The sequence below is a fragment of the Amblyomma mixtum genome, chromosome 3 (assembly GCF_055824585.1).
Source record: "Amblyomma mixtum isolate Tamu chromosome 3, ASM5582458v1, whole genome shotgun sequence".
Taxonomy (NCBI): domain Eukaryota; kingdom Metazoa; phylum Arthropoda; class Arachnida; order Ixodida; family Ixodidae; genus Amblyomma; species Amblyomma mixtum.
The window spans coordinates 295,670,802-295,742,649 of NC_143014.1; the positions used below are offsets into that span (position 1 = coordinate 295,670,802).

General features: G+C 49.0%; 1 protein-coding gene and 1 pseudogene across 1 annotated transcript; both read right to left on the reverse strand.

Annotated features, from left to right (window-relative positions):
• Nucleotides 1-16,797: 16,797 nt before the first annotated feature.
• Nucleotides 16,798-26,751, reverse strand: LOC149355268 (uncharacterized; annotated as a pseudogene).
• Nucleotides 26,752-40,699: 13,948 nt separating this feature from the next.
• LOC149355269 (uncharacterized) lies at nucleotides 40,700-45,523 on the reverse strand. Its single transcript, XM_089577614.1, has 2 exons — nucleotides 44,622-45,523; nucleotides 40,700-40,831 (listed from the first exon to the last, which is right to left on the reverse strand). The coding sequence occupies exons 1-2, from the start codon at nucleotides 45,396-45,398 to the stop codon at nucleotides 40,700-40,702; spliced, it is 909 nt and encodes a 302-aa protein (XP_089433740.1). The 5' UTR covers nucleotides 45,399-45,523.
• Nucleotides 45,524-71,848: the final 26,325 nt, after the last annotated feature.

Genomic DNA, 71,848 nt, shown 5'->3' on the forward strand with positions numbered 1-71,848 from the left:
CGCTCTCTTAAAAGAGGGCGGAACGAGGCAGCAGACTTTTTTTCGAAAAAGAAACCTACATTCACAAAGTTTCATGTGATACATAGCAGCAGTGACGAAAAGCAAGCTCGAATAATATCCCCATTTCTTGTAACCAAATGTTTAACAGATACCTTAGGGCCTGGCTACAAGGTATCAAAAATGGCCAGTGGCGACCTACTCCTTGAACTGCGTGAGAGCATCCAATGCTCAAAACTCTCCAACATTGCTTCTATAGGGGACATCTCTGTCTCCGTGACTCCACACCGATCTCTAAACACAGTTAAAGGCGTTATCTCAGAGGCTGACTTCATCCATCTAACAGAAACCGAAATGCTTCAAGGACTTTCCGATCGAAATGTAATTGACGTGCACAGGATCAGAATTCGCAAGGACAACAAAGAAATAGACACCAAACACATGGTCGTCACATTTAACACCAGCAGTTTGCCCGAAACGATCGATGTTGGATACCTGAAAATTACCGTCAGACACTACATACCAAATCCCCGCCGCTGTTTCAACTGTCAGAAGTTTGGCCACGGCTCACAGAGTTGCCGCGGCCGCAAAACCTGCGCGAAATGCGCTTCGAAGGACCACCCTTCTGAGGAATGTGACGCAGCCCTACGCTGCGCGAACTGTGAAGGAGACCACGCTGCATACTCCAGGGCGTGTCCGTCCTGGAAAAAGGAGAAAGAAATCATCACCATAAAGACCAAAGAAAATATTTCATTTAAAGAAGCCAGAAGGCGTTTTGCACTGACAAATACATTCTCTTTCACAGCGAAACCAAACTTCGCTGATGTGGTGCGCAGGGGCGTAACACCACACAGCACTCCGGCACCTGCCGCGGCCGCTTCCACCGCGCCTGTGGCAGTGCCATCCACGCCCCAGGCAGAGACAGCGAAAGCTGCTCTGCCAACTACAAGCCAGGGAGTGCCGGCCCACGGGTCAGCATCCCGTAGGACTTCCCCCCGTCGGGGGAGGCCTGACACCCACACACCCGCGGCTTCGTCGCGGTCGTCCAGCACCTCTTCCGAGGTGATGGACCAAACTTCCAGCCCGCCTGCTTTACAGCGGCGGAACAGCTCTCTTGAGCGGAAAAAAGGCAGGGCCACCATAAAGACCCCAGAACATAAGTAAACCTCTCGTTGCTCCTACCCCAAAACATAAAAATGGCTTTTCTAGTTCAGTGGAACTGTAGAGGACTATTGAGAAATTACGATGACATAAAAAACATTTTAGGGTCAATGTCACCCGTAGCCTTATGTCTCCAGGAAACCAATCTAGGCCCACAACATATGAACATTCTGAAGCATTATAAAACTTTTAGACGCGATCGTGAGCAGGCAAATAGACTCTCGGGAGGCGTCGCGATTGTCGTACAAAGCGTCGTCCCTGCTCAAGAGATCAGACTCAAAACAAAACTTGAGGCAGTTGCAGTCAGCATTGTCAGCGACAAAACAATTACAATCTGCTCTTTATATATTCCTCCACATCTCACACTAACAGTCCACGATCTACAAGGCCTCATTGATGAACTTCCAGAACCATATCTAGTAGTCGGGGATTTTAAGGCTCACTCCCCTTTTTGGGGAAGTGAGCGCTGTGACTCTAGGGGTCAAATAATCGAAGATTTTATCCTCACAAATAGTGTACGCCTTTTAAATACAGAAAAAGCCACATACTGCTCCCCTGCCTCAGGGAAAATGACCTGTTTAGATTTGTCTTTTAGTTCACCTTCTGTTTTTAACGATTTTAACTGGGACGTCATTGACAACCCATATGGCAGCTATCACCTCCCTATACTAATCACTTTAACATCCCCACCGGAAATAATCCCCACAAGGCCACGGCGCTGGAAGCTTCACCTCGCCGACTGGTCACTTTTTAGAGCAAAGGCAACCTTAGAAAATATAGTTTTAGAAAATCTCACCATCGACCAAATAAATGAAAAGTTCACTAATTGTATCATAACTGCCGCACTCACAGCTATTCCTCAGTCGTCGGGAGCGATGCGACAAAACCATAAAATATGGTAGACAAAAGACTGCAAGGAAGCAAAAAACAACAAAATAGAGCTTGGGGTAAATTTCGCCGGTATCCGGCACATGAAAATCTCGTTAATTTTAAGAAGGCAAGAGCCAAAGCTCGGTACGTCCGTCGGTGTGCCGAGAAAGCATCATGGCAGAGTTATGTTTCATCCATTAACAGTCAGGTGACATCTAAAAAAATGTGGGAGCAGGTTCGCACATTAAATGGAAACTTTTCACCCTTCACAATTCCTTTTTTAACAACACCTGGCACACAAACAAGCATAGGGGAACAGGCAGACATACTGGGGGAACATTTCGCTGCAGTTTCAAGTTCATCACACTATACACAGTCTTTTTTAAAACACAAAAACACAGCCGAAAAACAAAGACTTACAACTAGTGGAGGTGCAAACCAAAAATATAACAGTGTGATTACCCTCCAAGAAATAAATACAGTACTGTCTGCTGGTAAAAAAACTGCTCCAGGACCCGACCAAATCCACTACGAAATGCTGGCACATCTATCTCAACCTGCCGTAGAGGCACTTTTAAGGTTCTTCAACATAGTTTGGATATCAGGCAAAATACCTGAGGCCTGGAAAAAAGCTATTATTGTACCGTTTCTTAAACCTAGTAAACCCCCAACCTCTCCTAGCAGTTATAGACCCATAGCCCTGGCCAGTTGCCTCGCCAAATCCTTCGAAAGTGTCCTAAATAAAAGATTAACCTTTGTTCTTCAATCCTGTGAACTTCTTGATATCCACCAGTGTGGTTTTAAAAAGGGATGCTCAACTACAGATCACCTAGTCCGTCTCGAAAATACAGTCAGACAAGCTTTTATACACAAACAACACTGTCTTGCAGTCTTTTTTGATTTAGAAAAAGCATATGATACTACCTGGAGGTTCGGAATTCTTCAGGACTTAGCTGAACTTGGCATCCATGACAGAATGCTGAACTCCATTAAAGACTTTATCTAACCGCTCATTTAATGTCCGTATAGGCTCAGCCCTTTCGAGGGATTTTATTCAGGAAAAATGGAGTGCCTCAAGGGTGTATTTTAAGCACAACACTTTTTATTGTAAAAATGAATTCTCTTAACAAAATAATACCTAGGTCTGTTATGTATTCACTTTATGTAGACGACCTCCAGATAGCTTACACATCCTCCAACATATCAACATGTGAAAGACAAATACAGCTAACAATAAATAAACTGACAACATGGGCAGACAGAAATGGTTTCCGATTTTCCCCACAGAAAACAGTGGCCATTCTTTTCTCACTCAAACGAGGCTTACAGGCAGACCCCACCATACACCTCAACGAAATATATTTACCTGTAGAAAATGAACATAAATTTCTAGGCATAACATTTGACAAAAAACTCACTTTCCTGCCTCATATTAAGCGTTAAAAAAGAAAACTTCCCGATCACTGAACATACTCAAAGTCCTTTCACATAAACACTGGGGTTCTGACAGGGCAGGTCTTCTAAAAATTTATCGCTCTGTGGTACGATCCTCTTAGACTATGGTAGTATAGTATATGGTTCAGCAAGGTCATCGTACTTGGAACGACTGGAACCAGTGCACAATTTAGGTTTACGTCTTGCAACTGGCGCTTACAGGACGTCACCCATTAATAGTCTCTATGTTGAAACAAACGAACCATCTCTTACAGATAGAAGAAGCATACTTACATGCTCATACGTTATAAAAATCCGTTCCCTACTAAAACATATATGTTACGAAATAGTTACAAAGTGTCCATCCAGAACACTTTTTAATAATAAACCACAAACTACCAGACCACTCCTCTTGCGTTTTGAAGAGATGTGCGAGAGTCTCGGCGTACTGAACACATTACCTAACATTTCGATCAGACGAGAGCCACTACCTCCATGGTACAACTTCCCTGCAATATGCGATTTCACTCTCACACATTTTCACAAAAAGCAAACTCCGCAACAACATATAGTACAAGAAATTCTTGCACTGGAGGAAAAATACAATGGTTTTGCGGATTTTTATACGGACGGTTCGAAAACAGCCACCTACGTAGGAAGCGCGGTAGTACGAGGGCAAGAGAATGAAATAATCAGACTTCCACAGTGTGCATCAATATTCACAGCCGAATGTTACGCTGTATGCTTGGCCGTAAAAAAAAATAGTAAATGAAAACCTCAGAAACAGTATTATTTACACGGACTCCCTTAGTTTACTTACAGCTCTCCACTCTAGAAATGCAATTACCCCGATGCTCGGTGACATAATACACAACATAACAAAAGCCATAGCTCAAGGAAAAAACATAAAACTTTGCTGGGTGCCGAGTCACGTCGGAATTAAAGGCAACGAGAGAGCAGACCTCTGCGCAGCGCAGGCTCGTAGCAAGCAAATAAAGAAAGTAGATACTCCCTTTAAAGATTGCATGAACTCGGTACATTGTGAAATAAGGAAAAAATGGCAGTCCGCTTGGGACAATGAATCAAACAACAAACTACACTTTGTAAAAGTAGTTTTAGGCGAATGGAAATCTTGCACCCACCAAGAACGCTTCAAAGAAGTCATTATTTGTCGTCTTCGTATAGGACACACGCATCTGACACACAATTTCCTACTGTCAAAAAAAGAGCAACCTTTTTGCGAAGAATGCGGAGTTGAAGTTACAATTAACCATATTTTATTCACTTGTATGAAATTGGAAAAAATAAAGAAAAAGTACTTTACTCAATTTTATAACGAATACATCCCTTTTCATCCCGCACTGCTTTTAGGAGATGATGCAATTGTTGATATATCATGTGTTTTCAGCTTCCTTAAAGAAACTGGATTTTTTAAGTGTCTCTAAATTTTTTACCCACAGGTCTGTTTTAATTCTAATACACCTCAGCCACTTTCTCACGCCTGAGAAGAAGGCTGAGGTTTTAATTTTTGTTGGTTGGGAGTCTCAGTGTCCTCGTCCAGCCAAGGATAGCTACTGAGGTTTCCCGGCCCCGTTTAAAGCTTTTACTAGTAGCCATTTTTAAAATTTGTGTACATGTTCAAAAGGTAATATTAATGTCTGAAGGCCTTTACACCAGGGATGACTTTTATGCGAAGCATATTACTAGAGGTACACTACAGCGTTTCGCCGTGGTTACGCGCCGTGCACACCACGTGGTACAGTGACGTCACACCACTTGACATACCACGTGACACATTACGTCACGACAGAGGAAGACGGAAGTACACTACAGCCCTTCGCCGTGGTTACACGCCGTGCACACCACGTGGTACAGTGACGTCACACCACGTGACATACCACGTGACACATGACGTCACGACAGAGGAAGATGGGGGTCCACCTCGCGCCGTCGCTGTGGTTGCACGCCGTGCAGACCACGTGGTACAGTGACGCGCATTCCCGCGCATTTCGAACGCGCGCTCACACTCGGTGTAGGTGAAACGCTCGCTCCACCGGGCAGGCGGACGCGGCTTCCGTGGAAATCCAGGCGCCCACCCAACGCGCGTCTCGGGGTTAGTCGGCGTTCCGCTGTAGCCATGCCGTTGTCTTCCCCCACGACGAAGGCTTCTAGTGGTTGTATTAAAATGACCAAGTATTCAACCAAGGAAAGCCATGTATTACCAAGCCTAGCCATCAATATGCTTCGCATCTGACCAGGGTTAACCAAGTTAAGCCTCAGCCATTTTTTACATGTCTCTAATATTCAACGAAAAACTTTTACAATACCTTGTGTTTGGCGCATGATGGCCTCAGTTGCCTATGTGCCATAAAACCCAACACAACACTACACATTGTACACAGTTTAGCCTTTCAAGAGATCATTTTATTGAGCAGCATCCATTGGTAGCTGAAATATTTCAGTAATTTAGAATGCTGTCTGAAAGTTTCTGAAACATTATGACAGCATTGCAGCAATATTGCAGTAACATTGTCGTGGGAATGTTGCATGTGTGCAAATAAAAAGTTGTATCAACATTAAGAACATGTTGTAGCAATGTTGCATTAATATTGTCTCCAGAAGTTGCTTTAACATTGACTGAAAGTTGATGTAACATTGGAGCAATATTGTCTCAACGTTGTCTTATGTATGTTGCGTTAACGTTGCAAAAAGAGGACGCTAGCCACGTTAAGGTAATGTTAGAAGCTAACGTTGTGGCCACACTGAGGCAACAAAGCGTGCTACTAGGGTGCTTGGAAACCAAAGCCGCTGCCGCAGCTTCATCCCGAAGACATCGTTATCATCCTGAAGCCCCGGGTGACCGTCGCTCTGAAGGATGTCTTTCAACATGGTGAGCTGGGAGCAGCGTTCGCGGCCTACCTGGGCGCAACCCCGTCAACACAGCCGCGTCTGGCTTCCCGAAGTCGTCAGCTACCTGTGCATACCTCTCGCACACAGGTGGGGCAAAATTTAGGCCTTTTAGGGCCGATCTTCACTTGGGTATCGTGGCGGCCGCGCTAGGCCTAACGCCTACGGCGGCGCCCGGCCGTGAGTGAGTCGCCCACCCGCGGCAAGATGGCTTCGCCAAACCTGCAACGTGGCTACTACCCGCACGCCATCTGGTCCGAGGTTCCAGCAAATCCAGCGCCTGATAGCCCGGCCTCTGCGCCCATCGAGAACTTGAAGTTATTCAAGCTAGTGGAACGCCGCTCCCGCAAGCGGAACGCTTCCAAGAAAACGGACGCCACGTCGCCAGGCCGCTCAACACGGCACAACGCTGCTGCGCGCGCTGCAGCGCTTCACGGTGGGCCCCAGGGACCTGCTTGGAAACCAAAGCCGCTGCCGCGGCTTCATCCCGAAGACATCGTTATCATCCTGAAGCCCCGGGTGACCGTCGCTCTGAAGGATGTCTTTCAACATCCCTGGTAGCACAGTATGTTGCTGCAACGTTGTTAGAATGTGGCCCTGCAATGTTGCTAAAACATGGCTAATGTCCTCCCTAAACCACATTCCGGTAACGTTGGTAGAAACATGGCCGCCACATTGCTGCAATATTAGAGTAACATTTTTTCAACATGCAGACAACATTGCATGACAGTTACAGCGATGTTGCAAGGGCATGCAAACCAGTCATGTATACTACATTGCACAAAAAGTGCATAGGCACTGACTGGTGCAGTGTAATTTGCATGTGCAAGAAGATGTGCTGCTGCTGCATGAGGAGGCATCTTTATTGCAGTAAACAAGTGCCACTACACTTGCTAAATTATTTACATCATGGGTCTGCTCCAGTCTTGAACTCCTTGGCAGCACTGAAATACAAATGAGAGCCACATTACTTGAACGTAGTCAATATCATGGCACTGTCTCCTAACAATTATATATACATATATACAAAGGTTGACCACAGATAAAGGGGATGAAGATTTAAAAAAAAAACTTTCTGAAAAGAAACCGAGTAAGTGATGTTGGGAGTTATATTAAAAGTGCAGTGAAGAGAAATCTGAACTCGTCTTTTTGCCGCGGGAACTCAATCTACACGTTCCGAGCATTCTTAGAAACTTCGATTTATTGCCCTGTGATGCCGATTTCTCTAATTAAATTGAATTAACGTCTGGCTCTCGCCTTTTTTTAAAATTCACCCCGTACGGTGGGCGGAGTTGACCAACGCGTGGAGTGCCTTTCACCCAGTGCCGTGGCAGCTTGCCGCTCTGCCATCGGCGGAGTGTTACGTAGTAATCCGTAGAAGCAAATAGTCCGCGCGTGTTTTTATTTCTGTGGGCTTATTTTGCTGCTATATTATCTGCGAATGAAACTATTTATTCACGGAAACATAAAAAAAAAAACAAAATAAAGCAAAAGGAAAGCCTCCACGGAGCTGGCTGAAAGGCACTCCACCCGTTGGTCGACTCAGCCCATCGTACGGGGAGAATTCAAAAAATAAAGGCGGGAGCCGGACGTTAATTCCATTTAATTAGGGAAATCGGCCACACAGGGAAATAAGTCGAAGTTTCCAAGAATGCTGGGAATGTGTATATCGAGTTCCCGCGGCAAAAAGATGAGTTCAGATTCCTCTTCAGTGCACGTTTAAGTACTGGCTAGTATTTTTTTTCATTCCACCCACAATAATTAGTTGACATTAAAGCCTTGTTTATGAAGTTCAATTAAATCTGCAGGTGTGAACAGGAAAGTTGAGTGCATGAAAATGGTACGACCAATGTGCTTCCCACAATGGCCTCCTTTGGCAAAAATGAAAGCTTGCAAAATTTTAAAAACACAAGTGCCAGTGTGGGCCCATGCATCCAAATGCACTAAGATTACAGCGTTTTCATCCAAAACTTGGCAAACCAATGCCAGATTTTCACCTTATGTGTTGCCGACGACAGGGCTCTACACTGCTGCTGGATACAAGATGAGCATTAGTGGCCGCTGACTGCTCACTTGTCTGCCGAGCCAGCTGCCAGCGTTCATCTTGCAAAAGAATTGAACTCAACCACTGTAGGCTATAAGGGCTGCCGCTGTTCCATTTTTCTGCTGTATATCGTAATTACGGCAGTGCTACTTTTCAAAACAAGCTTTCTTTGCTTTAGGAAATGCACTGGAGAAAGCGTAAACACCAACAAAATGTTATGCACATTTTTCAAAACAGAAACCAGTATGTGGCCATAGTTAATGAAAGCACTGACAATTAGTGCCTTAATATGAAATGCTGCCTCAATTTATTTCATTTCCTGTGTTGACTTAAATTTAATTTGATTTGCCTCATATTGTTGCAATCAAATATGGTAAACTTTTCAGTTCCCCAGTAATCTTACAACCTTGGTTAACTGTCATGGGCCTGTGACTTCCTAGCAAAGTTGGAAAATGGCCGTCAGATGGCAAAACGTATATCACAACTGCTACCCATGTTGATGCCTGATGCCGGTGCAAACTAAAAGAAAGCATCTAATACAGGTAGTACCCTCTTGACAGGCGAGCAATAAGTGTTCAGTGCCTACACTTCAGTAAATGTTCCTGCCTAGGGACTGTAATGCACTTTTTCTATTCAGCTATCCAATGGTCCGCAAGAGAATATGCAAAATAAAACCATTCATACCTCTTCTTAACCCTGGACGGAGCGTACCGTAGCCAGTCAGCAACAAGTGCTTGCATGGCCACATCTGTAGCATCCTGGAATGTCTTCCGCACCGCGCCTGCAAGGCAATATAATCAAGAAAAGAGAATGCAAGATTCACATTCTGTACTTACAAATGTAGTCAGTACCCAAGCAACCACAGATATCCGTCGGACGTACGAGCTAGATCCGAACGTCCTTTGCCGAGATCGGACGTCCATCGGACGTACGAACGCAATCCGATTTCGGATATCCGTATTCGTACATCATCCGGACGTACGGACAGTGTCCACTTTTGTATATCCGCATGAGAGACGAGGTGTACGTCCGAAGGATGTAAGGCTGAGGATTTTCCCAGGCCATGAGTATGGACGTTTTTTTATTTCACAGAAAATTCGCGTCTTTCGTGTATGTATACTGTTTTATTTACATCAGTTGGAGGGTTTGACGCGAAGATGTTTGTAAATTGGTACGATTCTACTCCCACCTGCAGTGCAAGAGCCGCCAACGAGCTAAATTTATCTAAGAGGAGAAGCAGGTGCTGCAGAATTTTGCAAGAACTAATGACTAGTTTTATATTTATAAAACTTCTCCAAATTATTAGGATAAAAAACAGCGCAAACGGGGACGAAGCAGAGAGAGGGACGCTACGCTTCGTCCCCGTTTGCGCTGTTTTTTATCCTAAGATCAAGCACCAACCAGCCCAAATTTCCACCCTTTTCTCCAAATTAGTGGAGTTGTGCGACATGTCCACCGTTTTGCTAGCTAAACTTGCCATTGAAACCATTCGTAAGTATCAAAACTCCCGTGCATTCTGCTATCACCATCATCATAGATGTCAGTTCGCGGTCAGTCCATTCCAATCCATCAGTACGGCTCCGTAGCGCTGCGCTATGCTGCGCCTGGCTGCGCTGTTGTTGATTTGCTGCGTAGTGCTGTCGCGCAGAGCTTTATAGCTCTGTTATTATAATGTGTGGCTTTGTTCGGTCTGTGGACGAAAGTAGCATGTAACTTAAGCAATTCGAAAGATACGGGAAGCGCCTGAAGCTCTTTCGGAACACCGGAATCCCGTACTGCGTCGACCTTGGTTTAAAGAAGGCTTAGTGCACATGGGATTGCCTACCAAGGTATGTATCCAGTACACTTCTTGGAACTTGCTTCTAGGACAATGCATGCTCATATAACATTCGTTCACAGGACAGTGGGAGCAGTAAGCGCGAGGAGATGGCTTCCACAAGTGTGTGCTGTTCTCACACTTTCGGGAGCCTACATCACACAGCTGCGGGAGCCCTCAACTCGCGCGGCTAATTCCCACTCCTCTTCAAAGTTGCGGGACGGAGTATTTTAGCATCTTGTTAATTTTTAGGGCATCGCTAGGTTCACTGTGCCTATATAAAGAGTGACAACGCGCGAAAGGCAGACCATAGGAAGCACGTGTAGTTTGCAGTGGTTCGCAACGGAAGCTTTGCGGCTTTCTGTGCACAGTCGCGTACAGTGCTGCGCAGGTTAGTGGTTCGCAACGGAAGCTTTGCGGCTTTCTGTGCACAGTCGCGTACAGTGCTGCGCAGGTTAGTGCCCTAAGGCCCATGAGAATAAATAAAGAACAGATACATTGTCAAATATGGTGTGGAAAAGTGCGAGCTGTTACTGCCTTATGCTTATTGAGGTGTTTGTTAAAGTGCATTGTCTTTTATACTTGCAGCATTAAACACTTCTATTGGTTCCAATATGTTTTTACTTCGGCTGCTGCATTGTGCCATTTATTTCACATGACTGATGTTTGCCGCGTTCTTTTTATTTCAGAAATCCTGTGGGTGGGAAGATTACGGATGTGTGTCCCAAGCTTGCCACATTTGAAGAGTCACATTTAAGAAATTTTCTGAATGTAACCCATTGCTCTGCTGATGTATCATCAACCACAATAAAATATGCGTGCTATGCATCAAATTGTTTTTGGTTTTATTGCATTGCGCGGAGTGAAAAAAGCACGCATGCACCATATACGCGAATATTCGAGAAAGATCCGCCAATGGACGTACTCAACTGGACGTCCGTCGGCGGGCGAACCGTATACCTTTGGCCACCTTTCGGACGGCCGACGGACGTTTACCGGCTGTTTGCGGATATTCAGCGGACGTACAGAACACCCGAAACAGACCTCTGTCGGCCGTCCGAAGGATATCGGTGGTTGCTTGGGTAAGAGGCTGCGTTATAGCATAATCCCCTGTATAAGCTTGTTGAGCTCAACATCAACATGATGCCCAAGTTAGCTGTCTGACATGCTGCATGCCGCGGTTATTTCTATACATGAAATTGATGACAGGTATTTTGGTAACTATACCTGCCTACAAACCTTCAGAACACTAAGTGATGTATTTATTGACATGGTATTTACATTTGGCTTAACTAAGTGCTGTCAACTTGGCCAGGAGGCCAATTTTCTAGAACATCCCTGTTGCCTAGCAAGACACTGCTGCATCTGAGTGCTACACAAATAATTATGCCTTTTTGGCCTCAGCAATACATCTAGTAATATAGTCTGTTCCAATAGATGCTCTAGGCATCGCTGTATTGTTTGCTAACCTGTTTGTGCACCTGATGGTGGAAGTGGTGGCGGAAACAGCAACAGCTTCGAAAGGTGGGGGGCATTTTGACGCCTCCCTTGCCCGACAGAAATGTCTATACATACTTAAAAATTACTGCGACACACAACACAATGTGTCATGAATTAATTGTCAATAAACAGCTCAGCTGGCAAAACCTATTAGATGTCTAGTAGAGTGCCACCCTTTCTAAGCTTGCATGAAAGGCAACAGTACTGAGCATACACCTAATGCAACTATTAACCTAAACAGAAACCCGAGTCTACACTTCTGGCTACATCAAGTTTACAAAGAGTTACAAGACTTACCGTAGACAACCTCCAGCAGCTTTAGACCACGGAATGGTTGCTTGCCTTTTCTGCCTGTCATGCAAAACTCTTGTGCATACATGTCAACCATGCAGCGCCTCATTATATGCCGCACACAGTCACTAACTGATCCTCCGCCATTTGCGGACAGGTAGGACACCTGAAAAAAAAGGCAAGTTTTCAGAGAGATCACTCATGGTATTTTGTCCCAGACATTAACTCTCAATTCTTCTCTCAGGGAACCAGAGAAACTAAATTTTGCACATTCTAATGCTGCAACTATTACTATCAATTGCCTAAATGCAAAGGACTTTGAAATTGAGCTGCCAGTACTAGTAGTAGTAGTAAAAGACTTTTAATCGACCATAATTTACAGGCCGAGCATTTCGACAGCCTGGGCGACCAGAAGCCGCTGTTCTTCTTCCCCTTCAGCGCCAAGCCAGTCGAGCCAGGTGGTGATGGATAGAGAGGGTGGGGGAAGGAACCCGACTGCTGAGCAGCCGGGCAATAGAAGAGGCAATGGGCCAGGTCCGCATAGATACAGGGGCAGTTGGGACAGGAAGGATCCGATCGATAGCGATAGAGGAAGAGGCGGGACGGGGTGATAACTGCATTCATCTGAATGTGCCGAAGAAGGCGAGACTCCGGCACCGTGAGTGATGGATGAGGGGGAGGGTAAAGGCGTTTGTCGAGGCGGAGCTGAAGGTAGACCTCTTTTATGGTGCGGCGAAGGGTGAGTCTCCCACCGTCCTCCGAGGGCTTGGGCCAGGGGATCAACGGTGCCCGGAAAAGTGTGTCGCGGGCGAGCTGATGGGCCAGCTCATTGCCGTCAATCCCTGAATGCCCAGGGACCCAGCGGAGGAAAACGATGGAAGGCTGCAGTGCGGAGACCGCTCGTTCGACCTCCTGTTGGAGAGAAGGGGTCAGGGTGCGTTTCTGTATGTGGTGTATAGCGGCTTGTGAGTCCGAATAGACTGTGTACTCTTGGAGAGAGGGAAGGAGGGAAAATGACTGGAGGGCATGCGCAATGGCGAGGACCTCGAGGGACCATGCGTCTGGAGGGTGTAGATACGGCCCGCTGGTGTGGGTTTCAGGAGCAGGGAGGTGTGGATGGTACAGGGCGTAGCCGCAGGAACCTCGAGGAGCCACGAAGGAGGCATCGGTGTAAGCTACACCCTGGCTATCAAAGAGAGGGGAATGGTTCTGTGCGGCCGCATGACGACGTCCGGCGTGCAGGACAGGGGACATGTTGGTCGGGAGGGGAACGATACGAAGATTGGGGCGGGGGTGGGAATAGGAGAGGTAAACTGGGAGATTGGAATGGGCGAGATACCCGCTTGAGTCAATAACCACTGACCCTGACGGGTAAGGGAAAGCCGGGCAAGCTGCGAGTCACGATGGAGACTGAGAAGAGAACGAAGAGGATGGAAGAGGCCTGTGGCAAAGAGCTTAGTGGTAGAGGTAGTGATAGGGAGGTTGAGAGCTGCCTTGTAGAGGCCCACAAGGGCAGTCTCGAGAGCGTTAAGTTGAGTCTGAGTGAAGGAAGCGTAGGGTGCAAAGTACAAGACCTTGTTGAGGGCCAGCGCGTGGGCAACTCGGCACGCGTGAGCATCGTGGAGACCTGAGCGTCGAGTGACCACGCGCCGCAGGAGGTGAGTTACAGAGTGGCAGGTGGTGACAGCGCGGTGAAGAGATTGCACATTCTTAGCCGCATGCAAAGGGAAGCCAAGAACTTTGCACTGTGGGACGACAGGAATGGGAGAGCCAGAAAGGTGGAGAGAGACGAAGGGGTTGTGTGAGCGCTGGTAGGAGGAACGGTTGAGAAGGAGAAGCTCGTATTTCTCAGGAGCAGGAGAGAGGCCAGCGGTGGTGAGAATGGAGTCGATGAGATCTAGGCCACGTTGCAGGGTGTCCTGTACGTGACCGGGAGAGCCAGATGAACACCAGAGAGTGATGTCATCGGCGTAAAATATATGATGCTGGTCGGGAATTTCAGCTAGCTGGGAGGCGAGAGGGGCCATAGCGAGATTGAAAAGGGTAGGAGAGAGAACAGCACCTTGAGGAGTGCCACGGGTGAGGTGGTGTGGGTTAGACAAGTGGGTATCTACTCGAAAGCGAGCCACACGTTTAGAGAGGAATGAGCGGATATAGGAGTACATGCGGGAGCCACAATCCAAAGAGGCGAGTTGAGAAAGGATGTGATCGTGGCAAACACCGTCAAAGGCCTTGCGAACATCGACGGTCACAAGTGCGTAAATTTGAGTAGGTGTAGGGGACAGGAACGTTTGCTGGAGAATCAGAAACATGTCCTGTGCACAGACACGGCGTCGGAAGCCAATGAGAGAATGGGGGAAGAACTCCCGTGCCTCAAGAAAATCAGAGAGGCGAGTCAGAGCCATTCGCTCAAGGGTCTTACCAACGCGCGACGTCAGGGAGATTGGGCGGAGGTTAGAGAGAGAGGGAGGTTTGCCCGGTTTTGGAATCATAGAAATAAGGGAGCATGTCCAGGAGCTCGGCAAGCAGCCGCTCTCCCAGGCCTCATTGTAGGTTTGAAGGAGGAATTCTTTGGCGCAGTCAGGAAGGTTGCGAAGTGTGGTGTATGTAATGGCATCCTCACCGGGAGCCGAGCGTGTAGAATTAGCAGCCAGAGCAGATTCGAGCTCCCGGAGAGTGAAGCATTGGTCCAGATCGGGGTTAGGTCCACCCGAGTACACCGGGTAGGAGGGTGCCAGAGGGGGCGGGAGGTAGAGAGAGGCGAGTTGATCAAAAACTTCGGAGGGAGTCCCCTGAGTGAGGGCTTTAGCTAGAGTGGGAGCACTCGCGATCAGCATGGTCTCTCTTTAAATCCCTCCTTGGCACTAAGCCTGCCAGTACATTTCTGCCCTTCAACCCACCCATTTTCCAAAATGGAATACTAAAGATAAAACAGATAACCTGTGAACACAGTGTGAATGTATGAAGATGAACTTGTGCTCAAAAGTGTTAGGATTAAAAAGACGCTTACCAGGCCAGCTTTGCTTTTGGGAGTTTGCAGATGATCTTCAAGTTGTTGCAATGTTCCATGTGAAGACAGTGGCAGCAGATCGAGGATACTGTCATCGACAGGTTCTGCAGTCCTCGGAACACCTGACGATACGGCTTTTTGAATTTTCTTTAGGAGCACCCTCTGCTGCATCAGTTCTGTCAAGATTTCTTTTAGAACTGGCATGGTGTCGTCGTGCACTTCTGAAAAGTAAAAACAGTTGCCCACATGGCATTATATAAAATGTTGCAAAGCCTTGCTTCAGTAGCAACCTACTGGTTTTTTTAAAGACCTTGCCATATACATGGTAATGATCACAGCCATTAACTTTAAATGTAGCAAATAGCTGAGTCTAGTAAATGCATGACGCGAAAGCGTACAACATGCTATTGACCAGTGGGCAAAGAGATAAATTGCAATAGTAATGAAAGGCAGCACTGAGCCGCCACTGAAATGGCAGGAGGCGCGTGGGCAGCTAATAACCCTGCTCTTAACCAAGCACAGGAGACTAAACAGTGAGAACGAAATTTCTACTTGGTGTTTGAAGCCTCTGGCCACCATTTGGTTCACTGCTGCCAACAGCAGCTGGCGTAGCCACACTAGGTAATGCTGGCACTGCAGGTGACAGAGGCTGGTAGCGGGCACGAGGTGTACTTGGATGTTGAGGGCGGGGCACAAAACTTGGCTGAAGCTCCTTTGAAGCAGGTGGCTGTGGCACACCTATGAAAGGGCTGTCATCCAGACTGCATGCACTGCTGCCCTCATCCGATAAAAGGCGCTGTGTCCGCCGGCGTTTTCTCTTACGCTGCTCAGATTCTTAATCGCTTGCCAGATCAGAGGTCACTGCAGCCTGCTGCTCTTTTTTCCTGGCTATTTCATAGGAGTCTACAAAAAAAAATGGTAGCATGTTAAAGATGAAAACAAGCAATGCAACATCCAAATCTACCAGAAAAATCTGAGCTTACCACACTCATGCAGAACTCTGCATTTGTGTTCCTCCCAGTTTTTTCCAGGCTTCTCTTCATTCTTTATAGCTGATGCTATCTTTTTGGAGCTTTTGTATGGTAGCCAGAGCGCTTTATATCTGTCTGTCACCCATGATGACGGCACAACAGATACATCATCGCTTTCTTCAAAATGAATAATAAAGAATTTCTTCCTCACTGGAAAAGACATAAGGCATTAAAGGCTGTTAGTTGTAAGCAAAATCCAAAAGTAATTGTAAGCTGAAAGAAATGCTGATTAACCCCGGATAAATCAACTGTGCTGCATCAGAGCAGCCTCTCCAGCGCTCGGCAGGTTTGACTACACCTCAGTCATTTCAACAGTGCGTGCTACTCAACATACTGCATGGAGTTCACAACTCTAGATTCAAGGCCTAAAAGTACACCCTTCTCTCTAAATCACAGTCCTCACTTCAAAAGCATTGTGCTTCTTGGATGCATAAGCTCATGGTGCGAACAAACCATTTCTGTAGATACCAATTTCCAAAACATTGCAGGTCCTCTGGCTACGAGCCAAGCTGTGGAATATATATCTGTTACGATCACAAAGCTGCAATACTATGAATCAGCACTTTGGTCTAAACTGATTAGCCTATTGCTATCCACAGAATAGCCCAGCGCAAAGCAATGACGACACAGAAGTGTCCACTTTCTTTCGCACTGGTTTAATATGTGGATAGTAACTGTGCACCTAAATACAACTGAGGGTATTAAAAAAGGTACACATCGCAAAAAAAAAAAAAAATTAGTGCTGCGCATGTTCTTGCTTGTAGGTGGGCAGGAGAGGAAACACAGCATAACTGTTTGACCCGTTTGGCAAGCAGACACATTTGTGCTCGATTTCCTCCATTCCCCGCACAGCACATTCCAACGACAGCTCTTTCGCAGCGAAGATGTTCAGTTCCGATGACAGCAAAGGTTGGGTATACAGGCAGTCAACTTTTCGAAAAAAATGCGCACATATGCTGACCCCTTCCAGTGTACTGAGGATATTGGCAATCCAAACAATGTTCCCGTCTTTCAACATTGCACAGCTGTCTCTTTGACAAATGCCAAAAGTTGTATCCTTCATTTTAAGCAAGGAGTACTGACTCCCCTCAAAGCCAGGTGGCACTGGACCATTGTTGTGTTGTCCTGAAAGCTGATAAGTTTGTCCTGCAGAGATATTCCCTTTGTGAGCCATTTGCTTCTCCTTCAGTCGTCGAACAACTTGCTGTAGGGCCCGTGCATGGCACTTCAACAGTGTTTTGATCTCGTGAAGGAAATTATCGAAGGGAAAAGCTGAATAAGCATCAAGAGGTCCAAAAATTCGCACATCACTGGAGACGTGCAACAAGGAATGGACATTATAAACACAAATGCCTTTCCCATAGAGCTCACCAGCTCCAGCAACAAATTCATGATTGAGGCGCTGTGCGACGTTAATGTGAGTGGCAGAGAACTTTGAGCTGATCATAATAGTTACAGCAACACTTAACTTCATGAAGTGCTTGTAAAAGCAACGGTCAAGTGCTTCTTTCATAGCAACAGGGCCATAATACAAGAGAAAGTTCCTGTGCTCAACAGCCTTCCATTGTTCAAGAAAAAGAATGCCTCTTGGCCTTCGCTTCATATCACTGGGAACATGTGCATTGTAACGTTCGAGACAGTGCGAGAGCGTAGTTTTCGCTGCATGACACATCTTGGATGGACACGGCTTGCTCGACACCCAGTAATTAGAAGTTTCTTCATCACCCCTAAACATACCAGATGCATATAGTCAAGCGGGAATTGGCTTACAAGCCCTATGTCCAAGCACAGCGAGGGTGATTCACTATGGTGGTGATTGGGCTGCAACATTAGCTTGAAACTTTCATCAGTTCGTAGGGGACTTTCACAATCTGGGAAGATGACCTTGTTGTCACAGACAGAATAGGTGCCCTTCTGGGTGCACTTTTCACATCCATAGTAAGCAGTATGCCCCTTGATGGACTTGAGATATGCACTTGCTGGTGCATCACATATGAACGCATGCAACTTGACATTAAAGAAACGTTGACGATAAATGATGCCTTCCTTTAGGAGTTCATTCATCTCTTCTACAAAGTCGTTCATGTATGCACTCAAATCTTGCGGCTTGCTGTTACCTTCATAGAGTGCGGCAATGAATGGTGCACAGTTGACACTTTCTTTTACCATCACAAGAATGGGCCAGAACTGCCTTCTTGAGCTTCATGAGATGGGTAATCCATCCACATTTATGATCAAGGAAAGCGTGCAGCAATCCTTGGAAATGTTTTCTTCAACAATGTCAAGCAATGAGGGGAGTAATCCAAAGTAATAATAAGCGCCATCATTCATTGATACCACCTCAGTGGACCTTGGTGTCTTAAGTAGTGTCCTAGCATCTTCGGGTAGGTCGGGATGATAGGGCTTGAGCACTTTAAGAAGAGAGCTCAAGTGAGAGCAGGGTAGCTTGCTTTGAAGTGCCCACTGAAGCAACTTTTCTCGAAGGTTGCCTTTCTCGCAAACTGGCTCTTCAGACGGGCTCTCGCTAGACACTGCCGAGCCATCAATATCGCCTTCTGAGAGGCGATAGAGGCATTCCTCTGTTTCTTCAGGTTGTTGGCAAGCTTCTTCCGTTGCGATATTAGTCAGGTGCGTACTGGAACAACCTGCAGACGGACTTGCTGCGTTGCTTACGTTAGGTCCTGCATCGTGTGGGGGTACTGTAACCGCCGTGAGCGCCGGCTGGGGGTTCGTTTCTTGCACATCGGCCACAACATTGCAGAGCTCATTCTGAACATATTGTCACGACCAGAGGAGCCGCGAAGGTAGGCGTCGGCAAGAACCCAAGACTGGGAGCGGGAGCCTTCTTTTAATTCTAGAGCCAGCTTCCACGACACCAAACAGAACAAGCGCGCCGCGAGAGTCCACCGCCGCTTCGTCGTCGTCTTCGATTCAGCGCGGAGGCCGCGCGGCGCGTTAGGCGCGTGGCATTATTCCCCCCCCGCGAAAGGAAACATCGTCTCGATGTGGAATGGGGTATGTACAGTGAGAGGAGGAGGAGCAAAAACAAGAAGAATAGGGGTGAGGTGAACTATACAACTTGCGCTAAATGAAATGCGGCGAGAGTCAAGGTCACACGTGGGGTAAGGGGAAAAAGGTAAGAAACACAGCGTGAACGCAGCGCTCAGTCACGCGAAAAGTACGGCTTTAAGCGCACTACATGCACAATTTCAGGCCGTTGACGCTGAGGGCCGACGATCACAGTTCCATGGGGTACAACTTCGTAGTTGACGCTGTTCAAACGGCGCAGGACTCTGTACGGGCCAAAGTACCTATTTATAAACTTTTCGCACAATCCCTTGCGGCGCACGGGTGTCCACACCCACACGTGGTCGCCGGGCTCGTAGTGCGCGTCCCTGTGCCGAAGGTTATAGTGTCGGGCATCGGCGGATTGCTGGTCCTTGATGTGCAAGCGGGCCAGCTGACGGGCCTGCTCTGCTTGCTCCACGAAGTGGCCAGCTTCAGGGGGAAGCTCTGTGTCGCCGTACGGCAGCATGGCGTCTAGCATCATGCGGACCTCTCTGCCATACACGAGACGAAACGGGGTGAACTGGGTGGTTTCCTGCGTCGCGGTATTATATGCGAAGGTGACGTACGGCAAGACCTCATCCCAGGTTTTGTGTTCAACGTCGACGTACATCGAGATCATGTCCGCCAATGTTTTGTTGAGCCGTTCCGTTAGACCATTGGTTTGGGGATGATACGCTGTTGTTGGTCGATGAGCAGTATGGCTAAGCGCTAAGATGTCACGTAGTAGTCGGGCTGTAAACGCCTTGCCTCGGTCAGTAATGATGGCCGATGGGGCGCCGTGTCTAAGCACGATGTCGTGCATAAAGAAGTGGGCAACTTCGGCGGCAGTACCTCGCGCAAGGGCCTTCGTTTCAGCGTAGCGGGTCAAGTAGTCTGTGGCGACTACGATCCACTTGTGGCCGGTAGACGAGAGAGGAAATGGCCCCAGAAGGTCCATGCCGACTTTGTCGAAAGGTATTTGTGGCGGCTCGATGCACTGAAGCAGTCCAGGAGGCTTGAGCGCGGGTTTTTTCGCCGCTGGCATTGCCGGCATGTCCGGACATAATGCTTGACACTTGAAGTTAGGTTGGGCCAGTAATAGTTCTGCCGGATTCGGGATAAGGTGCGGGTAACTCCAAGGTGGCCGGAAGTCGGTTCATCATGGCAGGCAAGGAGGACTTCATCCCGCAGATCAGACGGTATGACGAGCAGGTAAGTTGTCGGACTTGAAGTAGAGTTCTTTTTATAAAGCACCCCTCTCCGCAGGCAAAACGACGATAGTCCACGAGCTAGGTATCGTGGTATTTCAGGGCAACCACCTTCGAGATGTTCGATGAGCAGACGGAGCTCAGTGTCGGCACGCTGTCTGGAAACGAGCTCAGATGTGCTGACCGCTCCAAGGAAGCTATCATCGTCGGTGGTGTCTTGCGGAGGAGGTTCGACGGGAGCGCGTGACAAGGTATCAGCGTCGGTGTGTTTCCGGCTTGACTTGTAGGTGACGGTGAAATCGAATTCCTGCAGGCGTAATGCCCAACGTGCTAGGCGGCCGCAAGGGTCCTTTAAATTTTTCAGCCAGCACAGCGAGTGGTGGTCGGTGACGATACAAAACGGTCTGCCATAGAGGTATGGGCGGAACTTGGCGGCGGCCCAGACTACCGCTAAACATTCTTTTTCCGTGGTAGAGTAGTTCAACTCAGCACGCGACAGTGCGCGGCTGGCGTAGGCAATTACTTTGTCGACACCGTTTTGCCGCTGAACTAGAACGGCGCCAAGACCGACGTTGCTCGCATCCGTGTGCACCTCCGTGTCGGCATCTTCGTCGAAATGTGCCAGGATGGGCGGTGATTGGAGTAGGCGTCGTAACTCGTCGAAGGCAGTCTGTTGTTCGTTGCCCCAGGAAAATGACGTGTCATCACGGGTTAGGAGCGTCAGAGGGCTGGCGAGCTGGGCGAAGTTTCTAATGAAGCGGCGATAATAGGAGCACAGGCCCAGAAAACGTCGGACTGCTTTTTTGTGGCAGGGGACCGGAAAGGCAGCAACGGCAGCAAGCTTCTCTGGGTCAGCGCGGATTCCGTCAGCACTAATGACGTGCCCGAGGAACTTCAATTCGGTGAACCCAAAGTGGCATTTTTCTGGTTTGAGGGAGAGGTTGGCGGATCGAACGGCTTTGAGGACAGTCCTGAGGCGGTGCAGATGTTCCGTGAACGTTGCGGAAAAAATGATGACATCGTCAAGATAAACAAGACAGGTCTGCCACTTCAAACCGGTGAGAACGGTGTCCATCATTCTTTGGAACGTGGCAGGAGCACAGCAGAGCCCGAAAGGGAGGACGCGAAATTCATACAGCCCGTCCGGTGTAATGAAGGCGGTTTTCTCACGGTCCCTCTCATCAACTTCTATCTGCCAATAACCACTTCTGAGGTCGACCGAAGAGAAGCCATCGCGCCGATCCAGCCATGCCTGAAGAAAAAAAGCTGCGGCACCTGATGCGCGGCGTAAAAGACCAGCTCTTTTCCGGCCTCGTGCGGAACCCGCCCAACACCGTCGCGGAGTTTCTGGCGGACGCCGTGCACATGGAGAAATTGCTGCAGCAGAGATCCCATCAGTACGACCGGCAACTGCGTCAAACTTCGACTCTATCAACGTTGGACCGGTTCGACCATGAACCCAGGCCGAATCCGGACTCCCTTCGCGAACTAATCCGTTCCGTGGTCCGCGAGGAGCTGCAGCACCTTCAGGCCACCTTTGCCCCTCGCGTCGATTCCGTCACCAGCGTCATCCGCGAGGAAGTCCGGCAGGCACTCAGGGCACAAGACGCTGCAGCTGTGCCGGCGCCGCAACCGACCCCATACGATCCCGCGCCGTACCCGACTCCTGTCCAGCCAGTCACGTACGCGGACGTCGTGCGCCGCGCGGCCCCACCTCCTGGGCCTTCGCCTTACCCCGCACCTCCACCAGTGTCACGACCAGAGGAGCCGCGAAGGTAGGCGTCGGCAAGAACCCAAGACTGGGAGCGGGAGCCTTCTTTTAATTCTAGAGCCAGCTTCCACGACACCAAACAGAACAAGCGCGCCGCGAGAGTCCACCGCCGCTTCGTCGTCGTCTTCGATTCAGCGCGGAGGCCGCGCGGCGCGTTATGCGCGTGGCAATATTGAGCAATTCGCCTTCGCCTGTGGCGAGGTGTAACTTTACAAAAGGAAGTTTTCACTCTAAGCCTCTTCATCTCTGGATGAACAACCTAACACACTGATGGAAAAGGATAGACTGAGCCGCTCATTTGAACGCAGCATGGCCCTTGCCACCGTACACGCTATTCCCGGAAACACGATTGGGCACCGCATGCAGTCAAACAATGGACCGAATATACCAGGAGTGGAGGAGGTACGTACCGTAATCTTGTGCGCAGTTCGACGCCATCAGTGTAGGATCAGTGCCAAAATCACACAGGCAGTGCGAGTCTCCTCCTAAGCATAGAGAAAGATCTTTCTCTATGTCCTAAGCTAGTCCTAAGTCCGAAGCACACACTTGACAAACTCGCTCAACAGCACGTGACGTTGGCTGATGTTCACGACGATTGCATCCGTTTTGCAGCTTCGGCTTCGGTTTTGAGTTTAGTTGCATGTTGTTGTTGCGTCGAAAATAGTGATTTCTTGTGTTTATAAGAATTTTATGCTAGAAACAAATATTATGTACAGGAAAGGTCTCAGCAGTTGCAACTTAGAAGGTTACAGTGCAGTTTTTTTTTATGCGCACATTGGTTGCGCTGGCCGCCATGCATTTACTTTTCTTCAAACACCTGCTCAGAACATGTACAAGTTGATGTAGAAAATTTTAATTCGATTACTGATGCGCGACAGCGATGTTTAATTTGCTTCTGTTAAAACGTTCCTGAATGTGGAAAACTACGTATGTTCACAATGATCACATTTTGACTATATTGCTGCAACGTTGCTGAATGCCAGAAAACTAATATCACTTTATAAACATTTCAGCAACGTTGTCAACGTTGTGGTAACGTTACTCGACGTTCGCAATATTTCTGCAACGTTGCAGCAACAATATGTGCTACTAGGGATATGGTGAGCTGGGAGCAGCGTTCGCGGCCTACCTGGGCGCCAAGGCCGCAGCATCGCTCAGCCTACTCCCCACATGGGAGCAAAACCTGATCGTGGCAGGCACCCGAGAGCCGCACGTCGCAGACAAGCTATTGCGGGACTTCGAACTAACAACACCGAAAGGCCAGCTCTCTATGTACGGCCAGTTGAAGCTCACTGGTGACGTGTACCGCGGCGTCATCACCGTGGCCAAGCACGAGACCAGTGAGTCCCTGCAAAACAAGGTCCAGTGGCGTGCTGGAGAGCTTGCCGATATCCGCAAGCTTGGAAAATCAGACGTCGCGGTGCTCACCTTCGTGGGCAAAGTGGTGCCGCGATACGTTCATTACAACTCAGAACTCACCCTTGTGCGTGCATATAAGAAAACGATCCCGGCCTGCGTGCGGTGCGGTACCGTGGGACACCGAGCGGACACATGCCCCTGCCCGGATCAAAAGTGTGGCCTTTGTGGCAGTGCGGTGTCGACCGTCGACGGGGTGAAGACACCGCATGAGTGCACACCGTCCTGTGCAGTCTGTGGGCAAGCCCACGCCACCAACTCCCGGGGCTGCAAGGGGGAAATTCAGGCAGCTCAAGGTGCCCGGCCGCAAGGCTAGGCGCCCAGAGCTCCTTGGAAAACAGCGACCTGGCCGGCAGGCAAGTTATCCCAATTCAGGTGCCGGTGGCGGAACGCCGCGTGGAGCTGACGGCATCGACAACAAAACGTCATCATCATCATCCTTGGTGAAGTCACCACCCGGGAACAAGACTATGCCCCCACCGCCCAGCGGCAGGGACGCTGGCCACTTCCCGGCATCAAGATGGCGCTGCCGGCGCCCGGGCATCAGCGTCTCAACACGGCAAACAACAGGTGAGCAGCTGGGCTGAGATCGCCTCCTCCTCCTCCCATTCCCCCGCCTCCCCAGTTACCGTCTCCGCACTCGATGCCGAATACAAAAAACAGATCGACGTGCTCCGGGCACAGAATGAGCTTTTGCTCAACAAAATTCAAAATTTAGAATCAAAATTGGCGTCCGCCGCTCCGAGCCCGCAGAACTCGGACGCAATGGAGAGCGACGCGGAGATCTCGCCTGCCCTCGTGACAGCCATCTCCGCGATGGAGGAGCGCTTAACCTCTAAATTACGATCTATGATCGAGACCGCCATGGACCAAATCTTGACCAAGGTCAAATCTGCCGTCCCCGCGGTAGTATCAAAACACATCTTGGACAACCCCCGCCTCCTCCGTCGGACGGGGCCCATTAGGGACGTATCCCGTCCTTCAAAATTCAACCGTCTGATTATTGATTCGGACAATGAGGACAGCTACCCCGCTCCTTCCATCATCACCCCCTTGATGACGCAAGTAGCTGGCTCTGGGGCAGCCAATCCCTCCTCCTCCCCCCAAAGAATTTCAAATAATGGCGAGACACCTTAATCAAAGGAGTTCCGCCATCTCCAAATCGGCTATATCAACTTCCATAACACAATGGAAATGTAGAGGCTTTAAAAACCGCACTAAGCGGGCCAATTTCCACCTCTACCTTGAAACCTTCGAGTCCCTACCAGCCGTGGTTGCCCTCCAGGAGCCAGGCCTGGGCGCCACACTTTCAAATTACACGACGTTCCAACAGGATCCCGCGTCATGTCTTGTCGTTCACAAAGCCTACACAGCCAACTTAGTGGATCTCGACTTCAAGCTCGAGTATTCCTATGTAATGGTGACTATCCTACCACTCCACCGCAGGGACCCGCCGTTGCATATACTCAACGTGTACTGCTCTCCAAAACTCAAGCGAGTGACTTTTGCGGACCTCTTTAGCCGCGCGCTAAGAGTAGCGGGCCGCGATCCCCTGCTGATTGTGGGCGCTTTTAACGCTCCCAGTCAGCTGTGGGGGTATCGCAAGGAGGAGTCGCGCGGACGTAGGCTGGCGGAGCTTGCGTCCACGTTGGGCCTCACCCTCCACACGGACCCCGTCCACCCAACACGGCTAGGAAACTCCGTGACACGGGATACGTGCCCGGACTTAACCTTCACTCGCAACATACAACACGCAGACTGGCTCAACACCGAGGAGACCCTCGGTAGCGACCACTGCATCATTAACACTACACTAGGCACACGCCCCCTCAAGCGTCCCAGAACACAAGCCCGTATCCCAGATTGGACGAAATTCAGGCAAAATTTTAACTCACTTGATAATGCACCCATTTCCGCGCAAGGCTACACAGCATGGTCCCAACAGCTGATGGCACACCTTTCCTCGCATGAAACACACATGCAGCTCTCAGAGGCGGTCACGGACGTGGATAACCACCTTCTACACCTCTGGGAAGCCCGTCGCAGCCTCGTCCGCCGTTGGCGACGCCAGAAACACAATAGAAAGCTTAAAGCTCGAATTGCCGAGCTTACCCAGAAAGCTGCAGAGTATGCGGCCCAACTCGCCGACTCCAACTGGGTAGATAGATGCAACACGGCCGCGCGACAAATGTCCAGCCGAAACACGTGGCGTCTCTTTCGAGCCCTAATCGACCCAACCCAAACACGAACCGAAACACAAAAACATTTGTAGCGAGCCATGCACGCTTTTCCTGGCAACACGACTCAACTGGCACTCTCGCCAAAATGAAACGGGGCACTGCGCCAGGACGGGATAAGGTCACCGTCAAGCTTTTGACGAACCTGCCCGACTTGGCATACCAGTCACTCCTGGAATACGTCAATGCGATTTGGCGCGGGGACACCCCCCTGCCAATCGAAAGGAAAACGGCTTTGGTCACTTTTATTCCTAAAGCTGGCAAACCAGTTAACACAGATAACCTCCGCCCCATCTCTCTCACCTCATGTGTGGGCAAACTAATGGAGACGATGGTGCGGGATCGGTTATCTACATATCTTGAGCACAAACATGTCCTTGCGAGCACCATGTTCGGATTCCGCCCACACAGATTGAAGAGTTGGAGTCACATAAAGTGAACAGGCAGCGATTATATCTCTTTTTGCATGCCTCATGTGACCTGAACATGTATCTGACTTCAGAGCAGTCATTCGGCTGTTAAAAACCGAAACCAGATGACACGAGAAAAAAAAAATTAAATTGTAAATTATTTAGCTGACAAAGTTAAAATCCACATGGTGGCTTGTGTACAGCATTGCCTAGTGCATCACTGTAAAGAGAAATGTGCATCCAAAAATTTGGTTTCTCTACTCCATTAAAGATGTAGCCCATGACACACTTGTGGCAGACCTTTGAGTTCATCATTCTTTTATGAGAGTTGTGAAACTGGCTCACTAGAGTGTAGCATATCAGGAGTCAGAGTGTTACTGGAGTACTCTGACCTCATGGTGATTAAAATAGAAGAAAACTAGTGGAGTCCACAAGGAATGAGGTGCTCCTTTCAGAAGCAGAGCTGCTGTGAAGAATGTTCTATGAAAAGACAACCATCAGCTCTTTGCTACATTTCAGTTTATTATTTTCTTGAAGACCTAGTAACGGGTATTACAGAAATGATAAGAGGTACGTTATAGAAATAACTGGTACCTGCATATTAGCACGACAAGGGGTGACTAATAAAATTTTTGTAGAGGTCTATAGAATTTTGCCTCTATCGAAATGCGACCGCCACAGCCGGGATCGAACCCACGTCTTTTGGGTCAGCAGCCAAGCACCATAACCTCTGAGGCACCGCGGCGGCCAGTGATTTTCTATTACTGGCCCTCGGTACGGTGGGTTCACGGTTTTGCGGTAGAAATGTTATTGGTGTATGCCTATTGTGCATATATTGGCTGAATATTTTTCTTCAAAGTAGTGCAAAATTTGTGAGTTCTTTTTTCTCTTAGAATCCACAATTCATACTGTGGCAGCTGTTACACTTGTATGACACCTTGATAAAACTAGCCAAAAATTATAAGCTTAAGTGTGTAGCAAACCAAGAAGAGCATGGGACAATTATAGTAATTTAGATAGAGTGGGGAAGTTGTCTATCGTTAATTTTTAAATTGCAGATATAGTAAAAGTAGACGATACCTAGGCAACATGTAAGACATAAAGCAGAGACCTGGACTTTTGGTTGCTTATAATGTGGTCAGCCGTTGCCCCGCCGCAATAGCTGAGTGGTTAGGCTGCCCGCTGCTATTCGCAAGGACGGGTTCGATCCAAGTTGCGGCAGCTGCCTATCAGTGGAGGCGAAATGCTAGGCGCCTGTGTACTGAGTGACATCAGTGCTCGATAAAGAGTCCCATTTGGTCAAAATTAATCCGTAGCGCTGCACTATGACGTTCCTCATAACCCATGTTGCCTTCGGACGTTAAACCCCATATTATATACCATACCATAACTTTGACGTGGTAGATGGTCCTTGGCGATCACAAAATGAACAAGGGAGGGGAAAACCTCAGGTTGCTTGAGCCAACGTTTCGACAAGGGGACTTGTCTTCGTCTGGGCAAAGCGTTCATCATTGGCAGGGATTAAATAGGGCCTTCGCTCCGAGGAGGAAGGCCCCGGGGGTGGGGAAGGAAAGAGGTGTGAGAGGGGATGCGTATCAGGAAGGGGAGAGAGGTGAACCTTGATTCGTTAAGCTGCAATAGTGGAAAAACTTATATCCGGGGGGTGTGTAATGAACAAAGGCTTTGAAGGGGCTGCGACAGGGGGGGAGGCGCTGTAGGACCTGAAAAACTCAGATAAGAGGATTAGTCAGCGTGGTACAGGGAAATGAGAAGAAGGCAAACAACATAGGCTGGCACTGGAAGGAGGGGCATTTCCAAGGAAGGACAAGGCAGGGGGGGGGGAATGGCTCGAGTTCAGAGAAAGCCAAAAGGTGGGGCGGAGGGGGTAACAGGAATATCATGGTTTCCGAGAACGGATAGTAGGGGTTTAAGAGAAAAAAAATGGTGAACAAAGCGAGAGGGTGAGAAGGCCGGAAATGTGGTGGAAGATATGACGTGGGAAGGGTGCAAAGAGCGATAGTATACTCAGAAGTACTTGTATTTGGCCGTGTTGGTTCATAACTTTTCAGGAGGACACAGGGGCGCAACAAAAGACACGGACACAGAAGCAGACAGGGCCAAGGCTTTGTCCCTGTCTACCTCCACGCCCGCGCCCCCCATCGCGCCCCCGTGTCCTCCTGAAAAGATAATATACTTATGCGAGGTTCTAGGAAATGTTCTGACCACGTGCAAGTTATTTGTTAATTTAAAATGATGCTAACCCTGAAATGTACCTGAGAGATTCCAGGTTTCCTCTGGACATGTTAATCCCAGTTGGTTGCAGTGTTTTAAATTTGTGGATTAGGAATGCTTCTCTGTATTTTCTGTCCCTAGTCGATTTGAAGCCTGACTGAAGAATGAACAATTTGAGTTCGTCGAATTTGTGATGGCGTTGATTAAAATGGGTCGACACTGCCTTCTGTTCATTCCGTGTTGTGTCTGCCCGGTGCCCGTTTAATCTGGCACTCATTGTTTGCCCGGTTTCTCCGATATATTGTTTCTGGCAGAAGGAGCACTGGAGCATGTAGATAATATTGGACGATGTGCAGTCAAAACTGGTCTCTATATCGAAACTGAAATCGCTTGCCGTACTTTTAACCGTAGTGTCCCTTTGTAAATGTTTGCATGTCTTGCGACTAGGTCGAGAGCATGAAGTTACTGTCGGTGGTGGTTTCTTACGGAGCCTAGCATGCACCAGGATGTCCTTCAGGTTTGTGTTGCATCTGTATGTTACCCTTGGTGCGTCGGAAAATATTTTCTTGAGACGGTCGTTACCAGTTAAAATGGGGTGGTATTTCCGCAGGATATTGTTTATGTTTGGAAGCGCGTTTGAGTATTTGGTTATAAGTGCAGGAGGTCGTTGACTGTTAGCTTTTGTTCGTTTTTTAAGAACTACATCTCGTTTCAAAGTAGTTGCTCGTTGGAACGCATTATTAAGGGTTGTCTGTGGATGATGTCTGGTGATTAGTGTGTTTTTTAGCGAGTGGAGGTGTTTCAGGTAGTCGTCTTCGTCGCTACATATTCTTCTTAGTCTCGTTGCCTGTTCTACGAATATACCTTGTTTGCAGTGTCTTGGATGATGGCTAGTGAAATCTAAGTACTGTTGTCGGTCAGTGGGCTTCCTGCAAAGTGTTGTTTTGAGCTCGCTATTTTCTAAATGGACAGTGGTGTCAAGGAAATTGACTTGCGTTTTCGAGGAGGTGAAGGTGAATTTAATGCTGGAGTGGCATGAATTGAAATGTGTGACGAATGCCTTCAGGGTCTCAGCCCCATGCTCCCATATCATGAAAATGTCGTCTATGTAACGCAGGTATATAAGTGGTTTTTTTTAGAAATGAATTTAAAGTTTAGATTCTAGTAGCCCCATAAAAATGTTCGCGTAGGTGGGTGCGAAGGGAGTGCCCATGCTTGTTCCAAATACTTGAAGGTAGTAAGAAGAATCGAATTCAAAGTAGTTGAGTGTTAGTACCAATTCAAGTAGCGTGAGGTACACTTCAGTTTCGTGCGGGTGAGGACTTTGAGTTAGAATTTTGGAGAGTGCGTCGATACCTTCATTTATGGGAATATTTGTGTACAAAGCGGCGACATCAAGTGTGACAAGTATGCTATCTGCCGGGATATTGGAAGCGTCATTCAGGGACTGTATTATGCGGAGAAAGTGCGGTGTATCCTCGACAAAGGAAAGGAGGTGGGTGGGAATATCTGCAAGATAGTTGTTCAGGAAAATTGATAAGTTCTCTGTGGGCGTGTTATTGTTTGAAACGATAGGTCTGCCGGGGATATCTGCGGTAAACAAGTCTTCTGCGGAAACCTTATGGATTTTGGGAAGTAGGTAAAAGCGTCCTGCCTGTTTGTTTAGCGGATTTAAGAAGTGGTAGTCGGACTGCGTGATTAGTTCCCTTGATAATAAGTTTGCCAGTTTGTTCAGAATCAATTTGCAGAACTCTGAAGTGGGATCTGAATCTAATTTCCTATAATGACAAGGGTTGTTGAGTTGCCTAAAAGCTTCTTTTTTGTATTTTTCGGGTGGCAGGATAACTACGCTACCTCCTTTGTCTGCAGGCTTAATGACTATATCGGTTCTAGAAGCTAAGTGGTTCAGAGTAGCCTGTTCCGTTGGGGTGACGTTTCTGCGTTTTCGGGCTTGCTTTGTTTGGTCTATAATTTCTTTCGAGACAGATTTAATGTACAAGTCTAATTCAAGACTCTGCTGCGCTTCCGGCGTCCACGTGCTTTCAGCTCTGAGAGGGATGGGATTAAGGCTGGTTACTTCAGTAGGGTGAGCACGTGTTGACCACGTGTTACCGGAAAGAGCTAGGTTAGTAATCGGGGTGTTCTTTTTTTCGGCAAAGAATTCCTTAATTCGCAATCTTCGCTCAAATTCTGTGAGATCTCTGTGAAGTTCATACTCGTTAAAATTATTTTTAGTTGGACAAAATGTAAGGCCATGCTTCAGAATCCGTTTGTCGCTATCACTTAGGGATTTGGAAATATCGACAATGTTGCTGTCAGTGTCCTGCGGCGGAAAAGGCGTATCTTTTGTCTGTATCGAAATTGGCGGGCGGTTGTTAAACTGTCCATATGTATTCGTATCTAGCGGAAATTTATCTCTAATTTGTTTACGCTGTTGTTTATAGTGCAGCTTGCGTTCCTTTCTGGCTACAAAATCTGCTAGTGCCTGGCTTTCGTCCGAATTTAGTTCTATCTTACTAAGTTGATCTTACTAAGTTGATCAATTTAACTGCTCTTGACAATGTTCTTTTAAAATAGCTATGAATGAAAGGGATGCGTCATTTGAAACCTTTTCCCATCGAGCGAGGAGTTCAGGCCTGAGCGCACCGAGGGAGCACCTAACATTAACTCGAAGTCCTTTGGGTATTGTCCTGTGCTGCGAGTAGGATTTGTAAGTGTGTAGGTGGAATTGGTAGTTAGTTTGTTTAGTGGCTAGTTTTCTGGCGACCAGGAAAATTCGTCTTTTGGGTTCGGGGCGATTGGTGCTGCCAGATGCAAGTCATCTGTGCTTGCGCCGAGTGGACCTCTTGACGGGTGTTGTGTGTTCAGGGGACTTCTGTTTGGGGGTGGTATCGGTGTCGAGGTCCGCGTCGGTGACAATCTGGGTGCTAGTGTGCGTCACTAATCGCGTAGGTGTCTGTGTGAAGTGGTGGCTTTGTTGTTTAGTGGCTACTTTCGGTGGGATTCCTACGTGCTGTTCCGGTGGTGTGGGATCCACGGTTACCGTCTGTGTGCCAGCGTCGCGAGTCTCTGGAGTGAACTGTGTGGAGGTGTCCTGGGTCCTAGCGGGGGTAGGCTGTGTTCGTTCCTGGGTGTTGTCGCTTTTGTGGGTGGTCTGTTGTTGAGTGTTGGCCAGAGTGGGAGAGGGAGCATGAGTGGGCTGTAGCGTCCGCTTAAATGTGTTTCTCAGCCGGTACTTTATGTTGTCTGCCATTACTTGGACGCCAAAAAAATTAGGGTGAAGTCCATCTCTGGCCAGGAGTGCCTGAGGGTCATGATGGATCTCAGCGTGGTGGATGATTTCAACGTCTTTTTGGTAATGTTCCATGTCCAGCAAAAAATTGTTGAGCTTAAACGAGTCCTGTGCGTGAGCTGCGAGTTGGCGGGATTGTGGCATGTGTCTGTAGTGCAAGTTGACTACCCTAGGAAGCACGGTTGTCAGGTGCAGTTTCGTGTTTGGTCTGTTGGCATGGACCTCGTGTACCAGTGTATTCATGGCCTCAATGGTCTGTTCCGCACTGCTGTGTTTCAGGTCATTAGTCCCGCAGTGAATGACGAAGTGCGTGATGTTCTGTGGTGCTGCGGCTATCAGTTTCCTTATGTCATTGGTTTTGGCGCCGCTCTGAAACCTAATGTGTGGTGCATGTTCTCCGGGAGGAAAGTGATTGTGGATGTGCTTATATTGACTATCACCTATCAACGCTACATGTGCCAATGAAAGAAGGGGGAGAGGCTTACCTTGTTCCGTCATCTTCACTTGACTGGAGTCCATGGTAGAGAGAGGGTGTGGTAGATGGTCCTAGGCGATCACAAAATGAACAAGGGAGGGGAAAACCTCAGGTTGCTAGAGCCAACGTTTCGACAAGGGGACTTTTCTTCGTCTGGGCAAAGCGTTCATCATTGGCAGGGATTAAATAGGGCCTTCGCTCCGAGGAGGAAGGCCCGGGGGGTGGGGAAGGAAAGTGGTGTGAGAGGGGATGCGTGTCAGGAAGGGGAGGGAGATGAATCTTGATTCGTTAAGCTGCTATAGTGGAAAAATTTATATCCCGGGGGTGTGTAATGAACAAAGGCTTTGAACGGGCTGCGACTGGGGGTTGGCGCTGGGTGGACCTGAAAAACTCAGATAAGAGGATTAGTCAGCGTGGTACAGGGAAATGAGACAAGGCAAACAAAATAGGCTGGCACTGGAAGAAGAAATAAAGGGGGAGGGGGGTATTTCCAAGGAAGGACAAGGCAGGGGGGGGGGGGGCCCTGTGCCTTACTATAACTTCTTCCGCCCCCTCATTTTGTGGGACATGCCTTCTCCCACTTTACAATAGGCATTTTCGTGTTGTCCCACCTCTTTTGTGCCACAGATGCATCGCAGAATAATAAAAATCATTGAAATGATCACTCGAGTTAATGAACAATATCTTCCCCCTAAAATACATTTCTATTGCACTTTCGTCTCCCATTTATGAAAGGTTGGTGGAGTGTAGCTTCTAAACGTTTTCACATTCCGGTACAGTCAACACAGCATGCACAAATGCTTTGTACAAGAGGAGTGGCTAACCTGCAAGCTCTCTGGCATCATCCTGGGACAGCCTTTGGTGGCAGGCCTCATTGAAGTGTCCGTAGTGTTTCTTTTGGAACACTACATATACCTTGCCCTCTTTCTCCATGACCTCTAGAGCAGCAAAGCAGTTTTTGCCGATTTTGCAGCTTCCTTGCCCCTTTTCCTGCCTTTGGCGCTGTTCTATAGGAAGCTCTTCGTGCAAGCCGGAACGGTGGCAGTGCAGGTAGCGTTTAAAAACCCTTGGTGCACATTCCTTCTTTCCTGTTGAAGCTATAAAATGGCAGCAAGTTTTGCTTTCTTCTCCGTCTTTCCAGGCGCAAAATCCTGAAACGGAAAGATTGTAAACATAACTAAGCACTCCAGATAGTATTAGTTAATTATTAGTGTGAAAGCACAATTCCGAACGGTAAACCCCGAGCAAGATCCTGCGATGTACGTGGGTTTGTGCCAAGAGCATAGCAACGGCGACATAGCAACCACAACCTCACAGCAGCATTGTAACATAGTTATGACACGATGCCAACATATGATGTTAAGTCCATGTCGTGTCCGGTCGCTGTGTTGAATGCAGCGAAAGACGCACACGGTACTTTAAGACTTCGTTTATTTAAAGCCGATGAGGGTGCGACCAGCGTCGACCGAGGCAGGAGCCGAACTGGCCGCCCGAAGAAAGGGGGGAGCGGAGAATCGTCCACGGGAGGGAGTGGCTTCCCAGAACAGGAGGAGGGTGCGGGGGCGCACCGTGGGGGGGCATCTGGTGACAGCGTGCGACGAGGGGCAAGTGTCGTTAGGAGGAGGATTGAGTGGTCGTTAGGAGGAGGATTGAGTGGTCGTTAGGAGGAGGATGCGAACTGTCGTTAGGAGGGGAATGCGAGTGGTCGTTAGGAGGGGGCGCACACACACAAAAGCAATAAGGGGACACAACACTTCCTTCCCCCTTAGAAAGTTGCCTGGTATCGTGCAGGGGGTCGGCGCTCACGCGTGGAGGCGCGCTGGCTTTGTGCGCTCGGGGGAGAAACACTTGTAGGCTGGCTGTTGTTCGCTGTGTCTCCTGGGTCTGTCCTGGGCGAAGTCTCTTCTTCCGGGAAGAGGTGCCAGGCTATGTGGGAAAATGGTGCACGTGTTCTCTCCGCTGGCGGACAGCTCTCAGACGGCGTCGTAAATCTACGCAGCTGGTTGAGATGTCGGCGTGCTACTGTGCCATGTATGTTGACGAGCCAAGAGCGCAGGCCTATGCGTCTGACAATTGTAGCTTCCTCCCAGCGTGGCTTTTTCAGAAACTGTCGGGCGAGGACGCGCTGCCCCTCATTAAGCGTGCCGCAGCGCGGAATTGCTTTTTCTTCCCGGAACGTCTCTGCCTTTGGTTCGGGGAGGATGGCTGTGAGCTGGGTTCGCATTTCACGCTCGAACATCATTTTCGAGGGGGTCTCGCCTGTTGTGCTCTGAACCGTCGTGTGCTGCTTGAAGAGAAAGCGCGCAAGGCGGCGCTGCAGCGAGCCTGTCTGATCTCTTTCAAGGGCGCGTTTTAGCTCGGCTACGTAGCGCTCGGCTTGTCCGTTTGTCGCTGGGTGGTAGGGGGCCGATGTAACTGATGAGATCCCGTTGTCGCGATAAAACTTGAGGATCTCCGCAGACACAAACGGTGTTCCGTTGTCCGACACTACCTTGCGCGGCAGGCCGAACGTTGCAAATAGTGATCGGAGGTTGTCAATGACTGCTGCCGAAGTCGTCTGTCCCATTTGCCTTATCTCAAGCCACTTTGTGTAGGCATCTACGACCACAAGGAAAGTGCAGCCCTCAATTGGTCCTGCAAAATCAATGTGCAGTGTGTGCCATGGTGTGTCTGGCTTTTCCCATTCTGGGACAGGAGCTTTCGGCGGGGCGCTCCGGCTGCTCTGGCAAGGCTTGCATTCTCGCACCACTGTTTCGATGTCGTTGTCAATGCCAGGCCACCACATGTAGCTTCTGGCACACTTTTTCATTGCAACGATGCCCCGATGTCCGGCGTGGATGAGAGACATAGCTTGTGCGCGTAGTTCTCTCGGCATCACAACTCGGGACCCAAATATGATGCAGCCGCGATGGGTGCTCAACTCTGTAGCTCGCCTGCGGTAAGCGTCGAAGTTGTCCCCTTTGAGTTTATGCACGTTGCCTTGTTGAACAGCTGTGTAAACTAGCCGGAGAGCTGCGCACTTCTGCGTAGATGCTGCAACTGTGCCTGCTGTAAGCGGAGGTTCTGGCAGTGCTTCGAACATCAGAACGTCTCCTGGTGGAAATGGTTCGTCAACAGTTGCGTCTAGTGGCAGACGGCTTAGCGCATCGGCGTTTTGATGTTTACCAACCATGTTCTGGCTCGGCGTCTGGTGTATGCCGCATATCATCACGCCTAGTGGAGAAAACCAGTTTCTCCCTAGAAGGCTTGATCCTGTGCCCTTCACAACAAGCAGAGGTAGCGTATGGGTCTGGCCGTTGTAGTTAACCTGCACGTTCACAGAGCCCAATAGTGGCAGATTCTGTCCTGACCACGTTCGCAGGTGCGTGTCGTCTTGTTGCAGGGCGGGTGCGTCAGATGGCCATGAAGTTCGGAACGTGTCCTCACTGATCAGAGTACAGGCTGCGCCGGAGTCCACCTCGAACTTAATCAGCTGGTGATGTACGCTTACTTCTGTAAAAATCTTCGGTCGCGTGCCGAGATTCATGGTGTTCAGGTCGTACAACACAGATGGTGTTGCTGATGTTGCTCCATGGAGATCAGATAGCGGCGTATTCTCTGAGGCGTTGACGCTGTGATTAGGCTGGGAAGGTGACTTTATCTTGGCAAGTCTCCGTTTCGTAATGCATGCTCTTTCGATATGCCCTCGCTTGTGGCAAAAATTACACGTGGCTGACTGGAATCGACATCCCTGGGGGTTGTGTTGGTCGTCACACCGCCAGCAGCGTTGTGCCTTTTTGACCAATTTTACAACAACAGAAGGCTTGCGCACCTGGTTGCTTGTCTGGTGTACCGGCTCGGTGTTCCGGCGAATCCCTCTCTGCTGGTGACCGGCGCTCTCCGCTCGAACGGCGATGTCGTAAGCTTTGCTGAATGTGAGGTCCTTCTCAGCGAACAGGCGCTGCTGCAGTGACTCGTCACTCAGTCCGCACACAAATCTCTCGCGTAACATCACGTCCAAGGGAAGCATGGTGGTGTTAGCAGAAGAAGCTGCGTCTCCCTCCTGCCCGGTAGCTGTTGTCGACAGCGTTCCAAAATTGCAGTCGGCAGCGAGCTTCTTGAGCGCGGCTACGTAGGCGCTCACAGTTTCTCCTCCCAGTTGATCTCGTCGTTGGAAGCGAGCCCGGCTGTAGACCTCGGATGGCCTTGGGTCGTAGTGCTTTTGCAGCGCTTTTACGATGTCGTCGTAAGACACTGCCGCTGGTGTGCTTGGCTGAATAAGGGCGCAGACAGTATCGTAGGTCTGCTCCCCGCACAGCGTCAGCAGGTTGGCCCTCTTCAAGGCTGGGTCTGTGATGTTGTTAGCTTCAAAGTAGAACTGAAGGCGTCCAACCCACGATGACCACGATGAGCCGTTGAACTCTGGTATCTGATTGGGAAACCCTCGCGTAGCCATGGCTTGTCAATAGCGTTGCGTAGCGCGGGTCGAATCCACTTTCTCGTCGCCACTGTCGTGTCCGGTCGCTGTGTTGAATGCAGCGAAAGACGCACACGGTACTTTAAGACTTCGTTTATTTAAAGCCGATGAGGGTGCGACCAGCGTCCACCGAGGCAGGAGCCGAACTGGCCGCCCGAAGAAAGGGGGAGCGGAGAATCGTCCACGGGAGGGAGTGGCTTCCCAGAACAGGAGGAGGGTGCGGGGGCGCACCGTGGGGGGGCATCTGGTGACAGCGTGCGACGAGGGGCAAGTGTCGTTAGGAGGAGGATTGAGTGGTCGTTAGGAGGAGGATTGAGTGGTCGTTAGGAGGAGGATGCGAACTGTCGTTAGGAGGGGAATGCGAGTGGTCGTTAGGAGGGGGCGCACACACACAAAAGCAATAAGGGGACACAACAGTCCATGACCACTCATGACTAAAAAGAAAATTTTAAAAATTGAGGCGTGAACAAAGGTGGGCTCCATTTTGATAAAAACGTGTACACAATGATAGCACATGAATAACGGCATAAGGCATCCTTAGAAAGCCAACAGTAAAGTAACAAGACAAGGCAATGTTCATGAAATTCTGCTTTTGCACGTTTATAAAATTTCGGCAAAACTTCTCTGTCAATTTTTTGTGTATCACACTACTTTCATTTTTTGAAAAGCAAGGCCAAGTTAAAGTTTGTACTTTTTGCATACACTAATGAAAAATGCATGTGCTATGGAGTGGGCACATATGCAGTACTCTCGCACTACTACTGGCGCTCTGCCTCTGCCAAGTGCGCATGACAATCACAGATTTAGCTTCAAATTTTTAGCCTTTTGCCTGCAGTGCAGAACTGCATTTCCCAGCTTTTTTATTGTTAAAAATTTATCAGTCATTCGCTTACAGTTTTTTCCTGCTATAGCGCATGGAGAACAATTTTTGGAGAAAATTATTAAGTTCAGGTTAAGTTATTACACGGACTGTTACATGGAAGTATTTCAATTTTACTACACCCTGCAAAAACTCATTCGTGCACAGCAACCTTTTACATGGCCCTGTCCTTTGACCAGAAATTCAGGTCAGCGCTGTTGACTTCTAAAGGCAGAACAATGCTGGGCATTCTTCCTACACACTTCTGCGTGTTGCGATTGCCATGGCTTCAGCGCTGCTAAGCCAGTGTATGCCGCGACAATGTTGTGCGTCCTGTCGAGACATTGCAGGTGCCTGCTACAAAGCATAAGCAAGGCCTGTAGCAGCGAGTCTGCTTCAAGGACCAGTTTTTTTCCTGCAGTGGCCACTTTAAATATGAAAGAGAGTGCACTGCTTGTCACTTCGCTTATGGAGGAGCTAGGACACCAAAAAAAATTCTGCAGACACACATAAGACTGCTTACCAGCGAGAATGCCAAAGCATTAAAGTGCACAGTCATGCTATGTTGCAGAATGACGAGTCATGAGTGCAAGGCATGACTACGCAACTTTGTACAAACTCTGCACACCTTATGTTACTAGTAAAGTGCTGAGTCATGCTACACTTCAGAATGATTAGGAGTCAAAACTATGACTACCTAAACTTTGTACAAACTATACACCTTACAATGCAAATAAGTGCAAAATGACTATGACAAGACATGGCTTTCAAAGGTTATAGTACGTTACATTTCACATTTCACTCGAAGGCCCGCAAAGGCTACCTCTGCAGATCTGTTGCACTAGACTAAGCCCATTGAAGTCTTCATGGTTCCTTTAAAAAACGTGCATGTGATCGCTAAGTTTTTGTGCACAAAACCACGTGAAAGTTTACCCAGGTGAGTGTAAGCCCGTAAATAAAAAAAAGAACGCGCTTTGTGCTTACAAACTTAGAATGCGCGCACTCGAAACGTCAATAAACTGCAACTTTTCAATCGGTAATCTAAGCGCGCGACTGCATCCTGCTTTGGCCCTTTATTGCTTTGATCACTGCGTGCGTGCATGCAATAGTATAGACTTCGTTTCTTACTTTTATTAGAGTCGAAGACTAGATTCTCCACCTCTTCCTCGATGTTGTGGTGCCGTCGCAGGTCACGAAGGGCGACAGAATGCTTCGGACGTAAGTCGCACAAGAACGGCCGTGCCTTACTACATGTTGTTGTTGTGACTGGGAGAAGGATGAAAAGGAAATTGCATGGGCCTGCCTACTGGCTGGAGCCGAGCTACCACCGCTGCCGGGTGCAGATAGAGGAGAGATCAGAGGAAAGAGAAAAAGAAAAGACGCGTCGCAGCAACAGCCGCTCCTTCCCGATGAATATCCTTGATGGGTGTTTTTAAATTACTATTATTGCAGAACGCCTTGTCGCAGACCGCTGAAGCAACGCCATCGCACGTGTCCGTCTCCATGCTCAAGGCAAAAAAATAAAAAAACAAGTGAGCAAGAAATGCACATTGGGATACCTTGGGATATAGAGCAAGGATTTTCACGAAGAGTTGAGATTTTCCCTGTCGGTTGAAGCGCAGTGTTCCCCAAAAATCCCCACAGAGTGACGTAGAGTAGAGCAGTGACGTCTGTTCTCGGTTGGCCAATCGCAACGAGGATCACCTTCCTCCGATTACGCCCTCCGCGACCCCACCGCGTTTATATGAACCGGTTTTCTGTCGGGTAGAGATCGTCGCTACCCCTAGCGTCGAGCAAGCAAACCACACGCATGCTAGAGGAGGAGGAACGTCCACCCGATGAGTTCCGTTTCCCGACTGCTGCTCTTTCCGGTCGGTTGGTTCGCCCGTTCACGTGCGCGGTCTCTTCGAGGCCGGCAGCGGTTCATTTTGCTTTCCAATGGATGTCTCCACTGCTGCGTTGAGCGTCATGTTACGTTTGAATCAGCTGTATTTCATGGCGATTTTAGTTTCATGGATGAATGTGCACAACATGATGCTTGGCGTGCAGATGTACCGTCAAAACGTTCGCTTCCGCCGCTTCCGAAGCCTCACGTCAAAATAGTCTCGTTCAAGACTGAGCGACGACTGTTCCGATCCGAACAGCTCCTAAAATCCGCGAATAAATTACCCGGGAGGTAACACAAGGCCGACTTTTTTAACATTTACAAGCGTAAACCTTTTCTTCATGTTCTTCCAGCAGGTGCGCAGCTGTTCCCATGTAAAATTATTACCCATACCGCGCATCTCCCGCTCCAATTATTTATATACGTCTTGATATCGCTGTTTGCTGTCGAGTGCTTCGCTCACGCTTTTAGCTTCTATAGACCTTTTTCAGGAGCGCGCGGCCATCTTTCGACAGCAGCGCCATCTTGCGTCTGGCCGATTTCTCCGCCATCTTCGCTTGGGTGGCTCCGCTGCAATATAGGCAGCGAGTACTCACCGCGCTGTTCAGCCTTATCCGAGTGTTGATTTTTGCATGATTTTGACCTGCAAAGTGTTGCACTGTATGCACTGAGCAACTGTGAACAAAATGGCCCGTGCTTCGGCGAGCGGCGACGCGGATGTTTCCCTGCAAGTTGTGCCGAAAATCGACATTGGAGGTGCGCTTCTACGCAAGTATGCGCAACGGCTTTCTGGTATCTATAAAGGAGACATTTATCAATGCGAGCACGAAACTTGCTGAGCTCTTCTATGTTGTAGTTATAATTACAAAAGAAAAACCTCTCCGTTCCGAGCTAACAGCAGTGTTGTTGTCAAGCGCTCAAGCGGTCTGCTCTGCGTTGCGCCGGTGACACGAACAGATTGAAACTGCGTTCGACCGCGTCTTTCAATACATTTTCCCTCTGCCCTGCCCTAAAAAACGGTACTTTCTGTAGTGCTACATGGAGAAGGCACCGCTGGAGCGCATAAGCGCACATAATTCTGTTGCGGCTTTTGGGTTTGCATAAATTGCTTGATTACTTCGCACTAACGGTAAAATAACTGGTGAAGCGTGCAAATGTAGGGTGGTCCACTCTTAGCGTGAACATGCGAGTGTGTGGCAGCGCTCTTCGGAGCGCCAGTGCATCCGTCTGCGCCGCGCGTCGAAGCAAAGTGTCGCAGGAACAGAGGAAACTGGAGAGAGAGAAAAACTTTATCATGGCAAGTGTGTTTAGACCCCCCTTGGGTCCCTGGACCACCGCACGGTCCCACTCTACGTCGTAACGTGCATGCGGTGTTTGTCCATGACGTCGGCACCCCGAAGCACCGCAGCAAGCTGCGATGGCGGGTCCGGAGACGAGAGCACGACCTCCCAGTCCTCCCAACTTGATAACGCGGGCTGTCCCTGCGGGGGAGGATCAGCAGGGCAGCCGAAAAGGATGTGGCAGAGTGTGGCGTGAGGGTCGCCGCACAGGGTGCATGCAGGGGAGGTGCCACAGTAGAGAGATAGCAGCTGAGGGGATGAGAGAGAGCGGGTCTGGAGGCGTCTCCAGAGGATCTGTTGGGAATGGGTAAGGGAGGGGTGTGGAGGAGGTTAAGTCCGACGGTCCAAGCGGGGCATTTGCGTGAGCTCTGCAAAGGTGTGCGCCCGTTCTCTCGAGAAACCTGGACCGAGGCCGTCCTGAGCCCGGCAAATCAAACCTCGGGCCAATTTATCGGCAGCCTCGTTTCCTGGATTCCCAGAGTGAGCCGGCACCCACTGGAGCTCTACCCTGCGTGGTAAGTTTTTGGAGGGGGTGTTCAACAACTTCCAAGCAGGGGCGTGAATCCTGCCTCTCGCGAAGTTGAACAGAGCCGTTTTGGAGTCGCTAAAGATGTAGTTTGCATTGGAATGTACAAGGGCTAGGGCGATGGCGGTTTCCTCTGCCTCCTCAGACGTACAGCCAGAGGGAAGGCGGTGTGTGAGGGGCTGTGCTAGGGCTGGATTGTAACCAACTGCTACAGCTTCATGAGTTGTGCACGCGGCGTCTACCCAAATGGCGTCCTGGGCTTGTCCGTAATACTTGTGTAGGGCCTTAGCGCGAGCCATGCGGCGAGGGATGTGGTACTGGGGATGAATGTTCCGGGGAAGGGGTTTCACAACGAGGGGGGTATGAATGTGTCGAGGAATGGCTATAAGGGATGTCTGATTAGCGGGAATGTTGATGCGAAGGGAAGCGAGGATATGCCTGCCAGTTGCGCTCGCGGCAAGTCTTAGATACTGTGTCTGAAGGTGCGCGTCTACTAGTTCCTGAATGGTGTTATGCATGCCTAATTCAAGGAGCTTGGCTGTGCTAGTGCTGCGGGGTAGGTTTAAGGCTGCCTTGGTTGCTAGACGAATCATGGCGTTCACTCGCTCTGTTTCTATGCGGTTCAGCTTAAGATATGGGGTGGCGTATAAAATGCGGCTAAGTGTAAAAGCATGCACTACTTTCATGCTATCCGCTTCGTCTAAACCTTTGTGCAGGGAGGATACGCGGCGTAGAAGTTGCAACACGGATTGCGTGGAGGCCTTGAGTGTTTTAAGGGTATGATCGTTGCGTCCGGAATCCTGCAAGTAAAGGCCAAGGATACGGAGGGTGGGGGTGACGGGGATAGGGGTTCCTTGTAAAGTGATTTGAATGGGCGAATTAGCTGCAGATTTCGGTCTTATGAGGAGAAGGGCGGATTTAGAGGGGGAGCATTCGAGCCCAATAGATGACGCATGAGCGGAGATGGTGTCAGCTGCTAATTGAAGAGTTTCCTCAATTTCTCCATCAGATCCGTGAGTGGTCCATGCCGTAATATCATCAGCGTACAAGGTATGCCTTAGGTGTGGGATGAGAGCGAGTTTATGAGCGAGGGGGATGAGAGCAATATTAAATAGAAGGGGGAGAGGACCGCGCCTTGGGGTGTTCCAAGTTCGCCGAGTGTATAAGGTGGTGTGCTCAGCTCAGCTATGTGCAGGGAGGCAGTGCGGCCCGAGAGAAAGGCGCGAACGTAGTTGTAGGTATTTGAGCCTACCTGTAGTGCCTGTAGTTCTCGCAAAATGGCATCGTGTCGAATCCTGTCAAATGCCTTTGTGAGGTCAACCGCCAGAATAGCTTTAGTGAGGTGGGGGATCGTGTCATCAAGCACGTCATGTGTAATTTGTAGTAGGGCATCCTGTGCTGATAGATGCGCACGAACGCCCACCATGCTGTGCGGAAAAAGGTGGTTGTCTTCCATGTACGTGGTTAGTCGGGCAAGAATTATGTGTTCGAATGCCTTGCCGAGACAAGATGTCAGAGAAATTGGTCGGATATTCTCTATGTTGATGGGTTTGTGGGGTTTAGGAATAAATGATTTTTCCATGCTTCCAGGTGGCAGGGAGTGTACCTGACCTCCAGCACTCGTTAAAGTGGGTGACTAGATGAGATATGGAGGCATCGTCAAGGTTTCGGATGGCAGCATTGGTAATTTGATCTTCCCCGGGTGCAGTATTGCGTAATTTCAAAAGGGCTGTCCGAAATTCCGCCTCTGTAATAGGGGCGTCAAGCTGGGGTTGAGGTGGACCCGTGTACTCGGGGTGCTTGCAAGGGTCACCTGGGGTGGTATATGTTGATTTCACCTGCGCGAGGAAGGCGTTCGTGTCCTGCCTGTGGTTATGAGTAAGGCGGCGAATGCTAAGGCGTGTCTGGGTTTTAGATTTCGTGGGGTCTAGCATGTGGCGTAAGAGGTGCCAGGCACGGGTTGTGGAGAGATTGCCGCGGAGATTGTCACAAATCTGATTCCAGTTAGCTTTGCAAAGAGTGGTACTGTGGTGTTCTATTTGGGTCTGAAGCTGTGCCAGTTTGAGTTTTAGTTTCCTATTGTGTTTTTGAGTTTTCCATCTGTGTGCTATGCGTTCTTGAGCTTGAAGGAGGTGCGCGAGCTTACTGTCAATTACGGGGGTGTCTGGGGTAGTGTCTAGCGTTTGGGTATGTTGGCGAATGTCCTCCTGTAACTGGGTAGTCCAGGTGTCTAGGTCGAAGGGTACCTGTGTTGACTGTACATGTTCCTGGCGAAATTTTCGTAGCTGGTCCCAATTAGTTTGTCTAACGGTAAATTTTCGCTGAGGGCGACGATAGCTTAGTGTTATGCGAATTAGGTGGTGGTCGCTGCCTAGTGTGGTTTGGGTTCTTTCCCACTGCAGGTGGGCCACATTTCTTCCAAGCGTGAGATCTGGGCTGGTATCTGTAGTAACACTGTTACCAACCCGCGTAGGCAGGCTGAAATCATTAAAGATGGACAAGTGGAGCACCATCATTTCATTGCAGAGAACTGTGCCTCTGTGGTTTGTGCGCCGATAGCCCCAGTCCACGTGTGCGCAGTTGAAGTCACCGGCAATGAGGAGGGGATTTGATCCAGCCAATTGCGTCACGGATTTGAGGAGTGGAGGGAGTAGATTAACTGGCTGTCGTGGTAGAAGATAGCAGTTAAGAACGAACAAGGGAGATTGAGCAGGGGTTGGAGGTAAAATTTCGATGAAGGTGTGAGCGATAGGTGTGGTAATTGTGTGTTCCATGTAATGCAAAGAGTTGCAGACGTATGTGACCACCCGAGGAAGATCAGTAGAGTCCGAGGGGATAAGAGCGTATCCTGGAAGTTGTTTGCAAACGTTTGCGTCCTGAATTGCGATGATGTCTGGTGGGGATGAGGAGGTAGCGATAATCTGCAGCAGAGGATCGCGCTTACGCCGAAAGCCCCTGCAGTTCCATTGAATAATATGTAAAGAATTATGGTCGGTCGGAGGGGCCATGCTGTAGGGTGGAGGGGCGAAGGAGGGGTGTGGAGGGTGGCACTGTGGGAGGAGAGGCCGGTGAGAGGCTATTAACAAGGAGAGGTAAACGCTCCTCTACCTTGGCCATGATGCTAGTTATGACAGTATCCATTAAACGGGTAATGGTAGTTTCAATCAGAATTTGGCACTGTGCAGTGACCTGTGCAGTAATGCGCTCTGCGAGCCTAGCTTCTAAGTTTTTGGCGAAGTCCTGAAATTTTGCTTCCAAGTCTATGGGTTGTGCTGGCGTCTCATCAGGCCTCCTCTTTTTCGAAGGAGGTTCGACAGGTGGCGAGGTGGGTGGAGAGGATGAGGGTGGAGGAGTTGGGGGTACAGCGCGGGTGGAGGTAGAGATGGCTGCCTTGAGCTGCCTTACCTCTTCCCGCAGAGCAGTCACTTCGTGGTCCTGGGAGGTCGGCGAATGAGTCCTGGCGGCCTTGGAGGCCCACGTAGAGGTAGTGGGAAGGGTCGTTTGCAGCGGGGGAAAGTCCTTCTTGCTAAAGGGCTTTGTTTTCTGTGGCGGCGGGCTGCGTTGTTTCGGAGTTGTATGTCTTGCCTTGCATGAGCCGGTACCCGTGAGGTGCTCGCCCCCACACAGAATGCAGATCGAGATGCAGGAAGGAACAGCTTGCGGGCCATGCTTGTCCCCGCACCGCGTGCAGAGACCAGTCTTGGGGTGGGGGCAGACGTCATATCTGTGGCCCGGTCGGCGACAGTTGGTGCAGGCATCTGGACTGCCCTTGTACGCCGTGCATCTATAAACCACACTCATGTATCGTATGGTATGAGGGACTGGTCCATGCGCAAAAGTGATTAATATGGAGAGCGTCCTCCCCATTCTGCGTGCTGCGATAATATCAGCGTCCGGGTTGCGGGTCTGGAGGTCTCGTAGCATCTGCTCCGGGGTTTCCGCCCAGTAGGCCTGCGAGATGACTCCACGTACCGCTGCTGGCGGCGGTGCGATGTAGGCGGCGGTAGGGTAACTGGTATCTTGGAGCACCACTTCCTTGAGTTGGACGAGGTGCAGGGCGGTTGTCTCCTGGTGGGTAGCGACGGTGAATGTGTTATTCGTAGGATGGATCCGGAGGTGAATGTCCCCTAGGTCCCGGCCATCGGCGGTGACTTGCAGGGCTTGCATAAGGGGCTGCGCCATGGCTCCGTTCAAAGCGAGCCCGCCTCTCGGTCGAAAAACTACCCGTATAGTGCCGGGCGGGAGTGAAGCAAGGTGTTTACTTCGCTGCGAGACTGCGTGCGACACGCGCAGCTGTTGCTGTTGAGCACGGTACGTGGGCTTAAAGGGCGCAGGGGCAGCCTCGGCCTGAGCACCAACGGCGGACACGGCTGTTTGTGGAAGTCCAACCATGGTATTCGGGCTTGGTTCTCGAACCTGGTATGCGCGGAGTACTGCGGTCCACTCACTGGGTCTGGACGTTTCAGGGTCGAGGTTGTCACCTCACCTTTAGGAAACGCTCACCTTAGGAAACGTTGTGCATAAGAGGTGAGCTCTTGGGCGCTTGTTGCGCATGAAAAGAAGCCGAGAAGAGGTGACAGTGCCGAAAGGCGGCCGGAGCGGAACCTGGATGAACCTGGATGAACCTGGAGGAAACTGGATGTGGAGCTTCGCGTCGTCTGACATTTCGCTAAACTCGGAAAAAGATGTAGTAGAGAGGCACCTAGCCTTCGAACGCGATGTAATTTATACACTCGAAACTGGTGCACATGTTGTGACAGTTCCTGAGGGTGTATCTGTTTGGTCCGTCTCGGGTGCGGCCTCTGATTTATGCCGAAAGAGCGAGAAAGCGCGTGCGTGGGGTCGGGTGGGCACTGCGTGCCTGCTGATTGCACTCCCCTCATAGGCACATTTTTTTTTAAACAATCGGTCCTTTGCATTATGTCGTCAGTTGAAAATAGTATTTGGTCGAAGCGTGAGGTGTCACGATGCAAGGTGGACCCGTCAAAGCTGCGGCCTTCAGTTTTTTAAGTCCTGCTGGTTTATCGGATATTTACTGCAAGCAAACAGCTGTGGCATTTGCGCAATGCATCATGGCTTTCAAGTACTGCCAAATAGCTATGTTTACAGTGCCGTTGTCGCTAATAATCAGTCGCCAGTGTCGGCAGTTATTTATTTATTCAGAATACGCTAAGGGCCCAGCAGGGCATTACATAGGGGGGGGGGGGGGGGGACGGATGAAAAACAAACAAGCGTGCACAAAAATTTTTACAGAAGAGCTATAACAGAAACGTTTCACGCAACCCGCAGTGCTGCTGCATCATTTCCCCGAATTATTACTCATGTTTTGATTTTGCAAGGTTCACAGGCGACACACATCTTAGCGACATCAGCAGTAGGCGCTCGCGTGTAAGGTATGTATAGAAGAACTTGTTGTTGGGCTAGTTGGTAGTTATTCATAATTAAATTCAAAGGCGCCAAACCATACGCACACACACACACAGGAGAAGAAAGAAAGTTCCCCTCTCCTGCGGCAGTTCCTACATTGGACAAACCGGGCGATGTGTCAATGAGCGGATCAGAGAACACCAAAGAAATGTAGAACAAAATAAAGATGGCCCCCATTTACCCATGCACATCAGAACCTGCCCGTCGCGCACTTGTGAACCCTGTTTTTCTGATGTGCGGATTTTGGCAAAGAGTAGTGTGACAAAAGCCAGAGAACTGATAGAAGCATTCCATATCGAAAAGAGGGGCAACTTGTGCGGCAGCGAAACGTCGATAAACCTGTATAAGGCTGAAAAAGCGTTTTTTGATCGCTGCTTATCCTCACGAAGCTGAATGTCTTCCTTGCGCATGCGCCGACAGTGACATATATGTACGTGTCTTTCTGCACATTAAATCAGTTGCGAGTGGTGCTCTGTCTCGTCTTTCTTTCTTCTCCTGTGTGTGTGTGCGTATGGTTTGGCGCCTTTGAATTTAATTAAGGTATGTATAGCTGAAACGGCCCGCAACCGCACTGCCGCCGTGGCTCTCGGTGTTCTTCACACTGCTCCGCTTCAAACCGCCTTCGCTTCCTGTAGTTGTTTGAACAGCAGACGACTGCGCAGTAGTTTCCCGAAGACCTCGTTTCAGCTTAAATCGCACATACACACAAATCGGGCTCCTATTGCTAAGCAACCGCATACAATAAACACGGAGAACCGGAGAGAACGGACGGATACCGCCTTTCCGAACCAGCCAGAGAGGAGGAAAGCAATATGGCGGTGTTCGGCGCGCTCGGGAAAAAATATCTCCGAGTTCTTGCGCAGCGCCAGCCAGACCAGAGAGGAGGCGCTAAGCCGATGCGGGTCGGGCAGAGCCAACCCACCCCCTGCAGCCGGGCTGGCCCAGCTCGACTCGACGGTCCCTTTGCTCGACCCCAACCGGTTCTCGGCCCGACAGCCTACTGTGACTTCCGCCGGCTGTGAATTCCGTGAATTCCGCCGGCTGCAGCTCTCGTGCTTCCTTATTGTATTTTTTTTTGTCAGTAAACCATTACTACTACTTCTTGAAGGTGCGACTGCGGGCGCGTTGCGGAGGCTTTTTTAAGCCCACATAAGGTCGACCGCATGGTCACGGAGCTTAAACCCTGGATGTAGGAAAAGGGAGTGGTTCCCAGAGAACATTCAACATTCTCTTCCGTCTTGACTCAAGTAGAAGGCTTCTGCGGTGTTCTCAAAAAGGCTATGACAACGCGACACAAGATTCGCAGAATTAAATGAATGACGAATAGGGAGGGGCGATGGTGTTAAGCGCGAAGAAGGATATTAGCGGGGGCGCAGGGAGAAATGGGCGTTATTTTCAAGAGGTACGTGGGTGACCGGTTGTGGGAGTAATGGGGAGGAGAGGGCAAAGGGCAGTAGGGAGAAGGTGCCGTCTCCTGCTGTACCTTTGCGTGCGTCTTTCGCTTTTCCCCCTTTTACTTTTCCTCGAGCTGTGGACCGCAAGCCGAGCATTCTTCTAAAGTGCGCTGTTTTTTTACTTCCGACGCTGAAGAACGACAAAGCTGGCGCGTCTGCCAAACCGGCCCTGAAAGGTCTCGTGCATGAACGCATCCTTGCCAGCTCACGTAAAAAAAAACAACCTTACAGCGGCTAATGTGTCACTCCTGGCGAAGGGTTAGTTCAGAAGCGGTCAAACATTTCTGAAAAATCACATCAGAGATTTTGGAGAGAATCGGATGCATTCTTTGACGTCCTGGTTACGCAGGACTGCCACCAGATTTGTGAAGAGCGCAGGACAAGGCACAAAGAGTGGCACAAAAACAAATTTTGGTAGATTTGGCGAGGCTACGGGAAATGCGAATTTGGTGCGTTAGCACTGCGGTTTCGATAATGGGATCCACTGCGCACCGCTGGAAGTTGATGCAGAAGATACCCAAAGCACAGCGCGAGGGACTGCTAGTTTAGGAGACGGGACGTTCGGCTGCGGCGATGTATGAGCGAGTGCTGTGCTGCAGAGGTGTGTCGTATTACGTGTCATGTCGATCTGCCACTGTTTTCCTCATGGTTTGTACATGGTTCATGTACATAGAACAAAAGGCGATGATGTAGTGGTCTGATGCAGCGGCCAGCAAAACTAATCTAATCGCGCCGTCCGGGTTGGAAACCCACTCGCGGCCGTAAGGTATTTTCTTTTAGTTAATTTTATTTAAGGTCAAGAAAACTCCGAACAAACAGACGGACCTCGGCAAACACTAAGTTTGAAAGCCTCACCGCCCGATAAAAAAAAATTTAATCGCATCAGGTCGCTGTTGTTCCACCGCCATGCTGAGGCAACGGCAAGGTGTTCTCCGGCCGCCCGATAGAAACGCATCATCGTGCGGCCGTGGCTCTCGTCTGTCAACTTAATGAAGAAGACGGTACAAGAAAAGGCTCTACCTCAGAGCCTTTACTTCGTAAACAATCCATTACACAACCATTATGAACAGGCGAGACCAGAACCAGTCGAAGAAACCAGCCGTATGGAGCAAGGTATCCATTTCTCTACAGATCATTTGTAGGTGCCGAAAGCGACACAGCCGGAGGATCTGGTTGCGTGTTGCGTTCTCGAATTTCTATTTACACTATCACAAGACAGACGCCTGCACTTGCAAAGCATCACGTCCTGTGCCGATCAAACCCCTTCTAACCGCTGGTAAGGCTCCACCAGCGCTGGTGGAGGCCTATCGGTGGTCTAGCTCTTAGGCCTATATCAGATGTTAGGTGTGTGTGTGTGTGTGTGTGTGTGTGTGTGTGTGTGTGTGCACAAAAGGAAGCGAAGAGTGTCAACAAAAAGTTGCGTGAATGCAAGCGCTATTCCTATGTAAGCGCATCGAACTATATCATATATGCGACGGCAAATGTCATGAAAATGGATATACGTTTCAGTAGAGCTATCTCCGTAATACTGCACGGATGCAGGAAACAGGCGCGATGCATATTGTGTTTCTCCGTTTCGGAAAAATGAAAAGAACATGGTGACTGAGGTTATGCGTAGATGTGAAATACCGTAAATTAGCCGCATGTCCTGCTGCATGTATCCGATCACCATACGAGATCAGCCTACACTGACGGACCCATAGGACTGCAGCCTCTTCGAGCAAAAAGAAAAAAAAAAGTGAAAACAAATCCGCAATGCCGTGTTTTCACTAATGCTTATGCGGCCGCTAGTTTGTTCAATAACAGTTTTGCGTGGCGGGTGTAGCATGTGGTAACACCTGTCCTGCTATAGGTAATCAGTCCTTCCTCTGCGTCTTGAGGCAAGCTCATTGTACTTTAGGCGGTGCGGCAGGGCAGTATTATATTTTTAACTGCCCACAAGGCACCTATCGAAGCCCCCCCTCCCATTAGCTCGCAATTTACCCCGGGCAACTCTCGAAAAAAATTCCTGCCTACGTGCCTGCTTCCCGCACTACTGCATGTACATTGAGGTGTTCACGCTGTAACTGGGCTTTAAGCTTACGTAATGTGTTTCTGATTAGTCGATATGACAGTGATCTGCAGAAATTATTTCCTCACAGAAAAATCCAAATAACTGATATGGAAATAATTTCGTAAATACAAAAATCATTCGTACTACGTAGAACATGTGCTGAACGCAATTAGGGACAAAACTGGGCGTTTAGACTCTCTCAATTTCCCCCGACTCAAAGCAATATGTTTGCGTGGTTCTTCAGTTTCTTAGGTTCCATTTTTTGTTTGATTCACTGTTCACCTAACGTCTGTCCAGGCTCTTAATTTTTAGTGATGCACTTTCTCTCAGAATGTGTATGCGCATTTACCTTGTTATTCATACTTTAGAGAAGTTGTCGATGGTGTTAATGAGAGCAACTGCCGGGCTTTTAGGGCGCCACTGTCCGGTTATCGCAGCAACAAGCTTGTCTTTATCAGCCACTTTGGCATTCTCCTTGTCTCGAAGTTCTGAACGGCTTTTGGAACTTTTGGGTATTTGTTGTCTCGTATGCAGACTTGCATTATTCGTACGAAAGCACTGTTCCGGTGTGTAAATCCCGAGCAAGATCTTGCTATAATTGTAAGTCTGTGCCAAGAACATAGCAACTGATACATAGCATCCGCAGCGACGTAGCAGCGCTGTAACGTAGTTATGTAAATAAATGAACAAACAAACAAAAGAAATATTGCCGCGACTTAGTTTGCAACCCGCGGCGGTGCAAACAGATCAGTCTCGCTGGCTTGTACACGAGAACACTACGCTCTCGTGCTAAACTGCAACACACTCTCACGCTGTGCTTTGCGCCTCGTGGTCTTCAACAACTTCCTTCTGTGCCCAAGTCACGAAAGGAAAGAAAACAGGTACGCGGCGTTGGTGTCCACATGCAAAAACTTGCTTTCGAAAAATATTTCGTAGTAACCAGTGCTAAACTCTCCCCATTTTTACTAGCCACGGTCCGGCTTCTTTTCTTTCACCCCAGCAAAGAAGGGAGCGAGTAGGGGAGCCACACAATCAGCGCGCCTTGAACACGCTGGGTGACAAAATAATAAAGAGAATCTCAGCCGGGGCCCCGAAAAGCTGGGTTCACGCGAGTGGAGTACACATAATGTGGACAATGGGGGAAGGTGAAGGCATCTCTCTCCCAAACCAGGAAGGAGGAATGCAAGAGGAGAACGAGGAGCTCAACTTCATGCGGCGCGTGGTGGCGGATTTGTGAACTAGCGGCGCGTGAACCAGAATCCTGGCCATAATGATGTGGTCATGAACTTCGCCTGATAACTTCCTCTCAACGTGCTGAAGTTGATGTGGTTTCAGCCTCACGGGGCTCCACCACACTCATTCTCTCGTGTTGTGGACGTTTTCGACATGAACTTTCCCAGGCAGTGGATTGGGCGCGGTGGACCGACTGCTTGGCCTCCGAGGTCACCAGACTTATCTCCCCTGGACTTTTTTCTCTGGGGATACGTGAAGAATAAGGTTTATACGACGCAGCCCTCCAGCCTTGATGACTTGAAGCATAGAATTACTGTGGCCTTGACAAGCATTCTGCATCCGCCGCGGTGGCTCAATGGTTATGGTGCTCGGCTGCTGACCCGAAAGACTCGCGTTCGATCCCGGCCGCGGCGGTTGAATTTCTTTGGAGGAGAAATTCTAGAGGCCTGTGTACTGTGCGATGTCAGTGCACGTTAAAGAACCCCAGGTGGTCGAAATTTCCGGAGCCCTCCACTACGGCGTCTTTCATAGCCTTAGTCGCTTTGGGACGCTAAACCCCATAAACCAAACCAAACCAAGCATTCCGCAGGACACGAATTAGCGCTCTGTCCGCGGGATGAAATACCATTTCTTGCTGTGCATTGCAATGGAAGAACAGCTTTTCGAGCACGTGATGTAATGCTCTTATATTGTACAGGGGCGATGGAAAGAAATCCGGAAAAAGCGGGGCCTAGGCGCTTGGTTATTCGTATTTGTTTTCATCTATTTTTTACTTCGCGTTTTTACTTCGGTGGAAAGCAGGAATACGCTAGATCCTTCGGTGATGCATTCTTGGACACCTCTAAGGTCTTTTTCTTACCACCCAGGTAAAAGTGCCACGAAAAAAAAAATCGAACCGCGGAGAGAGTAGGCATCGCGTTGTTCGCGATAGTACACACGGCGTAGTTGCTGACCGAGACACACATTTTTTTTTCTTCCACACGCCCAAATTTTCTGCCGTGTAATAAATAGATTTTTATAGATAGATTTTTGTTCCTAATGGTTGCACTGTCGAATATATCGCACACCGTCTTTAAAAGCTCAAGGTTAATTTAGTCCGCTTGAGCGTCATTACCGTCCGGCTAAATGTCACTAACATATGTTATTGCACTTCAGCCTTGTAAAGGTGACCTGCGTAGCTTGGAAACATAATCCATAAACTCATGTCGGCATACTATTAGGTCCTGTGTTTTCTTTTCATTTTACAAACGATCGCTTGGAAAAAGACATCAGCACCGAAGACTTCATACGTATCGTTTGCTGACTCATGTTTTGTTGAATACGACCGAGTCACGGCCTTGTTAATTATAATATAAAATCAATTAGCCGTGCTCGTGTCCTTACATACTCATGCTATTGTTGTTAACGCTATAGTTATTGAGCAATCTTGGTGGAGGCTTTAACAAATTTCAAAGCCTGGAAAAACTATTTAAAAAATACAAACAATAAACGGGAAAGAAGAGCGAAGGCAGCGAAGGCCAGGTGGCGCAAGAAAAACCTTTCGAGAGAAAGGTATTATCAAACCATCAATTTTCGACCCAGAAAAAACGGACCTTCGCGTGAAATGAAAAAATACGCAGATAATTTACTGCGTTAAAAGTGACAGCGCAAGGAAAACGACCACTCAGCGCGCAGTTCTTGCCTCAAAATTACCTGTACGGCAAGAATGAAAAAAAAAAGATAAGAACAGTACGCGCGTAACTTGATTTTACATCTGCCGGAACAAGAACTTGAGCTGCCGGTGCTTTCCTAGCTAAAAGGTCGGTGATTCCAGTTCATGCTCTTGGTATGTTGGAATGGGCAGGATAAAACTGATGCACATATAAACAGCAATAGCAAGGTGCAAACAGTTCAGCACTGTAACTAGTCCAAGCCGCAGGCCGTGCATTCAGGCCAAGAAACTCGTTCGCCAAGTGCGGCAGCCACTGACTCAGCTTCGCTTAGAAAGCAAGGCAGCAGGAGACGGGCGCGACACAGTAAGCCACGTTGCTGCCCCCGTGAGTGACGCGAGCTTGTGGGTGTGACTGTATGCCCGCAACGGCCACGCGGTTTTAATTTCACGAGCCGCGAAGACTCGGAATATCTTGCCGCGTAGCGATAAGCAGAATAGCATTTTCAAAATTCTCAAAATGGATATGGTCATTAATAACAGTCGGCTACAAATCACTAATTGCAGTTGGCCATCAATCGACAACAGTATAATCAGAATTTAACTAAAAGCTTCACAAGTTAACATGATTCGCTTGTTTTTTGACGTCCGCCAGCACTGCGACTACCACGCCGCAGACAGCTTCCCTTTGCCTCAAAAACCCCATTTTTAAAAATTACTGACCCGCTTCCCTGAAACTGGTATATATACCTGCTGAAAGTTTTCATATTGCCACCTGGTGTTCTCAGGTGGCGCTGAAGTGTCTTCGAAGATGTTGAAGTGTCTCGCGCTGGCTGGCTGGCTGCTTGCTGTATTCTGCTGGTTAGCGACCTGTCGCCCTATTTTTCGTTACATATTTTGGTGTAGGCGCTGGGTAAAGATCCCCGTATATGTCTCATACTCCTCCGGATACCCTGGGCTCCAGTCCTTCGTTAGTGGACACCCCTGTGCACCGTGCTAGCCGGAGAAACCAAGGCCTACCTCCCGAACACGGGCCTTTGGAGTCTGCTAGAGCACCCACCCATCGACCTGTCATGCAAGCTGTACCCTACTACACCTTGCAGAATCCGCGACTGCCCAAACCATTCCACGGCAGTCAGCTCGAAGACGTAGAAGACTGGCTTCTCGAGTTTGAACGCGTGGCCTCATTCAACCAGTGGGACGACGCCGCCAAGCTTCGAAACGTCTTCTTTAGTCTCGAGGATGGCGCACGTACCTGGTACGAAAACCGAGAAGACACCCTAACATCATGGCACGAGTTCCGCCGACGCCTGCTGGAGACCTACACCAGTACGGATCGTCGAGAACGGGCTGAACGGGCTTTGCAGTCTCGCATTCAGATGCCGAATGAGACTGTAAGCATGTACGTGGAGGATATGACTTGGCTCTTCCGGCGAGCTGACCCGGCCATGCCCGAAGATAAAAAGGTGCGCCAACTCATGCGCGGCGTTAAGGAGCAACTTTTCGCTGGCCTCGTGCGCAGTCCACCTGGGACTGTTGCTGAGTTTCTCACGGAAGCGGTCACGATGGAGAAGATGCTCCTGCGGCGGTCTACCACCTACGACCGGCCGGTACTCGCCGCTTCACTTACAGAGCCGCTTCCTGCCTTCGGGGCTAACCCTGATCTTCTCCGCGACCTGATCCGCTCCGTTGTGCGCGAAGAGCTCCAGGTGCTTTTCGGTGCTCCCCTGCCGACGGCCGGCTCTCTGGCTAGCCTCGTCCGCGAAGAGGTTCAAGCCTTGAGACCTTCGTTCCCGTCCGTTGACCCGCCGCCTTTACCCACGGAGTGCCGTCGTCCAACGTATGATGAAGCCTTGCAACGTCCTGCGCCCTCTTCGGCGCAGTTTCCTCGTTCCAATCCGTCCAATCAAGGCTCGCTGTTTTCCGCACACCCCGACACGTACTACATCGACAACCGACGATCGCCCCAGCGGAAGACGGACCTGTGGCGTGCGGACCTGTGGATCGGCGGCGTCCCTGCTTTCACTGCGGGGAACCCGGTCATCTGTATCGCCAGTGCCCGTATCAACAGCTTGGGCTGGAGGGGTTCCCTATCGACATGCCCCGTCCAGCAAGAGGTCAACGACCCCGGGAGATCGAGGACTACGTAGCCCAGCAGCGCATGGTGACAATTCCCCAGCGGCAGTCTCGGTCTCCATCACCACGCCGACCTTCGCCACAGCCCCAAAGCTCCTCCTGGATGGCGCAGAGACGGTCGCCAAGTCCCCGCCGGGAAAACTAAAGAGAGCGACCTCAGGGGGCGAGGCCGCTGGCAATCGATGCGAACAAGGAGTAACGCCACCTGGTGTTCTCAGGTGGCGCTGAAGTGTCTTCGAAGACGTTGAAGTGTCTCGCGCTGGCTGGCTGCTTGCTGTATTCTGCTGGTTAGCGACCTGTCGCCCTATTTTCCGTTGCAATATGAAGGGTTCCATAATTCTACACGAGCGGCTAATATGGAACATTTCAGTAGGGATATACATTTCCCTGGCAAGTTGTTCACAACCCGGTGGGCACAGCCTGCCACAAACCAGGCTTCACGCCACCAAACAAACCAGCCAGCCATACAAGCAAGCAAGCGAGCAAGCAAGCAAGCAAGCAAGCAAGCAAGCAAGCAAGCAAGCAAGCAAGCAAGCAAGCAAGCAAGCATACAACGGCTAAATGCGGCTAATGGCTCTATATGTGCTAGTGCACTAAAATAGTAGAGCCAAGTTTAGCAACTGAGATGATTATTCAGCCCTATTAAGAACAGCGGGGCGCTGCTGCGAGTCCGCGCAGGGTGGTAGGGCAGGCATGGGCAGGTGTGTGCGAGTGAGTGCTGCGTCGGCAGAAGGTTTCATACTCAGCTGCCGCTGTGTCAGAAACCACAGTTGAAGCTTCGGAGTCTGACGCGGGCGCGGCCAAAAGTTCATATTTTTTTTATGTAACAGTAAAAAAATGTGCCGAGGAATTTGTCAAAACTAAGTTGTTGAGTAGGCCAGAAGTTTATTTTTGCATGATGTTAGATAGAATGTGCACGGGGTCGGGCCCTGGCAGCTGACGGATACCAAACGGTCGGCGAAAAGTGGTCGGTGTCGCTGCTGTCTTGATATCGAGATGCTGCTGCGCACTCGACCATGGAGAGATATCCACTGGACGAACTCCTCTCGCAAGTGTGGCTTGGACCCGCCGGGTCCTGGGAGTGAAGAAAGTAGCGGCTTTATTGTTAAAGAACTTTCCAGGGGACATATCACGGCCATGGGCCTTCTCGTCGGCTAAATGTTAGCGCCTTAGGAGTGGCTCAAGGCACTGCTGCCCGGATTCCGGAGATTTCCGGATGCAGCCGCAGCCCTTAGATAAGGCATGAAATGGGAAAATGCCCCTGCACCGCGAAATTTCAGCGCAGGTTGATGATCTGAGTATGAAGAAGCCTTACAGAGGGTTTGCGCTGCGGATGCCCTCACACGGACAGGGGCACAGGCTGATACGTTTTGCAGCGAAGAATACAGTTGTATCTTGAGCTTAGATTCGACGAATTTGGAAACCTGTCTCGTCAACGGATTCATGCATGGAGATTTCCCTCTTGGGACACAGTAGGCTATTTGGCGTGCTGTGGTTGAAGGCTCAAGATTACTTACACCAATTTTTTTTTGCCAAGGCGACCGGGTGCGGGTGGTGGTTGGATCGGGCGCACGGTGCGGAGCGCGTGGAAATACTTTTTCTTTGTGCGCGACACCGCACTAAGCAAACTTTTCTCTATGAATGCACAGCCTTTGTCGAAAGTGAAGATTACCATGGATTCTCCGCTAAGTCGTGCAGCGAGGCTCTTGCAGCATACGTGCAATAGATTTGGAACACTGGCGATGCGCAAGACAAAACAGGGCCCTGAAGAAAACCTTATGTGCACTGTACTTTTGATGAAGGCTGTACAGGAAGCAGGGAGGTAGCCAGAGGGAATGAATGGGGGGAGTTTCTCCCACCGAGTTCTCCTGAAAGACCCTTGTCGACCCCCACCGACTTCACACAAAATCTTTCCCTGAACACACACTGAAAAGAATCCTCGCTGCTTGGCTCAGAAAAACGTTCGCAAGAAGGCGATGCGCTCTACGCCGCGCCTCTACGCCAAGAGGAGAGAAACAGCAAAAAAAAAAAAGTCGCTGTCAAACACCGATCACAAGCATTGGGATGGCGCACACAAGCATGCCGTCAGATTTTTCCCAGCCTTAGAACACCATGCAATTCTGTTTGAGTATATGCGTGTTAGAAGAAGAGTAATAAATATTTTGAAGAACCACATGCTGTTGAAATAATATGCATCAGAAATTGAGGTCCTGACATTCGTTTTAAAGCGACGAAAGGCAATTTGCTATCTAGCTCAAAATAAATAACGTTCGATAGGTTACAAACGTATTCATAGCGTACATGCACGTTTGAATTTATTCACGTAGTACTATCAATACGCGCACATGGCGCAGCTCGGAGGGCAGCTGAATTTGGCTTAAAAGCAGTGATGCCACTATTACACAGACCCGCTGCAGTAGCTCAGTGGTTATTGCGCTCGGCTACTGAGCCGGAGTTCCCGGGTTCGAACCGGGCCGCGCGGCCGCGTTTCGCAGGAGGCGTTAAATATCCCCTGGAGTTCGATATTATTCTAGAGCCCTCCACTACGGCAGCTCTTTCTTCCTTTCTTCTCTCATTCCCTCCTTTGTCGTTTCTCTTACGGCGCGGTACACATGCCCACCGAGATGTGAGACAGATACTGCGCCATTCAATTTCCGCAAAAACCGAACCAATTACTCGAGAAAGGGAGATGATGATAATGATAAGCCTCGCACGTAAAAATTCTGTAAAACCCGCATATTTGTGCTTGAGACACATGCAGTATTTGTTATAAGCGCGGGAATATGCCTACGCAGTACGTGTTTTTCGTCAGACGTCGGAAAGCCGTCGCTCACCTCTGCCACTAGGAAGGCGACATCCTGAGGACCGACGTCGGCCGGCCAATTGACCCCAGGGGAATTGACCCATGGATTCACATTAAAGTGAACGGCGGATTCGCGGCCGTTACGCTGAAGCGGGCTTGCTCCTAAGTTGCTCCAAGGCTCCGCTTGAAACGAAAATTTCGACTCATGGCCATTGCCGTGCATGGGCGTGGAGGTAGCGAAGTTGTTAATTCGCAAGTCTTCCGTTTCCCAGTCTCCCGGGCTTCCCACCTCTAGGCACCGATATTTCTGAATTTCTCGGCTTTCATTCACGCCACTTGGGGTGTGCAGCCACAAACTCGCAGGATCAAGCAACTCTCCGTTTGGTGTCGCGACCCAGTCGATGCGACTGTGCCGCCGGGATGGGGAATAGTCATTCTTTTCTCCCTGAGATAAAGCTTCCTCGTCTCGAGCAGTGCCTGTGGCTGGCCGCCCAGTGGTACTGTGGGTCTCACAAGCCCTCATTGCCTTCTGTGCAACCCCTCCTGGTGAGGTTTTGAATCCGAGCGCTCCACTTCCCGTCCACGAGCATAAGAACCTGTCTTCCGGATCCCGTTCAGTTTTGTCGCCGGTGGTGTAGCGATCTCCTGGTGAAACTTGCGGTGCTTGCGACTGTTCAGAAGTAGCAGGAAGAGTGGGAGCATTTAAAGCTGACATGCCTTTCTCGCCTGCGACCTGATCAGACAGCAAACTTTCCTCACACCGACGTCTGGTGTTGATGAGCTCTGCGCTCAAACAATGCTGATTCAGGCGAGTAGTCGTTGATGAAGGCAGGGTCGAATCGTTGAGAATGGTTGGAACTGATGGACATAAATCGTCTGGAGAAGACATTGCAGCCGCTGCGGTCGGTGCGCAAATTAGACTCTCCCCAGCGGATGCAGTTTCCGAGCTCACCGCGAACGCCAGGAAGAAGTCGTCTACCGACCGAATGTCCGCATCTTGTTGTTGGGGGCACTTCGTGACTTCACCTTCGTGGCACCGGCTGGTGCAGGATGAAGTTGCTGGCAGTTCTAACGTCGCGATTGGTACGGTGACTTGATCTTCAAGACTTGCTTCCCCTTCTTCCATCACCAATTCAGCCCTTCCGCAGACAGCGTCGTTGCTGTTGCTTCCCTGCTGGCGAGACATGATCGGGTGGCAGCGTTGGATGCTCTTCGTTCGTCGACGGGGTGAGAGAGAGAGACTGGGCCCCTCGAGTCGCTGCGGCGTTGCTGTGACAGCGATTAAGGTCAGCAGCCGTTCGCGTGACTAAATATGGCGTCTATCCCTGAGCTGCCGGCCCGTGCGTTAACAATAGAGGCTCTTCTTTTTCGGTCCCAGAAATAACTTCGTCTTTCACACTCTCTTGAAAGGATCAAATTTTGGGGGTTATGGTGCCAAAATTTGGCGATGACCCGGGCCAAATTTCGAGGCCGCCATCATGTCGGGCATGCTAGTTATGGCTGGACATCGACATCGATTTTCGTCTAAATCAACCAAGGTCAAATTTTGGGAGCAGCTCGGGCCAAAACTTTTATTCTCGATATGACATACTACATCATAATTAAGTTGTACCTCATTTACGCAAACTCTGATTATGAGGTCACGTGACATGGTACCACTTTCGGTGGACACGTTCTGCGGACAACTTCCGGCGACAGGTTTTGCTTCTCGTGAGCCATATAATGCTTTCGCATTAATAAGACATCAGCTGACGATTGAGCTCCTCGGTAATGTGATGTTGAAACTGAAGTCTACAGAACCGGTACCGCTGGCATATAGGCGACCACTGTTCTATATTACTGATTTACCGTAACCGTCCTTGCGAACGGCAGGAGGCCATTGTTGTAAAGTGTGTTACAGATTATAGGCTGGAATCGTTTAAAAAAGATGTAACTGGTCCACGGTTTTCACTAAAACAAATGTGAATGATGCTTGAATGTGAATGACGATTCAAATCTTTGTGCGTATGTACGCAAAACATTTTCTATTCAAAACTCTGAGGCCATCAAAGAATATAAGAAAAGCTTGGATTAACAAGGAGCTTATCAAGAAAATTAAAAAAAAAAACACCTGTATTATTCTTTCCTCCATTCGCGCTCGGAAGATACATTCAAAGCCTTTTCAAAGCTAAGAAATCAATTAAACGCCGAGCTTAAGTCAGCGAAAATTTATTACTATCAAGAGCTATTTGCTCATGTCAACAAAGAACGATCTGGTACCGCATGATCAATTTTAAATACTCCCGCGAATCGTTGTAGTGTTGGTGTGTTCATTCTTCAAAGCTGCCGGCACACCGCTTTATCACTTTGTGATGCAAGACGCGGCCGGATTTATATCGCTAGATCCCATCCAGGCGGAGCCGATTCTATGTTGTTCCAGAATGTTGCAGTAACTTTGCAAGCCGTATCATGAAAGTTCACAATAAGCTTTAAATTGAGCCCGGCCGAGAGCGGCGGGCATTCTTTTCGACGACCACCGAGCACACTTGTTGCAACGGCACCAACGAGTGATTCAATCCATTGTTTATTTATTTATTACAGTACCCACAGCGCCGTGAGGCATTACAGTGGGGGGGAAGACGACTCAAACACAGTCGAAAAAGCAGGAAATGCAGATAAAAAGAAGATAGGCAAGCAACTGAATTTACAATCAAACAAGCAGACAGGTAACACTTTCACAATCATTGAAGAAACAATGGCTCAATTACAATGCATATTTCGCAGTGAGGAAAAAAAAACATCAGTGGAGGTAATGGTAGCAATATCATGGGGGAGTTTATTCCATTCTCGAATTGTTTGGGGGAAGAAGGACATCTTAAAGAAGTTCGTTTTACACCTGATCTCTTTAATTTTAAAGGCATGATCAAGACGCGGTGAGACATAATCGGGATGTCGCAAATAATGCTCCCTGTTAATACCAGTCTTATTGTGAAAGACACTGTGGAGAAATTTTAGTCTAAGACTAAAATTTTTAAATATTGGGCACAGATCAGCCCAATAAACAGTTTCGTTTAGAAGCACTTTTCGCTGTCTTTCTCACTGCCTGGACTCCCGTCACCACTATGTGACCATACTGTAGTCGGGCGTGTTAGTAACTCTCCAAAAACAATGTTCCAAAAACATTGACTGCTAATGGTCATGAAATGAGGGGCTGTGCATTAGCAGATCACTTTAACAGTAATTTTGTGAACGGTAGTCCCCAAGAAACAAGTGCTGTGCACAGGTCATTCTGAACTCTATCTATGCTGACACCGTGTTTTTTGCGCCAACTGACGATTATGAAGTATACAGCACATTTATGGGCCTACTCAGTATCAGATCACTAGATATCGATAACACACAGCTAAAGTCAGTATAGTACGTCTTAACATTTATAGCTTCTGCTCTGGATCGCATTTTTAATTTATCACTTGTATTTGGCGGATTCCCAGATGACATAAAAACTGCGCGAGTGACTTTGATTTACAAAAGGTGGCGATCGTAACATGGCGTCGAATTATAAGCCAATATCCGTGCTTCCCGCAATTTCGAAGGGGCTGGAAAAGCTGCTGATCTCTGTCCGCATTACAAAGTTCTTTGACAAGAAGGCTATTTGAACTGACTCGCAATTTAGTTTTAGGAAAAGTTGGTCGACGGAAGCAGCCCTGCTAGCACTCAAGGGAAAATATTGTTCAGAACATTGACAATAACCTGATAACAGTTGGCATCTTTATCTACTTCAGCAAATCAGTCGACTGCATAGATCATGATATTCTTGATAATAAACTCTCCTCGTATGGCATTCGCGGGACCCCTTTAACTTTAATTATAACTTACCTCTAGAACCGAAGTCAATGTGTTTTCATCAAAAAGCAATGCTTGGCTCTTTTACCAATCACATGTGGCGTACCACAGGGAAGTATTTTAGGTCCCCTCCTATTAAACACGTACATCAATGATATTGTAAATATAGACCTTTCTGTTCACATTGTGATATGTGCTGATGACAGCACCCAGCATCTTTCTGGTAGTAGTATAGATCAGCTCATACTAAGCGGTAATGACGTCCTTTCAAAACTTTCATCTCGGTCCAAAGCAAACCGGATAAGGGTTGACCCAACGAAGACTAAAGCTGCTATTCTTCGCACAGGAAATAAAATATTGCCATGAGATTGCTCATTGCGATATGAAGATCAAACTGTAGAAATAGTGAACGCGCATAAAACCCTTGGCGTTTACTTCTCCTCTACACTGGGAGGTCAACCATACAGACCAGCTGCGAAAGAAGCTTTCGGCTGTTACTGGAATAACGTTGCGTTGTCGAATGATGCTTACTCAAACTGATAGGCTCTAACTATGTCATGCCTTGTGCCTTTCACGTCTAAATTATCGCACGTTAGTCTGAGCTACGACAAATAAACTAAGCAATCCGTCCCGGGGTGAATATACTGCACGCGCACACAACTATGCTTCTGTTAGTACATATAACATGATACCTGTTGATCGTATATATGAATATATATTACGACAGGTTCTGTATTTGTCTACATCTAGTGCTACAAACTTTGTAGAAAATCTTGGGTCTTTGGGCTACAGGAGTACAAATATTAAAACTCGGAGCACAGGTGCATAGGAAATACCGCATTTCGGAAGAAAGTCTCAACTTGGCTGCAATCACTGGCTCATAATCTACCATATGTACTAAACAAATATAAGCACACAGCCGATTTTAGTCCAAGCGGCTGAGGACTCATTTTGTGCATATGTAAATGTACACAGGTAATCTCTATGTACTACTGTAACTTTCATTTTTCTATTTTGCCTTGTGTGGTGCCATAGTGGTGAATGTCGTAATTTTTTAATGTATTATAGTGTAACATTGGGACTGTATATCTGTTGTCAAAGTTTTGTTTCTTTATCTTTTTCTTTAATGTAATGCGATTGCAATGAGTATCGGGGACACGAAAGAACAGAGCACGTCAAAACAGTGTGCGCCGAAACAGCGCACAAAAAAAAATGGTGTGGTTCAATTACTGCTGAACCTGGTTACAGAGCGAATGCTACGGCGTATCGGGCAACTATGAGCGGCTTGGTGACTAACTTTAAGTGCGTTCCGGACACCGGATAGGCAGCGCACCACCCTGGCAGGTGGCAGTTAATGGTTGATCGCGAGAGTTTACTCACCCAATGAACGCTACTGCCTATTGCAGCAGTGCCGCGTGTCTACCACCACGTTGTCAGCGCGAACGTATGCAGCCCAAGTCTCTCGCTGATCACCCCACGTACCTATTAGCGCGATTCAGGCGTCCGCTGACCCAGGGAGCCAGTTTGCGCATTTCCTTTCCTTAAAATAGTCGGAGTCTAAAACGCTGTCAACGCCAATGAACACAATGAACGCCGACGGCCTATGGCTTCAGTGTCGCGTTTCTGCCACAACGTTGTCAGTGAAAACGAATGCAGCGCACATCTGACACTACCGCCACGTAGCTTTAAGCACGACTGAGGTGTCCACTGTTCCAACACGGCTTACGACGCTTCTCGAGGTGTGCGGCTCGTCTGGCTCCCCGGCTCGCTGCCTCCTCTTGGTTTCGTTCCGACGACGAAGCCAGGCTTCTTTCAGTCTCTCCGACTCACTTTCCATATCTGCCTACGAATCCCACCGAGCCGCCCCTTCTATATGTACGATGCAACGCCGGCTCCTGTGTTGTTGCAATGCGGTTTCACAGGCTGCTCCTCTGACGGCATGCCAGATGGCGCGGCGAACGCCATTGCCAGCTGCGACGGTTGCTAAGCGATGGCTAAGCTCGCGGTGTGACCACTGGCCACAACGAAATGGCGAGAATACGGCCAATGTAGCTCTCGCTACAAAACAGCACGGCGACAAAACAGCACAAGGAAAAAACAGCACGTGTCAAAACAGCACGTCGGACAAAACAGCACAGCAACAAAACAGCACAGCGAAAAAGCAGCAGGACGAAAGAAGAGCGCAGAGAAAAGAACAGCACGACGACAAAACAGCCCAACGGAGTACGGCGCAGCTCTGCTGGAGGGGTGAACCATCACAGCCATAACCGCAAACGATAAATAGCAACACATGCGGCAGTGACCTTTGTAGTTAGCGAGTGCTCATTTCGCTGGTTCATTAAGAAACAGGGCAGGCTCATTCGTTGAGGAACAGCGTTGCTTGAACGGTGCATATGGCAGAACTAGTGGTTATGTAGTCCTTGCATGCTTGGCTTCAGGATCTATTTTCTTTCTGTATTATGTAAGAAGCATCTGGGCAACTGAGAGAAGAAATGGCCTGGGCATGAGCTCTGCGGTCAAATATCCCGGTTGGCTTATCTTCAAATGTGAAAAGAAAAGAATAAGGCCGTCCAAAATGGAGTTGTTAAAGATGTAAATGACGTTATGGCTTCCGTACGGAAGCCTTGTTCCCGAAAATTCATTTACATCTTTAACAACTTTCTTTTGGCCGGCGTTATTACTTTCTATTCACATTTGAATCTACTACTCGACCAGACGAGATTTCGTCAAAGCTTTGATTTAATCGTAGCTGATCTTGTCTTGTTTGCTAGCTATATTCGGTTTCCTCGGCTGCTTTTGGTGCCTTAGTGCCGCCGCACGCAGCCGCTTCTTTTTTCAGCTGCTAGGCAGCATGCATGGCGTCTCGCTTGATTTCGCTCTTTGACGTGTCATAGCCCTCACCCGCTCCTCAGTGGCGATAGCTAACATTCGCGGCGATGACGACTTCCAAAGCATAGGGAGAGAGGCTTCCAGTTAGAACAGGGAGAGCGAGAGGCTGCAGCGATAGCCGAGCGCTCCAAGGCATCGAAAAGCCTAGCGCGTCTTTGTTTCGGATTCGGTTTGATGCATTATCCTTTTTTTGTGCTTCAGTCGCAGTAGTTCTGAAATTGTGAACCACTAAAATGACACCTAACAGCTGCAACAAAGAAAATAACGGACGAGCAAAAGTGTGTAAAGGACTATAAATATCTAATTTCATTTTCATGCCATATAATTCGGACATCAAACCGAGCTTACTTTTATGGAATCGATCTCCACTACACAAAACAAATCGATTCTCTATTTGGTCAAGAAACACAGAGCGATCACAGATAGCCTAATGTATCTATGCTTGAATATTGAAGTTCACGGCAGCCTAACATTCGAAATAAACAGAAAAGAGAAAAACTTAGAATGGAGTAGAAATCTAGCTGGCTTGCGGGCTCTTTTTCTCGCCCACGTGATCAGTGCGTATGAGCGCTGCGTTATTTGGTTTGCAACCACAGGGCCCCTATGGCAGCGCAGCTAAATTGCACTGATGAATGTAGTACGTATTTTACTTGACTTAGGGAATGCAGCTGCTGTTGCCGCGGGGTTTGATGACGCTGGCCGTATATCGCTCACGTAGACTACTTTAAGAAGCAACGCACATGTGTTTGTGCAAGCACTGAACTTACTACCTCAAATGAACATCTTTAATCAAACCAACATCAAGAGACAATAAACACCCTGTGAAACGAAATACACTGCATTTATTTTGCAACTCTGCTTCAGTAGACTTCCACCTGCGTTTGTTAGGTGTTTTTGTGGTTCCTGCCTGAGCTTAAGGGACCAATTTGTCGAAATTCATGTTTTAATAAAATTGGCTTCTAAGCGATAAGTAGGTTTGGTCGAATGTTGCGAAAATTGATGTTTTGAGATAATTCTGTTCGAAGTGAAAAAGAGACCTTTAATGTAAAATTACACTGAACAAATGCACGCAGGTGCATGAATTTTCGTGTCAGCTGTGTGTCCCATTTCGCAAAGCAGAGTAACCGCCCGTCAGTCTGGGTCAACCAGTGTGTAGCGTCGTGGTTAAACACAAAACAACCTGAAAATGTCAGCTCGGGCAACCCTGCCATCGTCAAAAGTAAGCGTCGCGCACTAGATATCTTCATTGTATGAAGGCCCTGTATCTAGCTCCAAGCAAAATTGCTGAAGATTAAATTGCCGACAGCGAGAACATTGAAGAATAGGAACTTTTACGCGACATTGAATACAACTCGTTCGCTCGAAAAGCCGTCGGCGTAGTAGTAGTAGTCAGCACCGCGTGCGGAAATAATCGGGGGCTGCGTAAAAATTGCCGCAGAATGTTCCGGATAGTGTCATACGATTCAGCGTTTCGTGCAGCATGCAACCATTTTTTAACTTAGAGCCTAGCTCGCGGCAGGAATGAGCACCAGCGACCTATATTCGGGGGAATCGGTGACCTATAATCGTGGGCTGCAAAAAATTGACAGTGGCTTCGCTCTGCTATGCCAGGATATACGTAGCGTGAGGTGAGGGCGAGTTTCGCACATCTCGGTGGACACCTCAACCAGAGGGAAGGCGCATAACTGCCCTCTCGGAACAGTGGACACCTCAACCACACTTAAGCTAAGTGGCGGTAGTGACAACGTTGTGCCAGAAACGCGGCGCTGAAGCCATAGGCCGTCGGCTTTCGTTGTGTTCATTGGCGTTGGCGCTGACAACGTTTTACACTCCGTTCCTTTTAAGGAAGGGAAGTGTGCATAATGGCTCGCTGGGTCAGTGGACGCCTGAATCGTGCTTGCAGGCACGTGGGGTGATGAGAGAGAGATGTGGGCTGTATGCGTTAGCGCTGACAACAGCGAGCGAATTCTCGCGATCAACCATTAACTGCCACCTGCCAGGGTGGTAGCGTGGGTAGCCCGCAGCGGCGAGCGCGCTCGGCGAGGCACGCCAGCCGTGCGTAGTGACGTCACTTGCTCCTCGCGCATGCGTAGTATGGTCGAGCAAGACAGCACGCGAAACGGCGAGACTGCGGCCAATGTAGCTCACCCTACAAAATAATCTTATCATGCGCAGATCGGGTGCCCTCCAAGATAAGTGAAATTGTTATGTGTCGTTTCCTTTCCTCGAAAAAAAAAACAATTTTCGATTTGTCCAACGGGTAAGGCGTCGCGCCGAACGGGCGATGACGTTCCGTGAACTCCCTGGCAGCGCTGCAACACGCTGCCGCGTTCCACTCTAAAAGGCGAAGCTTAAGCGGCCTACAAATTTTTGGTACACCCAGAGCTCTACGTCGGGCGTATTTGCCAGAATTCAGCATGACGATGGTCAAACCGCAGAAAATATGCTTCCGGAACAACTTCTTCGGCTTTATTCATTCCATTACAAGGCAGAAAAAGTTCAGATTGCGAAAATAACCCTACCCTGTTCCTTATTGAGGCTGTGAAACGACCACTCGCTGACTACAAAGGTCGCTGTCGTATGTCCTCTGATGTACCGTTGCGATTATGGCTATGATAATTCAACCCTCCAGCAGCGCTGCACCCTACTCCGATGATGTGCTGTTTTGTCGTCGTGTTGTTTTTTCACAGCGCTCTTCTTTCGTCATGCTGTTTTTTCCATGTGCTGTTCTGTTGCTGTGCCGTTTTGTCCAGCGTGCTGTTTTTACGCGTGCAATTTGAGAGCGCAGCTCTTAGGCGCCTGCTTCTGCGTTTCGCGGAGTCGCCGTCGCCGTTGTCCGCTGTAACCAGCAGTGGACACCCTTTAAAGGGGCCCAGAAACACAATCTTAGTTGACTGTTTTGCCTGTTGATTGCATACAGTGAGTTATAATGGTGCTATTAGCGTCGGCAATACCGCGTACATTCCGTTTTTTAATATTTTAATGTCCTCTCAAAGACAACTTCATGGCTCTGATGGTGTAGCCACACAGTGGCGGGTTTTTAGCAGCGGATATGACATCACCTGGCGCGAGCTTGATGACCGGACAAACAGTAAATATACTGCAAATTGTGTGCATAAATAAAGACACATTTTGTCACCTGTCTGCGTTTTATATTAGATCAACAGAAACAACTTGTTTGTCTTATATAAAAGCCCTGCAAAGCAAGTAAAATAAAAATACACCACCAGGGGTACTCTGGCATGGAAACAACGCTGCCAGTCTCAGCAAGAACGAGTTACAGAGAGCAGGCAACCATGGAGTACAAACTTCTGCGACGAGCTCTGGCTGGCTGTTTTGATTGGTTGCGCCAGGTGCCGTCATTGGGAGAACGAAATTGGAGTGGGAAGCCCCGCCAAAATCGAGTTGAGGGCAGCGTTTTGTTTGCTTGTATTTTGAAATTTCTTCACTGAATAACTCCCGTTCCTGTGCATCGATTCCTGTAATTCTTTTTAAGTCAGCATCTGTGTGACATAAAGAACCCACCTGAAGTATAGCCGGTATTCCCCAAGGCAGTGTTTCGCAGCCCCTCTAAGCTGCGAAAGTAATGGAGCGGGGCATGGAAAGGAGAAAGTAAAAGCGCAACCTCCTCCCCTCCTTTGCAACTGGCGCGCCGGTGGGGGGCGTAGCTGCGCATAGCAACCGTGACGTCACACAGCAGCGGTAGAACGAGCGCGCGCTCGTCGTCGGTGGTAGCTGCACCAAGGTGGATGTAGAATGGTGGCGAAGGCTGGGCCCAAAAACGGTTTAGCGCGACTGCAGCATAGCCACTTTGGGCGGCCGAAACACTTACATAATGAAATTCAATAACTGACATAACAATGCTCTAAAACAACAAAAAGAAATGAATATTTTAATTCCACGTTTTATAAAATAGGTAAACTATTTCAGCAAACATTACGCCGAATTGTGTAATTTTTTGCAACGCTCTTGTTGCGCCCTCTGTTGATGAGTGTGCAGTGCATTTGCAGCGCGACTTTGCAGGCCTTGTTACGGTCCCGGCCAACGTTCCTAGACAGTTTCAGTTTCGCAGCTCCGCTCGGAAGGTGGCTAAAGTGGCGGTCACGGGAACTAGTGGCGCTGCAGTCGAGCTTTTCTACATCGTCTGCTGTCGCGGGGGTTTCGCTCGCTGCAGTTACAACAGGCTAGTCAGATTTTCAAGCTGGTTTTCCGTGTGGTGTTGCTGTTAGTGTTGTGAAAACGTGTTTGTGGTGAAATATGTGCACTTGGTGACTTTAAGCGAGAGGTACACATGCCATCCTGCTTTGCGCCCGGCTGCAGAAGTGGCAACAGAAACGATGCCACCGGTCGTCATTTTTTCAAACCGCCTCGCGATGCAAGCGAATTTAAAAGGTGGGAGCAGGTGTTGCATCGCAAGGACAGACGGCTCTCTCACACGTCTAAGATATGTGAGTGTCATTTTGAGAATGAAGATATTATCAAGGAGTACAAACACGTTGTGAATAGGCAAGAGGTCCGAATTCCCCGCGGGAACTGGGCGCTAGTGCTCGGTGCCGTCCCTCGACTCTTTCCCGGCCTGCCAGACCGATTCTCAAAGCCAAAAATTGTGAAATTCAGACGGAAGTCACCAAAAACGCATGCTGTCATGCAGACTGATAAGTGTGAAGAATCTCGTAGCGACAGTACGTCCTCCTCAGGCGATCCTTGCGTAGAGGCAGTCAGCCCGAATGAGCTGATGCCTCTTTCCCGCTCAGCGGAAACCTGTACTACGTCGACTGCACTGACGATTGGTGACCTGGCGACTGCGACTCTGCCATCTACTGAGTGGCAACATGATTCTATACAGGACGAAATAACTGGGAAGGTGTGTGCAGTTTTCTACTGCAGAAAGCTATAGCGGCAAGCCGTCTAGTCATTCCCAAGGCTGTTGTCGTGGAAGCTTGGTAGCTGCTTCGTGAACGGCTACAACAAGCTGCACAAGCAGCTGTTAAAAACTGTAGATTCTGTCACTGACCTTGAGAGCATTTTGCTGGAAACAGATGGCTTAAATATCTGTGCAGGAGTAAATCTGGCAGCCGACGAAGTCGGAAGCTGTTCATCACAAACACTGTTATGTTTTTTCGAAACAGCTAATCTGTGCGCGTTGCTTGCGTTTTCGAAGACAGGTTCGAGCGAGGAAGAAAACGTCAAAGAAGGGCCAGAAGCTGCAGAACTTGAAGAGGAAAGCGTTTCGAGCAACTGCCGCGCGGGAGAAAAACAGAGCGATGTTGTGGCACTGAAAGCAGCGCTCTCAAAGCTTACATATCAAGGAATTGAAACAGCACTGGTTGATCTCCCACCTTTGCAGCGCCTGCATTCATGACATCCTTAAAGCAGCTGAAATCGATCATACAGTTCAGCTAGATTTAAAGGCTTTTGTCCCTGTTCACTCCTGTGAAGAATGCAGTGAAAGGGAGCTGTTCTGGAGCCGCTGAAAGTGTCCTCGTGTCGCCGCATGACAGCCACGGAGAAAAGGCAAAGGCTGCTGCGCAGCTCAGAAATGCTGTGGAAGAAAAGCTATGCAAGAAGTTTCTTAGCATAAGCTCTTTTTCGAGTGAAAGTGATGACTTGGGCGAGCATGGATACGAAAGAGCTAGACCAGAAGAAATGGTTGTCTATTACTTAGCAGGACATGTGCATAAGATAGCTAAGGCAGTGCATTGTAAGGATTGCCAGATGACGCTGACGACTGCTCCTGGACACGCCAGCCCAAGTGACGTTGTTCAGAGGCACTTGACTGACCTGAGGTCGTTCCAGCCAGGATGCCTTCGCGAGCCGTCGCTAAGGCTGTACGCATGCAGTCACAAATATGATAGAGAGCATTGTTCACAAAGCCCTTGAGAAACGCGTTGTATTTGGCGACCTGTCCTGGGAGGTACTAGACAAGCTTGAAGAGTCCTCTGTGCCTGCAGTCGGTTGTCATTCTCACTGCCAGGAAGTCACTCCTAAAGTGATCAAGTTTTACGTCATCATGAGGATGCACTTTTTTCCAGGAAAATGAGCTCTGAAATGCTCGTAACTGCTCAAGTGCGAGAAAGAGAGCAAAACTGCTTTAAGTACCCATTAATGGAATGCTTTATACAAAGCAAGACGTTTTTTTTTTCTCTTTCCATGGAAGCGTTTGGCATTTAAAATAATTTTCTTCTCAAGAGATCGATAAATTGTTTTTAAAAATGGCGCAGTTTAACGAACGATGTGCCGTAAAAGAGCTGTACAATGAAATATTTAAACAAGTTTGTCTTACCTTATGCAGATCACGTTCAATTAATCGAACCTAATGAACACAAGAAACGGTAGATTATTTCGTTGCACAGGTTTGTGCGAAGTGCTATAACCGCCAGAAAGAACATAATATATACAATGACACACACGAGAAGGTTGGGACTATAGACACCTAAAAGGCGAAGCGCGCCGATCGTGCGTGCCTCCTTCAGATATTGTTCGCCCCAACCCCATAGGTTGTACCCTTGTACCCTCGAAGCGGAACAGCTTTTCGACACGTACCAACAGCAGTTATGCCATATTCTTGTTTGGTCACGCCGGAAAAAAATAATTAACCTGCAGGTATGGGCGCGGCGCCGCCCGTCTTTACGAGGGTGTAGCAGACGACGCGCGAGATGTGTAGAAAAGCGCGACTGCAGCGCCGTTAGTTCCAGCGACGTCCACTATAGGCACGCCATCAAGCGGCGAGTATAGGGAGCTGCGAAACTGAAACTGTCCAAGAACGTTGGTCCCGGCCGCGTGTTCGCCAAATGCAGCCGGTACAGCCAGCGATGACAGCGCCGCCCACCGGCAGGTAGCAGCCACCAGTAAGGCTGGTTATAAATATTGACGCCGGCCGCGTGTTCGCCAAATGCAGCCGGTACAGCCAGCGATGACAGCGCCGCCCACCGGCAGGTAGCAGCCACCAGTAAGGCTGGTTATAAATATTCATTCAGAACGACGGCTTCGCATCGCCGCTATGGCGCAGTGGATTAGAGGAACGTGTTGCGTATGGAAGGTCGGCCGTTCGAATCCGCTCTCTCCACTGCATTTTTAATGTTTTTTTATTTCATTTTTTAAATTTTTTTCTCTTTTAGGTCGCAAATCGTGATGCTTAGTGGCATATAACGCCGTTCAAGATTTTCA

What these genes read in the sequence shown, in the direction of transcription:
- LOC149355269 (XM_089577614.1), bottom strand. Translation starts at nt 45,398, where the DNA reads ATGGCGCAGCCCCTTATGCAAGCCCTGCAAGTCACCGCCGATGGCCGG. An exon ending in TGACTGCTCTGCGGGAAGAG is followed by an intron (nt 40,832 to 44,621) that starts GTAAGGCAGCTC and finishes CCTCCCCCGCAG; the next exon opens with GGACAGCCCGCGTTATCAAG.